The sequence below is a fragment of the Manis pentadactyla genome, chromosome 15 (assembly GCF_030020395.1).
Source record: "Manis pentadactyla isolate mManPen7 chromosome 15, mManPen7.hap1, whole genome shotgun sequence".
NCBI classification, from domain to species: Eukaryota; Metazoa; Chordata; class Mammalia; order Pholidota; family Manidae; genus Manis; species Manis pentadactyla.
Window position 1 is genome coordinate 18822255 of NC_080033.1, and position 60948 is coordinate 18883202.

The 60948-nt window shown below is 48.4% G+C and overlaps 1 protein-coding gene across 5 annotated transcripts; it reads left to right on the forward strand.

Moving 5' to 3' along the window:
• Window positions 1–36804: 36804 nt before the first annotated feature.
• On the forward strand, window positions 36805–60504 carry GRAMD1A (GRAM domain containing 1A). 5 transcript variants are annotated; one of them, XM_036928961.2, is made up of 19 exons: window positions 36806–37062; window positions 45310–45520; window positions 45600–45620; window positions 46087–46171; window positions 46296–46399; window positions 46475–46570; window positions 47300–47380; window positions 50475–50587; window positions 50757–50907; window positions 51418–51616; window positions 52576–52719; window positions 54720–54838; window positions 54911–55053; window positions 56349–56452; window positions 56540–56707; window positions 56805–56892; window positions 58055–58162; window positions 58245–58365; window positions 60039–60504. In XM_036928961.2, the coding sequence occupies exons 1-19, from the start codon at window positions 36821–36823 to the stop codon at window positions 60129–60131; spliced, it is 2391 nt and encodes a 796-aa protein (XP_036784856.2). In that variant the 5' UTR covers window positions 36806–36820; the 3' UTR covers window positions 60132–60504. The 5 variants fall into 5 exon arrangements, with proteins under 5 accessions (XP_057348695.1, XP_036784856.2, XP_057348696.1 ...); XM_057492713.1 differs by having other exon boundaries at window positions 51418–51586; XM_036928965.2 differs by lacking the exon at window positions 36806–37062 and adding an exon at window positions 39793–39944.
• The last annotated feature ends 444 nt before the right edge of the window (window positions 60505–60948 follow it).

A 60948-nucleotide genomic window follows, 5' to 3' on the forward strand; every position in this document is an offset into this window, starting at 1 on the left:
CCAAAACTTAAGAGCCTTAAAGGTGAAATGGGTATCTTGTCATACTCATGAGACTTTGGACCCCACCCAAGAACTAGGGCTGGAGGCTCAATCAGCCAATGGCCAGTGATCTAGTCAATCATAACTTATGCAGTGAAGCCCTCACAAAAACCCCTGAGAAGAGCATATTGCTCTCTTGGATCCTTCTTCTCTGTCAGAGCTTCTATGCTTGGGGAACCAGAACGCTCCCATGTGCCACCGAGCCAGGTGCCAAGCTCCATGAGGATAGAAGCTCCTTTATTTGGGACTTGGCCCTATGTCTCTCTTCATCTGGCTGTTAACTTGTGTCCTTTATTAAACTGGTAAATGTAAGTATTTTCCTGAGCTTTGTGGGCATCTCTAGCAAATTAATCGAACCTAAGGGGGAGGTCGTGGGAACCTCCAATCTGTAACTGGTAGGTCAGAAGCACAGGGAACTGCCTGGGGCTTGTGACTGGACCCTGGAGTTGGGGGTGGAGGGCAGTCTTGTAGGACGGAGCCCTTCACCTGGGGAATCTGGTGCTGTCTCTGGGCAGATAGCATCAGAATTGAGTTGAGTTCTTGGGACACCCTGCTGGTATTCGAGAATTGCTTGGTGTGTGTGTGAGAACACCCATCTCCCCCACACACTCATTCATTGGAATTGTGTCCAGGAACCTGAAATGAGTTGTAGTATTACTGCTGTATAATAAAATATCCTGTCTAGCTTTTCTGTTTTGCAGTGGAAAGGTCGATCTGAAATGACCCAGGCAACTGCTGTTGGAAGTGGAAATCTGCTTTGTTATTTTGCATCTGTACTCTCATTCTATTTTTAAAATATTTATGGAAATTCTTTGGGACCTGGGGTGAAGTTACTTTCCTCCAGAGGAGTTAGCTCTGCTGGTGCTGAGAGCTCCACTCACACAAGGGCCATTTTAAACTAAGTGCACAGCTTATGCTTGTGTTTGTCTGATTCCATCTCTGCTGAGAGTGTAGCCCTCTTAGAGCAGCAGGTAGATAGCCAGACATGAGCGGGGAAGGGGCACTTTGGCCAGTGTTCCCATTCGGCTAGATGCTTGCTTCTAAGCTGTTCTTGTGGGATGTGTATATAGATACCAGACTTACCAAAACCAGTTAGTTCCAACTTGGAGGAGAAATTGATTCAAAACCATTAACATAGTAAAAATCATACCTCTCCAAGCAAGACAGTTAGAATGGGAACCAAATATAGTGAAAAAATCCCTCTGCCCAGTGTGAGGATGGAACAAGCCTGAACAACAGAAAAGACTCCACCTGTTCCCTTTGAAACCTAATCTCACTTAATGATTATGCATCTCCCTTCATATAAAAAAGGCTCCCTATAGTCCTGGGCAAAATCCACTCTGGGCCTGCACTGGCCCCGCAATGGTGCACATTCTCTCCTTCCTTCCAACTCTCAGTCTCCAAATCAACTCTCAGTGCTCGATGGCTTTTCTGTGTCCATTCTTGAATTCTTTCTTGCGACGAGACCAAGGACCCATCTCAGGTAACACTCTGGACTCTTATCCTAGTATGGTTGTCTCCACACAGTAATTGCCAGTGATGACTGAAAACAGAATCCCAATATTAATTTTTAAATTATCTTACATCTTAAGTTTTCAGTCATCCCATACATTTAATCATACTTTAGCTTTCCTCCAAACAAAACAGGGCCCATAGGAAACTTCCTTCCTTCAATCTAGGATTTCCAGGAAGGCTGACAGTTCTGGGTGATCAGCACCCACAATTTGCCTGGGTTTTGTTGTTGCTCACAGTGTTAATTTGCATCTTGACTCCTGCTTGAGCTCCTTTTTGTTGTTGTTATTCTTTTTTTCTGTTGATGTATACTTTCCTATGGTTATTTTAATATCATTTATGACTGGTGTATTTCCTGAGTCATTTGATACGTGAAAACATATTTATAATACCACTAAATATTAACTCCTCGCTTCATAATGATTTCCCACCAAATTTTGAAAATACTGTCACTTCATGTCTCATTGTGGATGAAAAGGTAAATGCCAATCTTAGGGGCATTCTTTTGTAGTTAACACTTTTTTTTTCAATGAAATCTCTTAAGGATTTCCTTTACCCTTGTTGGACCTGCAATTTTACCATCATAAGTCAAACATTAGGTGTGTTTCTTTATAATTCTTGAATTCAGCAGACCCTTTCAATCTCATGTAAGTCATTGTTCAATTTAGAAAATGTCTTTTAAAAAAATTTCCTCTCCTACATCTGTTCTTTCTTCCTGTATCTGTAATTAGATGAAGTCTCTGATATGCTTACAAAAGACATCCCTCTCCCCAACCAGAAAATAAATAGATATTCTCCCAGATCTTCTTCTAATTAGTTGAAAAGTCTTATTTACTGTTATTATTAGTGTGGCCTAGAATTTAAAAATGTTTTTAAATAAATCAAGTCTGTGTAAATGGAAAATAATCTTTTGCCACATTAAACTCCTATCATTGTAGTCTTTCCTCATTAATGTCAATGTCATTTTTTTTCATAAAAGTCTATCATTCATACTGGTTTATTTCTTTGAATTACATAGCCACATAAATTTAATTCCATTCTTCTTAAATTACTGTAACTTCATAATATTTTTATGCTATGAAGAGTAAGTGCCTCTTCATTATTGATTATTTTCGAAGTTTTACTATTTCCTTCCCAATTTTACTTTCCATTGAAATTTAGAAATCCCTTTCCAAGCATCAAAAAAGTAATTCTCTAACATTTTTCATGAAATTTGAGTGTTAAAGTGGTTGGAGCTGATGCCTTTTGCTTTGCAGTGCAGAGATAGTACATCTTTGGTTACTTTTCAAAGTTCTTTGGGGGTTTATATTTCTCCTTAGGTGTCCTCTCTTTTTCAGCCTATCTTTAAATTATAGTGCCAAGATTAATGTTTATGTCATCTAGATTTTTAATGTGTTAGTGTACTTTTGTACATTTTCTAATACATTTGTTTTAATGCTATCTCAGGAGATGGAATACAGAGAAAATCAGTACCCGTGTTTCTGGAATCAGGCAGAGGCTTGACTCCTGGCTCAGCTGCTTAGTAGCTTATCTTGGCCTCCAAATGTCTCCCCTGCAAACAACCTACTGTGAACTTTAAAGAGAAAATGTATATAAAGCAACTGAGTTACTAGTAATCAAGTTGTCTGCTTTATGCTAGTTTTCATGATATGTTCCTTAAAAACATGGGTCTCTCTTTTACACAGATTCTCAACCTTAACTGCCTCAAATGATAGTGGCATCAGTTCTGGCTCCACACAGATGACAGGGTACCCCAGACCTGCACCCCCAATTATATACCAGCATCACATGGCTTCTCATTGTCCTGTCCAAAAGCTCAACCAAGGCACCCCATGCTCACCAGAACCACTTTTTTGGGTCCAGCCTGGAGATTAAGTGGAGTCACCAAGCTATTACCAACACTTCATATCTTCCTCTTTCCTCTCACAAAACTCAACTACAGTGCTCAAATATGCCTGTGTCAACTAGCTGTTTTCTTGTAATCCTTAGATTTAAAAATCTCTGAGATATATCAATGGCATTTTTCAATGAACCAGAGCAAATAATCCTAAAATTCATATGGAACTACAAAAGACCATGAATAAGCAGAGCAATCTTGAGAAAGAAGAAGAAAGCTGGGGATATTTTGTGCTCCCTGACTTCAAGCTATACTACAAAGTTACAGTAATCAAAACAGTATGGTGCTGGCACAAGAACAGATCCATAGATCAATGGAACAGAATAGAGAGCCCAGAAATGAACCCATGCATATGTTGCTAATTAATATGTGATAAAGAAGCCATGACTATACAATGGGGAAAATGTGATAGTCTCTTCAATAACTGCTGTTGGGAAAACTGAACAGATACATGCAAGAGAATGAAACTGGACTACTGTCTTACTCCATACACAAAGGTAAACTCAAAATGGATTAAAGACTTAAAATACAGGACATAAAACCATAAAACTCTTAGAAGAAAATACAGGCAAAAATCTCTTGAACATAAGCATGAGTAATTTTTTTCTGGACACATCTCCCCAGGCAAGGGAAACAATATCAAAAATGAACAAGTGGGACTACATCAGATTAAAATGCTCTGTATAGCAAAGGAAACCATCAACAGAACAAAAAGGTAACCTACAGTATATGAAAATATATTCACAAATGTTTATCTGATAAGGGGCTAGCATCCAAAATATATAAAGAATTCATATGACTCAAAACTAAAAAAGCAAATAACCTGATTAAAATGAGCAGAGGACCTGAACAGACATTTTTCCAAAGAAGAAACACAGATGGCCAGTAGGCACATGGAAAGATGTTCCACATCACTAATCATCAGGGAAATGTAAATCAAAACCTCAAGGAGATATCATCTAACACCAGTCAGAATGGCCCCTATCCAAAAGACAAGAAATAAGAAGTGCTGGTGAGGATGTAGAGAAAAGGCAACCCTTCTACACTGTTGGTGGGAATGTAAATTGGTGCAGCCACTATGGAAAGCAATATGGAATTTCCTCAAAACACTGAAAATAGAAATACCAAATGACCCAGTAACACCACTCATAGGAATTTACCTGAAGAAAAAAATCTCTGATTGAAAAAGATATATGCACCCCTATATTTATTGCCACATTATTTACAATGGCCGTGATATGGAAGCAACCTAAGTGTTCATCAATAGATGAATGGATAAAGAAGAGTGGTACTATACACAATGGACTATTATTCAGTCATAAAAAAAAGAAAGAAATCCTGCCATTTGGAACACCATGGATGGACCTAGAGGATATAATGCTCAGTGAAATAAGCCAGGCGGAGAAAGACAAATACCATATGATTTCACTTATATGTGGAATCTAAAAACAAAACAAAACAAAATGAACAAAACAGTAGTAGACTCATAGACACTGACAAGTGACTGGTAGTTACCATGGGGGAGGGGGGATGGAATGGCTGGGTGGGCTGGGTGAGGGGGATATATAGAGGCACAAAATCTTGATAGTAATATAAGTTGATCATGGGGATAGAAGTGCAGCATGGAGAATACAGACAATAGTTCTGTAACATCTTTCTATGCTGACAGATAGTACCTGCACTAATTGGGGTGAGGATTTAATAATGTATGTAACTGTTGAATCACAGTTGTTGTATACTTGAAACCAATATAATATATAGTGTATCAGCTATACCTCAATTTTAAAAAGTGTTAAACATTTTTTAAAATCTCTGAGATGCCTTTCTTTTAACATGAGATCACACAATGTTGGGGATTCCATTTTTATCATTATTCAGCTAGCCACAGAATTGAACTTTGGGTTTAGTTTTCAGAAATCTCAACCTGGCAGCTAAGGAAGGTAAAGATATCTTTCAGGAAAGTCAAAGAAACTTTCTTCCCCGAGCTTGATCTAAGAGTTTAAAGCCCTGAGCTACACATAGAACAAACCAGCCAATCCCATTATACTCTTTTTAAAATTATCACTAAAATGTTCGATGGCAGCAACTACATGATCACCCAGAACCTTACCTCTCGGGCACTTCATTGCAGGTGTCTTGATTATCAAGCATAATGAAGGTAATGCTCTTGGCTAAGAATGCCTGAGGCACTTGTTGGGTGCATATTACTTGTAACGAGCCCCACAGACATTTCCCCAGCAGAGCCAATGTTGTGGCTGGACCGGCCGTTGCGGTTCTTATGATTTCAGGACACACTTCAGCAAAAACTCTAAGGGAACTTTGAAAACCAAGATTTGTTACTCACAAGTCCTGGAGGGCACATGGCCTGCCCGAAGGGCCACACAGCGAGGTCACAGGTGTAGGGAGCGGACCTGGGCTCTGCCTTTCTCAGGGTCTGAGGGTTGGGGGTTCTGGGTTTCACGGGCTCATACACCATTGGCTAATTTGAAGCGTAAGAGTGGGAATCAGGGTACTGGAGACTGGAGGCAAGGTCACTTAAGTGATGGCCATTTTCTAGGTGGCCCAGGGTTTTCTGAAAGGGGAAGCTCATGGGTGTGGGAGGGCCTCATTCCTCACCTGGTTGTTTTGCTAGTAGCCATCACACAGCTGGCAATACATTTATTTGAGATGGATGTCTTGTGAGATGGGTGCCTCTGCAATCAATGCTTGATGTCTTGCGCTCACACTACAACGGGCAATAATTGTGGTCACTGTTTTGCCACTGCATGCCATGGACAACCAACGTCTCCTTTACCATTCCAAATGGGGTCATAAATGCAGTGAAATCTAGTCAGATAAGAGAAACAATTCCAGATTCCCACCCTGAAGCTTCCTTTCCCCTGGAGTCACTCTGAGTACCAATAACTGTCAGTCAGAACTCAGTCTGGGAAGGAGAACCTCTGTGAGTATATCACAGGTAGGGTGAGGGATTTGGTACAAGAAGTAGGCCTCATACAGCTGTGGGAGGAGCTGGGAAAGGAAGGCCTGAACAGGGAGCTGGAGCTCACAGTCACCCGTCTGTCTCTCCGAGGAGCCACGAACACGCTGCCCCCAAGCAGCCACGAAGTGGAGCTGATGGGGTTGTGCACGTGGGAGATTTTGCCCGCAGGTCCGTAGTCAAGTTCCTGGTGATGGCCTTGGGGCCACTGCTGGCCAGCAGCGCCTAAGGCAGGAAGAAGAGCAGGACGTGGAGTGCAGGTGAACAAGGACAAGCTGAAAGCCCCAGGCTTCTCTGTGTCTGTCACCACATCTGACCATGACTTTCAGGGAGTGACAGGGGCTGCTTCACTTCCACCAATCAGGTCTGTACAAAGTGCTCTTCCGCTCAACACTCATCTGGAATCACACAGGGAAGGACTTCTGAGGAAGATAGTTCTAGTCTATCTGAGGTCACACAATACAAACCACTGCATATCCATACAGGGTACTTTAAGTATGGAGATACTTAAATAAATGGATTTGGAAGTGAACTGGAGAATTATGGTAGAAATTATTATTAAAATCATGACTCCCATATTCAATTTTCACAAAGTATGTTAATGGACATCACAGTACTTACTCTTCACTCTTACCTTAGGATTTGGTTTATTTAATAGTTGAAGGAACTGAGGGATAGATTAAGAGGGTTGCCTGATGGCACTTAGTTAATAGGGCAGAATTGGTACAAGGTCTAGTTTACCTGTTTCCAAGCACCGTGTTCCTTACCGGACAGGGCAAAGTGTAACTCCTGCCTCATTTCCTGTGCAGTGTGGATGTGTAGACAGGGTTTCTGAGGACCACGCCTTCATTCTCTCTTTCACAATCTCATCACCCCTGCCCCTTGTATTGTAGATGTGTCTTGATGTTTACTCTCTCAGGATTTACTTTCATTTACTCTCCGTTCAAAATGTCTATTCACTTATAAGATACACTTTTTCTGAAGAACCGCCCCACCCCTCTTCACATTTCTTGCTGATTCCCCAGTATCATTCCCAATCCTCCTCCCTATTGTAGAACCTCTTACATGGAAACACATAAGTTTTGTTACCAAAAAGTCTGAAGATGTGGGTTCTAAGTCTGGGTTCACCTTTCACTCAGGCCTCTACGTTTGCCTACAAGCTTCAGGCTCCTCGTGTTCCAGATGTGCAGAACATCAGCCACCCCCGGTTGTTCAGAGCACTGACAAGGACACCGTATGTGAGAACACTTTGTAAATTCTGAAGCACTAGATAAATGCCATGGATTGTTATTATTTCCTATGTGATTTTCAGATTAAAAGGTTGATGCCAAAAGATCCACCAAATAAAACAATTATTGCTTGAATTTATTGACAGGCACAGCACACTTCTTGAATGTAATTAACCTGGTACCCAGAGGAAATTGTACGTACTGAGGAAGCTCATACTGGCAGCAGGCTGGGTTTGGGGTCCAGCTGCCCTGGTTAGGGTTCCCTGTGTGGAATTGCTTCTGTCCAGGCCTGGGCCCAACTCTGGGGTACATGGATTGTCCAGATTGAGTTAAGGCCAAATTTTGATGCAATATTGGAAAACACTTAAGAATAGGGGTTTCTAAGTCTCATGGGTCTGCTTTGAATCCTCACAAAAAACTGTGACATTGGTCAGGTCACCCACTTTCTCTGAGCTTTAAGGTAGGGGTGACAGGAGAGTAGATGATAATTTACAGTATTTGTGAAAATAACTTAAATGTAAAAGGCTTTATTCATGATAGGTGCTCAATGAATGCTATCTGCAATAAGAACTGTTTCATTGTATTAGCCCATTTGCTACAAGAAACACATCTTCTTCATTGATGTAACCCCAGATCTTAGCTCAATGCCAAGACACAATACAGCCACCACGAAAATTGTCTGAATGAATAAGGGAATGAATGATACAGTAATGAAGAGGCCATAAGGCTGAATGTGATAGTGAGAGGAGCCAAGAGCTGAACTGTAATGGGGCAGCGGGGCCGCCATCGCCAAGGAGCGTCCTCACCTGTCTGAACCGTGAGCTGTTGCGGAGAACAGTGCATGTATGTAGGAGGCCATCTGGCACCCAAACGCTTGTGGGAATGGCCTGAATCCAAGCCATTCCTGGACTCCTCCCTCTGTTGCCTTTTCCTACTCCCAGGCCTTTCATTCCAGGAGATTACGTCTCAGTCTCCATTGCCTGCTCTCAAGGCCTCTTCACCCACCCATCCCGATGTCCTAGATAAAATCCCAGTGGCCCTGCTCTCGGGCACTTATACTGTAGAACCTGCTCTCCCAGGTCCACTGCAAGTGGTGTGCCTGGCTTCTGGGCCCTGTGAGGCGGGCCTCAGAGGGCAGCCTGACCCAACGCTTCCCTTTCTCCTAGGCAGTGAGGTGGGGGGCCTCGTCTCTGCCTATGCCTTGTGCCCTGGCGCACAACATGCGCAAAGTGTGGGGTTAAATTAACAAAGAGCAAGTAGATTCATGATTTAAAAGATTAAAATATGAATGACTGAAAGGATAATTGCCCTTTTGATTAATGGAAATTTGGGGGGGTTACTACTGAATTTCGTGGGAGGTAGAGAAGGTTGAATGAATACATGATCTGATGAATGGATGTGTTCTGCTCAGTCTTTCAGCAGTATTTAACCCAAACTGTTTTCTCCTGCACCCCCTACCCCCTTACCTACTTAGACATCCCTTTCTTCTTGTTTTCCTCTTATCTGCCCAGCTACTTCAGCCCTCGAACCCATGTGTATTGGTGTTGTCCACCAGCAGTAGTTTCCCTGTGCCCCATCCCCAAATTCTAAATGTTGGGGTCTTTAATGTGTAGTTAAAGACCTCTCCTCTGATGAGTTCCCTCATCCCCCCGACCTTGGACACCCATGTTTCCTCCCGATTCCAGAGGTTCTGTTCATTGCCAGCTCCCAGTTCCCTGCACTCACCCTGTATCTCCAAGGGCAATCTCATAGCCCTCTCAGAGTGAGTACTTCCCCTCCAGATATATTCCTCCTTCAGTGTTTCCCATCAGCCAGGTAGGAGAGGTGAGAAGAAAGAGTGTTTAAGACACAGAGAAAGAGATATCATAAACAGAGAAGGGAAACTGAGGCTCTGAACCTCGGAAAATAGATTGATGGAGCAGCCTGGCCCAGGCTCACTAAGGACAGCCCCAGAAAGCTGGGGAGTCTGATTCCAGGTACTGGGAAGGGAAGCCTGACTCCAGTTTTAAGTCCTTTCCTAGCTTGGACTGAGCCCTGCTGAGCACAGATAATCAAATACAAGGGGCCACTCACATGGGGATACTCTGCAGGCTGGGAGTTCACGTGCAATTGCCTGAGCTCATTGTCCCCGCCCAAGGTGCTCCTCCGTCATGCCTCAGCCCTCCCTCACTCTGCAGACTGCACAGCACCCACTGTCTGTGGTGGTCCAGGACACCCTCATCTCCTGCCAGAACTCCAGAGCCAGGTGCCTCCCCACTTTCTTGGGGAAACCTCCCTGCCAGCTGTTCCTCATCCTCCTGCCCCCTTTCCCTTCACTATGCTCTGCAACTGTTCGTGTCTGTGGGAGGTTAACCCAGTGTGTGTCTCCCACCCCTGCCCCACCTTAAGCTCCATCAGGGCAAGGACCTGGGGTGTCTCATTCCCCTTTGCACCCTAACATTGAAGCAGGTGCTCGGTACTGAGAACATGTATGAATAAAGTGGCTTTCAGGAGGACGGGCAGAGGGATGCGTGGATGGCTGAACTGACCAGACAAGAGGTGGGTAGGTTCAAGCAGGGATGGAATGAGGGCTGGAAAGGCTGGAATGAAACTTACACATGAGCAGTGAAGAGAGCAGCTTTGACAGACATGTCCAAGAGGGAACTGCAGCCAGTGGGTGTAGGGACAATTCTTCCAGACCCTCCCTTCATCATGAGAAAGTGTCCCTCGTGCCTTCTGGGCCTCTCACAACCACAGTGGCCTCACAGGCTCCTTATCTGACAAGCACAGGACCCAGTGCCGTCTTCCTCAGCCTCGGTGGCACCAACCACTGGGGGGCAGCCACTGAGGCCTGCTCCACCGGACTCTGGAGAAGGTGGCGGGTGTTAGAAGGGGTGCCTGGTGCACTTGGAGGGTTTGCTCCAAAAATTCCTTCCCAAGAGCCTCAGGCCTGGTGACTGATACCACCAAGATTGTCAGCCTGAAAACAAATTGACTTTATCAGCGTAAGACTATCAAGATTCCCTCCTTCAGTAGGAGTTGGAAGAGGGGCAGGTGGAGGTGGCATCTAAAAGGAGGTGGATTTTCAGGTCTTTTCAGCCTGATTTTGTGCACCTACTATGTGTTGAGCCTATGAGGAAAATAAATGTGGGGAGATTTATCATTTAAAAGGAAAAATAGGAACTTTACAGGAAGAAAGCCAGCAGACCCCACCTTAAGCAAGTGATCAAGGTCATTCTGACCTGTAACATCATAAAGACATCATGGTCCCCCTGCTGTGAGCCGCTGAGAAGGGCACAGTATGGCTCTGTTGCTATCCTCGCATAAAGGCATAACCTCAGTTTAATTGTAAGAAAACATCAGACAAACCCAAATCAAGTGACATTCTATAAAATACCTGTGAGGATTCTGGTCACCAAGTACGATGTGTGTGGAGAGTTCCCCCTAACACCAAGCAATTCTCTGCAACACCAACTAGATGTCCTATAATTCTACTCAATTCTGACACCGTCTACCTGGAGATGGCACCACATCCTACAGGTTAAGGGCTCGATCCCACAGGACTCCTCACCCCCCTCCCCAGCCCCACTTCAGATGCCAGTCACAAACCCAGGTTGTCACTTGTGCTTCTGACCCACTGGCTATAATTTAGAGGTTCCAGCAGCACCCCCTTCTTGGATTCAATTGATTTGCTAATGCAGCTCTCAGAACTCACACAAACATTTTGTTTACTAGATCACCAGTTTATTATAAAAAGGCATAGCTCAGGAACAGCCAGACAGAAAAGATGCATAGGGAAGCTGCCATTTTTCATACCTTTCTACGTGCTCACCAACACAAACGCTCTATGAATGCCATCCTTTCGGGTGTTTATAGAGGCTTCCTTACATAGGCATGATTGATTAATTCATTGGCCACTGGTGATTGATTCAACCTCCAGCCCCTCTCCCTTCCCCAGGGGTCACGGCTGTGGAACTCAAAGTTCCGACCCTCTAATCATGTGGCTGGTTCTCCTGGCAACCAGCCCCCATCCTTGGATGCGGTACGAAAGTTACCTCACTGACGTAACAAGATACCTTCAGCGCTCATCACTTAGGAAATTTCAAGGGTTTTAGGAGCTCTGTGCCAGCAACAGGACGAAAAACAAATATATGCTTATTATAAGTCACAGTATCACAAGTTGGCACTTCAAAGCTGTCAAGGTCATGAAAAACATGAGAAGACTGAGGAGCTCGCACAGACTGGAGGGGACCCAGGGACAAGCACGACTGAAGGCAACGTGGGATGCCTGACTGGATCCTAGAATACAAAGACTGCATTAGCTGATGGAATGCCAACAAAGCCTAGAGTTTAGTTAATAGTATTGTAGCAGTGCTACCTCTTTAGTTTTCATCATTGTGTTGTATTATGCAAGATGTCTACATTGGGGAAGCTGAGTGAAAGGTGTATGGGAACTCTCAGTACCATTTTTTTGCACCCCTTCTGTAAATCAAATTATTTCAAAATAAAAAGTTACTAAAGACACATGTGGGAACAGAACATTTCAGGAAAATGTGTCTGTGAGTGGGAAGGAGTGACGGTATAACCAGAAGTAAAAATGATGGAGGTGTATGGAGGGGTTATGAGACCGTCTGGCTAGGAGGTGTTAAAGGTGAGCAGTAAGCAACAAGTCTGGGCAAGCCATCCAGGAAGCAGATGGATTGTGGAGCTCGGAGAACCAGCCTGAAGATGGAGATTTGGGAGTCGTGTTTTCATGGGATAATTAACTCCTGGGGAGTGGTAGCGAGGAGCAGGGACTGTGGGTAGAGAGAGGGGCACGGGGGGCCAGACCAAGCCCTAAGGAATAATAGTATTTAAACACGGCGTACATTTTGTGTTTTAGAAAATAAGATCTATAATCATATTTGCTTATATATACAGGGAGAATTGAAATGCTACAATACCATGCTTTTTTTCTCCCTGGAGATCTGGTTGCTAAACATTTATCAACACACCATTGTTATGTACTGCAATTCACTTAATCAGCCCCTTATTTAGTGAACATTTGTTTCCAATCTTTCTGTACCTCAAGGGTAAACAATGTTGATGTGAATATCTTTTTATCTACGTCATACCTCACATTTGTGAATATATCTATAAGAAAATTTCTAGCACCATAATTCACAGGTAAAAGCTAGGAACGTTTGTAATTTTAATAAATATTTCCAAAGAGCTTTCTATTGAAGTGATGTCAATTTATGTTCCTTCCAGCAACATATGATACCTGTTTGCCCACATCCTCACCAGCATGTTATCAAACATTTTTATCATAGCCAATATGATATGTGAAGAATTATGCTTCCTAGTAGTTTAAATTTGCTTTTCTCTTTAGAAGAGTGAAGTTGAGTGATTAGGAGGCCTGAGATTTTCCTTTTCTATGAACTCTCTTCATATTCTTTGCCCATTTTTTTCTTATTGATTTTTAGGAGCTTTTTATATATGTGAAAATTTAACTATTTGTTATATTATTTTTAGCAGTATGTCACATGTGTTTTGTTTTATTTACAGTATTTAAAAAATGTGAACATAGTTTATTTTTATGACATTACACACAGAAAGACCACCCCAAACCTGAGATTAATTTTTAAAATACTCCTCCACAAGAAATAACTAATGTTGGTGAGGATGTGGAGAAAAGGAAACCCTCGTACACTGCTGGTGGGGCTGCAAATTGGTGTAGTCACTATGGAAATCAGTATGGAGGTTTCTCCAAAAATTAAAACTAAAACTAAAAATACGATATGATCTAGCAATTCCACTTCTGGGAATTTACTGGAAGAAAACAAAATCACTAATCTGAAAAGACATATGCACTTCTATGTTTATCACAGCATTATTTACAATAGCCAAAATATGGAAACCACCTAAATGTCTATCAATAGATACATGGATAAAAAAGATATAGTATATATATATATATATATATATATATATATATATATATATATATACAAAGGAATTTGACTCAACCATACATAAGAAGGAAATCTTGCCATTTGGGACAGTGTGGATGGATCTAGAGGGTATTATGCTAAGTGAAATAAGTCAGAGAAAGGCAAATGCTATATGATCTCACTTATATGTGGAACTTGAAAACCAAAACAAATGAACAAACAAACAAAACTGAAATAGACTCAAACACAGAGAATGACTGGTGGTTACAATAGGGGAGGGGAGAAGGGGATAAGTAAAATAGATGAAGGGGAAAAAACTAGAATGTTTGACATCTTGATCTGGGTGATGGTTACCTAAGTGTATGCACATGCCAAACTTCATCAAGCTGTACACTATGATCTGTGCATCTTATTATATGTACCTCAATTTAAAAAAATTTTTAAAGGAAACCAAAGCTCCTCCATACTTAAAGTAGTTCATGGTTTCCATGCTTTATGTTTAGTGCTTTGCACCATTTGGAATGGATCCTGATTTGAGACGATGGCTCTATGTCTTATGCTCCTCTACAGCACAGCTTCCTGAGACAGTGTCTAAAACCTCGTAGATACTCAACAAACATTTGTTGAGTGAATGAAAAAATTAGCACTCAGGTATGCCAAACATCATTTCCTAAAACCATTCTTTTCTGTTGCCTGTGCTTTATTGCATCTCAGAGACCTGTGTACTGCCTGCTCCAACATGGCAGCTCGTGTGCAAGCCAGGAAGGCAATTGAGAAAGTTTGTTGACAAGACGGAAGTCACAGTCTTTTGTAACCTAACCAGGGAAATGACATCCCATCACCTTTGCCAAGAAGCGGTGCTGTAGAGGAGCACAAGACATAGAGCCAGAGGAAGGGTAGTGTATTAGTTATGTATTGCTACATAACAACTATTGGTTAGAAGTAAGTCACAAAGACCCACGTTCAAGGAAGGAAATTACATAAGGGCCTGCTGCCCATTTCCTGTATTTCTCAGAACATTTCCCATAGAACAATATGCATTGACATTTCTCAGAGGGTGAGGAAATTACCGGCAGCCTGTCTCCAGGCAAGGCCTCTGGCAAAGAAGACCACCAGGGCTCTAGTCGCAGCTATCTGCAATACTGCCGTCTCCATGGTGGTCACCTAACTAGCCTTGCTGAATCCTTTTTATAATGTGGGGTGGTAACTAGAGTATGCCTAGCTCCAGAATGTAGAAAACATCCTCTTCTGTGCCTGGACCTAAAACACCACTGCAGGTGTGAACCCGAAAGTCCTGGGAAAATGCTCTTCCCTCCAGCATTTGAGAATGAAAACAGGTCCCCTTTTCTTGGTGTGCAGTGATTGGTTCGGGTTTAGAGAATTGTCACTTAAAATGCAACACGTGAAGACAAAAGGAATGGCGGGGGGTGGGGGCGGCAACCTTTGAGGGGAAGACAACTTCTATTGTCACATAAGTGGGTGGATGTGGGAGCAGAGGGGTGGGGGCAAGGAGATCAGGCAGAAGTACCCACATGGCCCTAACTTTCACCATTCTGCTTCAAAATGTTCTTCTTCCAACAAAATGCAGCTCAGAAATCCACTTCTGCTGCTCTGGCCCTCTGGCCTACTCCAATCAAGAATTCCTCGGTCAATGGTACTGGGCAAGACTTGAGATTCCAACACTGAAAAGCATAAATGTCTTCCGACCTGCAGATCCTGGTCCAGAACTGCCAGAAAAGGAGAGGCAGAAGCTCAGAGGAGAAAAAGCACATGACTTGAAGGAAACAGTTCTTCCTGCCACAGGAAGAGCCAGCACATCCTGAGGAAGCCACATGGTCTGCACGGCCTGAGCTCTGCCTGGCCCAGAGGAAGAGTATGTGAATTTGCAACATTCAAGGGTGGAGCATGTGTCTGAGGCTTTACCTGATTCAGACACAATCTGACACAGGCTCCAGGGGAGACTGATAGGGGTGACAAAATGAGTCAGTATCCCCAAATAGGCTCAGCAAACACAGGCACAGACACCCAGGGAAGAAGCCAGCGGGCCAGTGTGGTGCTGACATACCTCCTTCATTTAGACCCAAGCTGGCACACTCTGGTGAGAACCCTGGTGTATGGGGACAGTGAGGGCACATGCTTAGCCTGTGACTGGGGATTCTGGTAAAGAAATGACAGGTGGGTAGCCAGAGGAAGGGCAGTGTATTAGTTATGTATTGCTGCATAACAATTATCCCAAAATTTAGTGACTTAGAACAACACCCACTTATCCCCCAGTGTCTGTGGTCAGGAGTCCTGGCACAGCTAAGCTGGGTTCCCTGCTGAGGGGGTTTTCTGAGGCTGCAATCAAGGTGCCAGCCTGGACTGGTGTCCCATCTCATTGCGTCTCCAGGAAGGAGCCCCTCCCAGGTTCATTCCTCTTCTCACAGGCCATTGGACCGAGAACCTCCGTTCTTAGCTAGCTGTTGGTCAGAGGCTGCCCTCAGGTGCTCCTCTCCAACATGGCAGCTGGAACCCTCAAAGTGCGCAAGTCACGGAGGCCACTGAGAGTCCACTAGCAAGACAGAAGTCACGATCTTTGGTAATCCAGTCATGGAAGTGCATCCCACCACCCCTGCCATATTCTGTTGGTTAGAATCAAAGTCAGGACCACACTCAAGGAGAGAAATTACACAGGGCACCTATGACAGGAGGTGGAGGTCACAGGAGGTCCTCTTAGAAGTCTGCCTCCGACAGTGGGGAAGAACCTGCCGAAAAATATCTGAAATGACACTTCTTTCTGGATCTAGACTGCTCTTGAGAGCTATTTAAGAGCCCCTTTAAATGAATTAAATGGCAAAGAACAGAAGTTGTAAAAATGCCAATCTTTCTAAAAATTTTAAGGCTAATTTCCTAATAGCATTGAACTTAATTTCTAATGAGATTGCCTTTTGAAAAAATAGTAATAATGAAAAATAGGTAACTCACCTGTAATTAAGCAAAACCAGAGGTTCCTCACCTCCACCGCTACCCCCCCACCACAGTTTCAGCGTACTGTCCTTGGAGAGAGTGTGAGAGTGTTCCAGTTACCTACGGCTGCACACCCAATCACCCCAAACCTTAATGGCTTAAAACAACACTTATTTGTTCACAATCTGCACCTTGGACAGGGCTCGGTAGAAGCAGCTCCACTGGGAATCAGCTGGGGTGGCTGGAAGACGGGGAGCTGGGATCTTCCGAAGGGTCTCTCACTCACATGTCTACAGTTGATGCTGGCTCTCAGCTGGGGCTGGGGCCAGGACACCCATAGGTGGCCCTTCTGTGTGGCTGCTTGGGCTTCCTCACAGCGTGCTGCCTGCCCTCCAAGGATGAGCATCCTGACAGAGAAAGCCAGGCAGGTATGTCACCTTTTATGACGTAGCCTTGAAAGTCACCTACATCACTCCCAGATCCCTCAGATCTGCTTGATTCTAGGGGAGTGAGCATGGATCCCGTATCTTCATGGAGGAGTGTCAAGGTCACATTGTTAGGGCACATGGGCAGGAGTTATCTTGGGGAAATACAGACTGCTACAGAAAGAAAACTGGCCCTCTGCCCCATCCCTGAGCTTGCACATTCGTCAGTGCCACCAGACATCATAAGGTGAAAAGAGGTGTGCACTCTTGAAGAAATAAGGAAGCAGGGACAATGTTGATGAATGGGAAGAGCCCTTTCTGCATCTCCTCCCATCGGGGCAGGAGGCAGGGAATGAGTCCATCTGCCTGGGCCAGAGGAGGGACGTTGTGCGGGGTCACTGGGCTTCTCATCTGACCTGTTATTGTAAAGCCCATAAAACTGTATTCTGTTCTATTGCCTCAAAACAAATTGCCACAAATTTGACAGCTTAAGCCATGTATTCACATTTATTATCCAGGTAGGGTTGGCTGGGCTCTGCTTAGGTAATTACAAGGTTGAAATGAAGGTGTCAGGGGCTGAGCTCTGGGGAAGAATGGGTAAATACGCTAGAAATTAAATCTATTGTGGGAGGGGGCTTCCACCATCAGTTCTTCTCTGTGGGTGCTGTGGTGCTGTGGGAGGTTTTGACCAGCAGAGGGTGCAGGAACCACCCGTCGCACGGGACCATTGCCACTGTTCAGCTCCTTTCTGCGACAGTGGCCGGGTACCGGCAGCTTCAGCATTGCCTGGGAACTTGTCAGAAAAACAGCATCTCAGACCCCAAACCCAGACCTCTTGGATCAAAATCTGTGTTTTTCATGTTTTGTCAAGATCTCTGGGTAATTCGTGTGCACGATAAAGTTTGAGGGGCACTCCTGCTCAGCTGCAGGTAGAATCACCCCCGGGAGCCCCGAAGCAGGCCTGTTTCCCGGCGGCAGCTCCCTACTGCTGGGGAAGGAGAAAAGTGTTGGATCCTTTCAGAACTCGGTCTTAGGGGTGCAACACAAATCGAGTGAGGACAGAGGGAGGCCAGTTCCCTGACCCCTGCAGGATGGATTTATTCAAAAAGGAAATAATAGAAAAATACTCAGCGTGCACAAGTTTTGTGAAGAAATGCAGGAAAACCACAGAACGTGCCAAAGGCCGAGGAAGAGCGCCCTTGGGAGGGGGCAGTACACGCGGCAGGAGGAGATCCCCAACCTTGGGATCAGCTGTGAGCCAGGGAGCAAGGGAAGCCTTCGGGGGGCGCTGACCCATCGCGGCGGGGACTTAAAGAGGACACTCCTGTTGGGCATCTGGACCCTGAAGAAATGACCAGAGGAGCAGATGGGTCGGAAAGGCTGCGGGAAGGGAAGAGGAAGAAACAAGTTGGCGACGACGCGCTGGAAGCAAACGCCCCGTAGCCGCCGCCCTTCTTCGTGTGCTTCCGGCCTTCGATTCTTTCCTTGGGGAATTAAAAAAATCTGGCCCCTGCTCTCTTTCTGTTAGCATTTTATGATGTATCTTTGACCTTCGTTTTGCTCTTCATCACCTGGTGGAATTTTGTTTTAGGCAGTTTCCTTGTTACCAGCATCTCTCTGGACTTTGCATTTTGACCCATTCTCTAGGTCTGCTTTTCAGTCGGGAGTTTCGCGCATATACATGAAAATATGTTCATTCCATATTGTAAAGTAAAACGTAACAGGGTCCAAAGCAGCCTATTTAGTGTCAGTTCACATATGTAGGATAAAATCCCAAGTTGTGTGTGTGCGTGTGTCAACATACGTACATCTATCAAAAACGGCTTCTGTTTTTCTTTTTGCTTATGTATTTTTTTAATGAAGATGCTGTCATACACAAGAAGAATTAAAGTTTTTTTTTATAAGAGTCGAATAATTTTCAGCCAGCTTATAAGGACAATGGGGGCAGCCTAAACTCTTGATGGAAGAACTACTAAGAAAAATAAACCTATGATTACCCCTGATTTCTGAGTCAGAGGAATAAAACTACCAATTATTAGGAGCTGAGCTGTGCTGTGGTGCAGTTCCACACCACCTGGGGGGAGACACGGAAAAGGGCATAAAGCCCCACCCTTGGAGATTTTCTGGAATGCAAGTCCCCAGACCTCAGGGGCCTCCCGGTTATAGTGAAGGTAGGGCAAATGCGAGAAGGTGAATTCATATTTAAAGTGCTGTAAAGACCCAGGTTGAGCACCAACTCCTCAGACAGAAATTCTAGGCCCCCAGCCCCTTGCCTGGTGATGGTGCTCCCTCCAGATGATACCATGGCACCTTCCTCCCTCCACCGTGGGCTCCTCCAGAGCAGGAAGTTTGTGATTCTCCCTTGCAGAGTGTTTGCTCAGCGAGGCACCCTACCCCACTGCTAAGTGATCTGGGCAGACTCTGGTGCTGGCAGAACCCCTTGAGTTGAACAAAAAGAAAGAAGATGCCTGGAGGGCAGAGGAACTTGACTGTGTTAGGAGAGACTTGTAAAAATATTTATTTTTCCCCATTTCTATCGCGCTTTCCAGTCCCAATGCACTTTTCCTGGGATTATTCCATTTTGTAACACCCATCTGTGTTAGAGTAGAATAGGTTGGCTGGACAGATGTGGACAGCTGAAGAACTGAGAGGGAAACGGGTATGCTGAAATTCGCAAGATGAGCCAGGCAGAGCTAAAACAAGAAATTGCTTTCCTGAATTTCCTCATTTTCCAAGTGCTGTAATCCAGGATGCGGCAATATCCAACTTCTGATCCATTTGGGGGCATTTCTGGGGATTTTGTCATTGTTCTTCCTTCTGCATTCTCCTCCTCCAAGTTGAGGGCCTGTTTTGTCATTCTGGAATTCTCAGTCAATTTCCTAACAAATGTCCACTGACTTCCCTGCTTTCTAATTTTCGACAGAAGATTCACTAGGTATGGAGTAAATTCACAGTATGTGCTAGCAATAATGATTATTTTTTTATATGTCTCTTGAATGCAGGGAAGTTATTTCCTGTTATATGTCCAGCAGCTTAACAAAATATCTGTGGAATGAATCACGAATGAAGTAAAGGGCTTTGGGAAATTAAATCTGAGGGAGGAAACTGATGAAGAAAGACTGAGCATCAGCAAGGAGGTGTGGTGGTGGGACACGGACCTAACCTCGGAACCAAAAACTTGGAAAGACGGTATAGGTAGAAGTACTGTCAGCAGCACCGGCAGAGAGTTGGGTTTATCTTCTCAAATAATGTCCAGCTCTCCTGTATCTCACTCCCTTTTCCTGCTCCTCTTTTAGGTGCAGAAAAAGGAAGTTAAAGTTGAATATACTTCCTGCTTAAAGAAATGCTGTACCTGTTTTCTGAAGAATTCAGTGAACCTCTGGAATGTTGAGTCTCAGTAAGGGCCTTCCTGCCCCCCTGCTCTCTTCTGTCAAGTGTCCTTACTCCTCTTGCGTAGAAACCCTTCTTCCTGTCTAGGTTCCCAAACAGCTCTCCTCCAAGGCATTTCAGGTCTAGGAGGGATGTGGCATGATGTTCTCTGCCTATAGCCCCAGTGTTTCTGCCCATCGGGAGTTCTGAGGCCCCGGCCCAGGTCCAGACCTTCCTGGGCTGGCCCAGGACTGGTCACCCTTGCCCTTCTCCCCTTGCTTTCCCCCACCATCTCCCACATTCTTCCCTGGCATCCGGCCTTCCCGGGGCCTGTAGTGCTCATGCAGGTTGGTGCTGTGGCTGAGGGACCTGGTGCTCGCTTGGCCCCACCAAGTTAGAGTCTTAGAGTCTGGCAACCATGCTGTAGCAGGCCTCCTGTGCACTCTTGGTCAACACTCAGGGCCTCACAAGGGCCAGGCAAAGGCAGGTGAAGAGGCCACCACCAGGGGCCCCTTGGGCCTGGCAACAGGCAGGCTTTGGGGAGAGAATGGTGGTCATAGGGGGTGCTTCAGGACCAGCATCCAGGGAACAGGAAAGCTTGAACAGAAAGAGTGTTTCTCCACTCTTACAACACAAGGGAAGAAACATTCAGGAGTGTGTGGATGAAAAGAAAGAGGACTATGACTGGGTTAAGTTGAGGCTAGCTTGGGGGGTGGGTCCCAGGAAAGTGAAGAGTCCCTAAGGGCCCGAATATCCCTTTTGTTGCCCCGGGGCATTTAAAATCTCCTGTTTCATCAAGGCCCAAGGCTCTGCCGTCAGCTGTCTTGGATCACAGCACGGTGAACACAGTACAGTTTACATATTTCTTTCTGGAAGAATCTTCAAGTTCTCCTGTGACTCTCACTGAGTCTCAGTAGCAGTTCATGGCCACGTAGACATGGTGCAGCAATAGAGAAGCAAGGAGATAGTGCAGTGTCACCCACTCTGAAAGGCATCACCATAGTTATAATCTTCTTAAGTGCTATATTTTCATGTGCCTTCCAAACTCTATGTCCACAGTATATATACAATGTAGTATTAAATAGGTTCACTTTTAGGGTTCCCAGACCCAATTTCCACTTGGGGCTGTTCCTTCCCTCAACCCCCCGTCAGGCAATTCTTGGACAGCAGCAGGATGTCCAAGAATTCAACTCAATTCTGACACTGTCTACCCAGAGATAACATCAGGTCCCACAGGTAAGGGCTGTCCTGCAAGACTGCCCCCCACGCCCTGCTTCAGATGCCAGCCAGTCGCAACCCCAGGCTGTCACCAGCACCTCAGATGAACTTGCTATAGACGTCCAACCACCTCCTCCTTAGGTTCGATTATTTGCTTGAAGAGCTCACAGAACTCAAATAAATATCACATACATTAACCAGTTTATTAAAGGATACTGTAAAGGATACAAATCAACGGCCAGAAGAAGAGATACATAGGGTGAGGTCCCGAGCAAAGGAGCCTCTCTCCTCGAGGAGCTTGGGGCCTGGCTCCGTGGCACATGAAAGCATTCTGGTTTCCCAAGCATGGGAACAAAAAAAAGGCCAAAAAAGCATCTCTCTTGGGTTTTTATGGAGGTCTCATTACACAGTTGTGATTGACCAAGTCATCGGTCATTGGCTGATTCAGCCTCCAGCCCCTCTCCCATTCACAAGGCCAGAGGTGGGACTGAGAGGTCTGACTCTGTGCTCGTGCAGTTGTGCAGTTGGCCCTCCTGGCAACCAGCTCCTGCCCTTGGGTGGGGTCCAAAAGTCTTCTTCATTAATAACGAGACATCTATTTGACTTTATGGCTCTGAAGCTGTTTTCAGATGTGAATGAAGACCAGATATATCTGGTCATTGAGATGACCAAACATATATTTCTTATAAATCATCTCACAGGTATCAAAAAACATTTCAACACTTGAACACCTCCTGCCCTCCAGCCAGTTCCTATAAGCAATCATTTTCATCTTTTAGCTCTTCTGACATTGCTGTGGTTGTTGAGTAATTTGCATATCCTGATATATTTTTTGCACTTGAAAGGGAAAAATTCTGAGATGTCCTAAATTAACTGACTTAAGGGCCAGAGAAGAGGGAGAGAAACTAGGAAAGGTCATCAGTCAATAGCAGCAAGCCATAGCTAACCAGAGACTCCACGTTCCTGGCTGAAGTCATTTCAGCAAGCATCTAGAAGGTCCCCAGAACCATGGCATCTCCCTTGCACATGACCAGTGTCTGACCATCATCAACAACCAATCCATGAGCCTTCTCTATGGACCAACCACCTACCTTGGACTTCCCCTGCTTCGAATTAGCCCACCTTCCTTTATCTGTAGCCAGTGTAGATTTCAAGAACTTTCTTTCCCTGAGACCAGCTCATAAGTGTGCCCTGCTTTTTGAGTCTGGTGGACAAGTTGTTTCTGTTAACTGGTCTTGCTGCTCGTGATGTAGAAGCTTCCTGTCCCAGGACTCAGTCCTTTGTCTGGCTGCCTCTGTAAGGGCTCAGTAAACCCTTTTATTTCAGAGATCTCTTGGTCTCTAGAGTTTTTGATTTGTCACATTTTAATCACTGTTCTGGAAGGCTATATACAATAAAATGCATCTTCTTTTTTGTTACTTGCTTTTTTAATACATTAATTCCACACGTTTATCAAGTGTCTATCATGCCCTAAGTGCATTACAAATAAGTCTTTTAAACATTGGCCTAGCATTTTCACACTGGCATATTGGCGGGGAAAGTAAAACAATTCATCAAAGTGTCCTGTTAATAATATACTATAAATATCACACAAAATGCCTTTTCCCTTTGTCTCCTTGTAAACTGTGCTGCACTGAATGTTCCTGTATAAAAATGTTTAAGTATTTCTGTCACTCGGAATCTTCGAATTTAAAGTATTGGACCTAACTTTTGATCAAAGTTACCTATATAGAAAAGGGAAAACAATTCAACAAGCAGCTGCTCTCTTATCCTTGGTTCTACTCTCAGATCTGCCACTCTCTTTTAGCCAATATACTTCATGTTTCAAATAGTAAGTATATAGTCTTGATTTTTGAGTTTTATATATTACCCATTTACTTTCCACTAGATGATGACTAATTAGCTCCTAGCACTCTTCTCCCACACAGTTTCCTTCCCCTCCACCCATCCTCCCAGTTATTTCACGATTTTTATTAAATCAATGCTCAGTGATTCTGTTATGATGAGGAAAATGTTAGTCAGAGCTGAGCTATGCAGTGTGCTATAATTTACATTTGTTCTCATGCAACCTTTCTGTTTTCCTTTACAAGTGGAGCTAGAATTTGCCTTTTTTTCCCCTTGTAAATAATGTAACTTCTGATATCTCTGTTCTTCTGCTCCAATCTGGACAGACTGCTCTTTAAGCCAGTTGCCCTATTCTTATGCTGGACTTCCCTTCATTGCTGTGCTATGTTTTTTTCCTCCATTTTCTCTGTCTTGGTTTATGTCCTCATTTTTTGTTTTTGTTTTGTTTTGGTGGAGATCTCTTCCAGAAGCTTCCTGAGGAAGAGTGCTTGGGAGGCTGTTTTTCGAGACTTTGTATGTCTGAAAATGCCTATGCTGTTTCTAGGTGATTGGTAGTTTGATAGAAGTCTTGGTTAAATAGCTTTTAAAGCTATAATTTTCCTTCCAGTTTTTATATATGACATTTTAATTATTGCTAGTTCTGTATACTTTCTAATTTCTGGTATGGTTTCTTCTTTGGCTCATGAATTATATAGAAGTGTATTTCTTAATTTCCAAACATGAGTTTCTCTAGTAATCTTTCAGTAATTGATTTATGACTTAATTTTATGGTGATCAGAGAATGCATTTGTTTGCAGTTAAAACCTTTAACAACGCATTGACACTTTTTTTATGGCCTAGGGTGTGATGAAATTCTATAAATATTCTGTGTGTGCTTCAAAGATGGCATATTCTTTCCTTATCAGGTACAGTTTGTTCATTAGTGCATCCAAAATTAGAACTGTTCTATTTTCCAGGTGAATTGAATTTTTATATTGTTAGGTCAAGGCTGTCTTTACCTTTAAAAATGTTTGCTTTTAGCAGACTCACAGACTCCGAGGAGAAGGGACTAACGGTTACCAAAGGGAAGGGGGTAGGGAGGGCTTGTGGGGAGGGAGGGAGAGGGGATTAAGGGGCATTATGATTAGCTCCCACAGTATAGGTAGGTCACAGGGAAGGCAGTACAGCATGGAGAAGACAAGTAGTGACTCTATAGCATCTTACTGCGTGGGTGGACAGTGACTGCAATGGGGTGTGGGGGGACTTGATAATATGGGTGAATGTTGTAACCACTGTGTTGCTCATGTGAAACCTTCATAAGATTGTATAGCAATGATACCTTAATTTTAAAAAAATGATTTACAGAAAAAATGTTGCTTTTTAAAAATCTTTGCTATCTGATGTATTATGGCTACACTACCTTTCTTTTTTTAGTTAGTGCTTTCCTGATACATCTTTTCCCATCCTTTCACTTTCAACCTTTCCTTATCCTTTTTTGTCAGTTATTTGTCTTGTGAAGATCATGCCACTAGATTTATTTCTTGTCTACTTCGGCAATGTTTGTCTTTATATAGAAGGCTTTGTACTTGTATTATAATAATCAAAGTACTTGCTATATTTCAGCCATAATATTTTGTGCACTTTCTCTTTGTCTCACTTTCCCATTGCTTCTTATTTCACCTCTTTTGCCTTATTTTGGATTGAGGGGTTTTCTCTGTTTTCTTCCCTCTCTTAACAAATGACATACACCTTCTTTCTATTATTTTCGAGGCATGTTTATTTAGTGTTTCAAAGTCTCTTACCAGTACCTTTATCCTCTTTGAAAAACATGAGGACTTGAGGACACTTTAATTCCACTTGTCCATCCTGATTTTTAGGCTATAATTTTTGTGTATTTTTAGTTCTGGTCCATTTTTTTAACCTGAAAAAAAAATTATTGTTGTAGACTGTCACTGTCCATTCAGATTTGCCCACATATTTATCACTTTTATTGCTCATTATTGCATCTTGGATCTCATAGTTTCTCTCTGATATTGCTTCTTTATGTGGACCTAAAGTCTTCCGAATTTCCTTTATAAGGATCTCTTCATAGCAAAGTATTTTAGTTTTTCTTTATCTGAAAGTGTGTTTAATTCATCTCTGTCCTTGCAAGATTGTTGGAAATACTGTTCTGGCTTGACAGTTGTTTTCTCTCAGGGCATGGAAGGTATTCCACTGCTATCTTGTTCTCATTTTTACAATTGAGAAATCAGCAGTAAATCTAATTTTGGTTTCACGTAGTTAATCTATCTTTTATTTCCAGCTTCTTTTAAGACCATCTCATTATCTTTGGTTTTCTCTGGCCTTTAGGTATGCTTTTTTATGACTTATCTTTGAAGAAAATGGAAAAAAAATTATATTGAATGTTTATTTATGTATTGTATGTATATTTATATATTACAATAAAATGAACAAATCTTAGTGTACAGTATTCTTCTTTTTATTTCTTTTCCATTTAATTTATTTCATTCTTTTTACTTTTATTTATTTATTTTATTTCTTATTCTGTGAGTTTTTTCTGGGGCTGTGTTGGGCTCCCCATCCCAGTGGCATTTTTTGTTGAGTATTTGTCCTCAGAAATTGTTTTGCTGTTGCTTTTCTCCTCTTTTCTTTTGAGAGCTTGATTCAGCTCCTGTCATACCTTTTTTTTCTTCAACTGTTTCATGAGAAATGTCAAACACACGGGGAAGTTGATGGAACTGTGTAGTGAGCACCGATGTGCTTACCATCTAGATTCTGCCATTAGCATTTTACTGTACTTGCTCCCGCTTATGTTTTAGTTTCAAAAGTAAGTTGCAGACATCAGGCTGTTACAGGTTGAGTTTGTTCTCCTCCGTCCTTGTCCCTGCAGCAACAAAGAATTGAAATGCAGAGACACAGTAGCAAAGCAGAGTGAACGTTTTATTTGAAGTTGGGAGTGGGCCAGAGTCAAGGTAGACAAAGGCCCTGAACTTGTAGGTGGGAGGCCTATATATTGCATTCCGGTTGAGAGGTACCTCTTTGACTGACAAGGTGGGGTTATTTGATTGACAGGTCTTTCTCTATAGCAGTCCCTCTCAGTAGCATGTCCTTTCCCATGCTGAGGCGTAATTTAGGCAGTTCTTATTTTATTTGATTGAGCCCCTGGTGGGATCTGACTGGGGACAAAATTCTGTCCCTGCAAAGCCTTTGTTGTCTTCACATGGGACTCCTTCCTGGGCAGGGTTTGGGCAGCTTTTTCTTTGAACCTGATCTTCCCCTTTCTGGCTGCTCATGTTTATCTTTCTACATAACATTCCTAACAAGGTCGCTACCCCTAAACACATGAGCTATGTGCTCCCCTTCTCACTACTGATGCCGGGGTTCTTGTTTGCAGAGTTGAAGAATGAACTTAGCAAGCAGTCAAGGTAGGAGAGCCAGGGAGACTTTAATTGAGAGATACAGTAAGAGAACAGACAGAGCTCCTGGTTCACGCCAGGAGGGGACAAGAGAGCCCTCGTGGTGGTGCGCTGTCTCGGAGTTTTATAGGCAATTGAGGATATTTGGGAACATGAAAAAAAGCTTAGAGGTGTAGACTTGTTAAGTGGTCTCTGAATATTAAAATTTAACTTAACACAAGGAAGTTCTTGCTCTGATTTTTCCCTGGGATACCGGTGTCTTGGTCTGACAGCAGATCAAACAGGCTGCCTGCCCAGCCCCCAGGGTGCTGGGCAACGTTTCTGGGGGCTCCTCTCTCCAAGGTCACCCGCACTTTCTAAGTGCATAACCTTTTAGTCTTAAACTTTCTCTCTCCAAACCTTTCAGGGAGCCTCTCCTTCCTGAGGTTGCCTCCTGCACTTCATCTCTCTTTAAGTTACTTTAAATAAAACTTACTCTGCTTCACTCCTGTGTCTCTGCCCTTCAATTCTTTGTTGCAGCGGGGACAAGGCCTGAGGAAATTACACACCTTGACTTTCATTGTATCGGCCACCCTTCCTCCCCAACCGCATCTGGTCTCTCAGAGACCACCCAGGTAAGCCAGAAGTAGAGAGTGCACTTACAGTTTTATATTCTCCTTGCTGGTTTGATGTAATTGCTGAAAGAAAGTGTTTGGCAGTCATTTTATTTGTGAAAATTTTTAACACAAGAATGTCAATGTCAGGAGAGGAGGGGAATGTGGGGGCCGGTGATAGATATGTTGGTTAGCTTGGTTGTGGTGATGGTTTCATGGGTATATACAGATGTCAGTATCAAAGATGAAACTGAATGCTTTAAGTATGTGCAGTTTAGTGTGCATTAATTATGCTTCAACAAAGCTGTTATTTTATTGCTGATGATATATTGCAACTTATTAAAATTTTATTTTGTAGCTATTTATTGAGGTATATAGATATATATACACAGTAAAGTGTATAGATCTTAAACGTACAGCATAATTAATTTTTCATATGCATACCATCACCACTTGTAGTAGTATATACAATATTTCCAACACCTCCACGGGTCCCTTGTGCCCTCCCAGTCATTACTCCCTAGAGGTAAGTAAGCACTGTTCAGACCTCTAGCACCATGGATTTGTTTTGCCGCTTCTTGAACTTCACATTAATGTAAATGCATCCATCTGATGCTTGTAGCAATAGTATGCTCATTTTCATTGCCATACAGTATTCCATTTTGTGGATATATCACAATTATTTAATCATTCTATTGTTGATGGACATTTGGGACATTTCAAGCTTTGGGTTACTATTAATAAAGCTGCTATTATTATTCTTGTACATTTCTTTTAGTGGATATTTACAGTGTTTTCTCTTTAGTAATGTAGTGGGTTGAATGGTGGCCCCCAAAAAGGATATATCCACAGCCTAACCCTCAGAATCTGTGAATGTGACCTTGTTTGGAAAAAGGCTCTGCAGATGTAATTACATTAAGGATCTCAAGGTGAGATCACGTGGGAGTGTACGGGTGGGCCCTAAATCTAATGACAAGAGTCTTTACAAGAGATACACAGGGAGGAGGAGAAGGCCGCGTGGACACAGAGGCAGACAATGGAGTGATGCAGCTACAAGCCGAGGAATGTCTGGAGCCACCACAAGCCGGAAGAGGTGGGGAAGGACTCGCCCCTAGAGCCTCTGGAGGGAGTGAGCCCTGCCAACACCGTGGCTTTGGGCTTCCAGTCTCCAGAAAGCTGACACAGTGATTTTCTGTTGTAAGCCACCAAGTTCATGGTAATTTGTTACAGCAGTCCCCATAAACTCATACAGGTGTCATTTACAATGTAAATTGATTAATACTCATTTATGCTTGTCTGTAATGTGCATAACATGCAAGCTGAAGTTTTTTGAAGTGTCCTGAGTGCAGAATATCCCAAGCCAGACTAACTTTTTCACCCAGTTCTGAGAACAGGCGGTGTTTTGTTTCAATATATGAGTTGGAAGTGGCCTCGGTGGGCCTGTTAGTGTGGATCTTCAAAACCTCAGCTGTCACAGTGCAGACCACTTTGAGAGCCATGTCCCATCCACAGATGTCTCTTGCATAAGCGCCTGCACCTCCTTGCTTGAGTGGCCAGCTCCCTTGCCCTGCCATTCCTTTCCTCAGGCTTACAAGGGCAAGGCAAGTTGTTTCCTATTAAATTAGCCCAGCTGAACTTTAAAAAATATTTCTAAATAAAATATGCATCATCCCAATACATAAAACAGAGAAAAAAATATTAACCGTAGCAAACCTGCCCTGTTTGGAGGGCTCGCTTCCTCCCAGGCCTGACTGTGGAGCAAAATGGAAACTTTCCAGTTCCTCCCTTCTATGGTCTCTTTGCAAGCAAGTATGCATCACCTTCTCATTTTAAGAATTTGCCCAATAAGTGGTGTGGCAAAGCACTCAGGGCTAAACAAAACCAACATGGAGACATGACAAGCATTGTAGAATTCTATTTCTCCTAGCCCTGTTTCCCAGTACCTGGTTTCCAGCACCTTGGATAGTATGGTTCTTGAAATCATGATAGCTGTAACAGGAATCAGGTGCTTGCTGGCGCTAGAACCCAAGGTAAGCACCTTATCATTGCATGAGATTCTCTCAAAACCCCTTGAGGTGGGTAATAACACTTTCCACATTTCACAGATGAGGGCTGCAAGCTCACTGACTATAGGGACCACTTCTGACTGTCTGTAACATAATCCCCATTTTCTGGAACAGCAGCCATCAATGTATGTGTTGGTGGGAAGGGGACAGGCCAGAAAATCACTGCGGGTTATCAGAAAGTTTCCTACCAGCACATGACATGAAGCCTCCAATCTGGATGTTCCCTCAAAGAGTTCTCAGTTCAGGTAAAATATGGAGAAAAGTTCCACCAGGCATTACAGATTCCTCCAAAACAGTTATTTTCTAGATTTTTTTAGGTTTTGAGAAGTGAAACAAGCCATCCTTTCTTTGACTATGTCTTGGGCCCCTCCTTGTGGTTTTCAGGGTGGGAATAAAATATTTGAAATCAGAAGACAAAACAGAAAAATAGGTGCTAGGAATGAAGCTGGGGAGAAGGGAGAAACCCTTGGGAGGCCCCATCTTTAATGCTCTGGTTGACAAAATGCAAAAAAAGCCATCTTTACCCTCCTGTGCTGTCCTTATCTAGGTGTTGAATCCTTGGGCAACTCAAGGTACACCAATGTTCCTCCACAGATAGCTCCAAGTTTAAGGGCAGGAAATGGTCTTGGACTGAGTGTCTGCTCTGAGAGCAGCAGGAACACTTTCAGCCAAGATGTTGGAGAGACAAAGCAGAAGTTCATGAGAAACAGAGGCCCCAGCCACACCCTGTGTGGGAGGTCAAGGCAGAGGGGGCTGGGAGGGAACTGTCCAGATGGCCCCATGGACAGCCAGTTAGCACCTGGGAGCACATCTGCTTTGTAGAAATGGAAATCAGTCTAGCCCCAAGAGAGAACTTTCAGGACTCCGACAAAGACACGAAAGGGAGGACATTAAGAATTTGGGACTTCCCAGAGTGGAGAGTGTGGGAAGAGATTTGATAAAATCAGACACACTTGGGGAAGAACCCTTACATATACCGAGAGTGTGGTGAGATTTGGTAAGAAGTCAAAACTTAGCAGACCCACATGGAAACCCACATGGTTTCTTCAGAGAAGAAACCAAAAGAGAGAGTTCACCGGAAACAGATAGATACAGTCCAAAAATCGTGAAGTGTCTGGGGAGTGCAAATATCACATTATTGCTTATTGTTTGTCAGAACGCCACAAGCTCACACTCTGTTAAGCACCCACATAGGAGTGGAAAATGGGACAGTCAGCGCGACTCCACTGGGCATCAACTCTTCCTGTGGAACATGCTACAGATGGCACAAAATTGGGACCCTCCACCCACCATCCCTCCCCAGCTGGAAGGAGACTCTGTGGGCAGGCTCATGACCCTGCTGCTCTCCCGAATGAGGGGAAGGCAGAATTAAAGGAATAAGAAACAGCTATTTTCAGCCTACAGCACCCTGAGGATGAGGAAACATGGGGACATCACACGGAGTGTTCTTCGGTAGCCCTGCTCAGTTTGCAATTTCATTTCCACACACCAGCCCTTCCCATGTTTCCAAGGACATTAGATTCTGAGTTGCTATCTCTCTGCAGCCCTAATGCCAGTCATAAACTTTACTCAGAAATCTGCCTTGCAAAGGCAGAGATCAGAAAAGATAAAAACAACCCTGACTGTAAGCCCAGTTCCCCCATAGAACCCAACCCCTAAGAAAGACTCAAGTCAACCTTGCTGTTTCCTGAAGACAATACTCCCATGCAGGGAGAGAAGGGTGGTTCTGGGGAGAATGCCAGGTGAGGTGAGGGACGTCCTGACAGCCAGATGTCTTGAGGTGGGTAGTCACCATCAACACTCTGAGAACTCCCAGGCCAGCCCTGGTCTCTGGCCAGCTGCCTACTGGATGCCTCCAGCTGGTGGTTCCACAGGCCTCTCCAAGTTTTCTTAAACAGAAGTCTTGATGTTCTGTGAAACATTTTCTTATTTCAGTTTTCAACTGCTCCCTCGGTGTTAAACTACAGGCTGAGCCGCATGCTGGGCCCCACTTCTAAATATGAGCTGACAGGCAAGAATCATGCACATTTGAGGAAAGCCTCCAACACAAGAAGCCAAGAGATTCTTAAAGAACAGCAAGGTGGGAGGACTTTCCATCCCAGGTATCAAGACTCATTGTAAAACTGTATAATTAAGATAGTTAGGTCTATACAATGAAGATAGTGTGGTTTTTGCTGAGTGGTAGACAGACAGACCAATGAAGCTCTGAAAACCCCATGGCTGGATGGATAGGTGGATGGACTGAAGGATCGATGGATCAGTTGATTGATAATGTCTGACAGAGAGGAGCATACGGAGACGTATAAAAGAATATTCACAGCAGCATTCTTTTTAATTGTCCAAACTGGGAAGACCTCAAATGTGGATCAACATAATTGATAAGTAAGTAGGTATTTATCTAGAATTTATTTCATCAGTGGAAACTACAGTATATATTTTATACTATAAAAAGGAACACACTTCAGCTATACACAATAAGGTGGATGATGTTAAATGAAAAAAGCCACATACAAATGAATTCAAAGTTCATTCTATTTATGTTCTATTTGTATGAAGTTCAGAAACAGGCAAACTAAACTAGGGTGTTGGGGAATATTGCTCAAGTAGTAAAACTATAAAGAAAAGCAAAGGAAGGGATACCATAGAAGTCAGGGTACACCGGTCTTGGGAAGGGAGGACAAGTGTGGGTGGGAGGGCACCTGTGGCTTCTGGGTGCTGGCAACACTCTTTGTCTTGCCTTGGGTGGTGAGCCCGTTGGTGTTGCCTGTATAATTATAATTATATATTAAGCTATCCATTTATATGTTGTGCTCTTTTCTGTGTATTATCTGTCACAAAAAGATTTTTACAAAACATAAAATACCAAAGGGAAACTCTAACAAAAGATATGAAGGTGTGGGGAGGGGAGATTGGACGAAGGTGGTCAAATGTTACAAACTTTCAGTTATAAGATAAATAATTCCTGCTCTTCCACGGGAGGCCTACACACCAGCTGAAGCTGTCACCGTGTCTCCAGCGACCCCTGAGGAGTTCCAGCACATTTTGTGAGTATCAGTGGGCAGCGGAAAATAGCCTTTGCCATCACTGCTTAAGGGTGTGGGGCGAAGAAATGCCCCTGAGGTGCTGAGGAGAGCAGCCACCGGCCTCCTCAAGAGGGCGGAGAGCTCGCCGAGGGTGCGGTGGGACACAGTCACCACGATGCCGAGTCCGCGCCGATACAAGGTCCCAGGCTGGTCCTTCAACAGCAGGATGACGTGAAGGACAGGAATGCAGCCCGGTCCTGGCCAATGGTCCGGACAGCTCGGTGGAGACCTGGAGCCACTGGGGAAGGTTCAGGCCCACAGAGGGAAGTGCCACTCCCGGGCACTTCGTGTCCGAGGTCAGCACCCCAAGACCACAGGCTGCCTTGGCTGAACCCAGGAAGAAAGGAATCTCTAGGCCTTGACTGTTAATACTTTCTACATCTTTCACTTCAAAAAAAAAAAAAGGTAAGTGAGTCCTAGGGGTGTAATGTACAACATGACGACTATAGCTTACACTGCTGTGTGACATAGAGGGAAGTCGTTCAGAGAGTGAATGCTAAGAGTTCCCATCATCAGGAAATTTTTTTTCCTTTTTTTTCTTTTCTTTTTATTGTGTCTGTATGAGAAGATGGATGTTCGCCGAACCTGTTGGAATCGTTTCATAATATGTGTAAATCAAACCATCATGCTCTATGCCTTAAACTTATACGGTGATGTGGGTCAATTGTTTTTAAATTAAACTGGAAAAAAAAGATATGAAAGAATTTTACAAGAAAAATTATTTTTCTAAATATTTAAGAATATCTAAAAAATACCTAAACACTTGGTGGGGATGGTTATACAATGTGAATTATACTTAACACTACTGAACTGTGCGCTTAAAAATGGTTAAGATGGTACAATACCTAAATGCACAGGAAGTGACATTAAAACATTCCTAAAAGCACGGAGAGGCCCCACATGGGCATTTTGGAAAACGGTATGGTAAAGATATCAATAACTGGTTAAAACACAACAGTCAAATTCCTGTGGTTGATTTTTCCCCCTTGGCACTTGGCAAGCTGACTCTGGTGGAAAAGGAATAAGACAGGAAGGCTTAGTTCACAAGATATCAAGACTTACTTTAAAATAAAGGTAATCAAGGCAATGTTTTCTAGACAGAAGATCCACAGAACCAACCTGAATGCTCAGAGACAAACCCACATGAGTGAGGAGGCAGTGGAGGCCCAGCAATGAGCGGGACCCTGACCACTAATTCAGGGCAGCCCTGTTCATCAGAGCAAGAAAAATGGATAAATAAATTGTGGTGTATTCCCACAGTGGAATATTTTTGCTCCAGTAAGAGCGAAAATCAATGAAGTATAGCTAGTCCCAGGGATGAATCATAGAAATAACATGGAGTAAGAAAAGCAGGTCACAGAAGATGACACACAGTATGAGTCTATTTTACAAAGCTCGAAAACAAGTACACCTAAAAAATATATTGTTTAGGGATACATACCAATGTGATAAAAAATCTATTAAAAATGTGAGAGAATGCTTCTGTACAGCCAAGGACACCACCAATAGAATGGCATCCTACAGTATGGGAGAATATATTCATAAATGACAGATCCAATAAAGGGCTGATATCCAAAATATATAAAGAGCTCACACACCTCAACAAACAAAAAGCAAATAATCCAATTGAAAAATGGGCACAGGATCTAAACAGACACTTCTCCAAGGAAGAAATTCAGATGGCCAACAGGCACATGAAAAGATGCTCCACATCACTAGTCATCAGAGAAATGCAAATTAAAACCACAATGAGATATCACCTCACACCAGTTAGGATGGCCACCATCCAAAAGACAAACAACAACAAATTGTTGGCAAGGTTGTGGAGAAAGGGGAACCCTCCTACACTGCTGGTGGGAATGTAAATTAGTTCAAACATTCTGGAAAGCAGTATGGAGGTTCCTCAAAATGCTCAAAATAGAAATATCATTTGACCCAGGAATTCCACTCCCAGGAATTTACCCTAAGAATGCAGCAGCCCAGTTTGAAAAAGACAGATGCACCCCTATGTTTATTGCAGCACTATTTACAATAGCCAAGAAATGGAAGCAACCCAAATGTCCATCAGTAGATGAATGGATAAAGAAGATGTGGTACATACAGAATGGAATATTATTCAGCCATAAGAAGAAAACAAACCCTACCATTTGCAACAACATGGATGGAGCTAGAGGGTATTATGCTCAGTGAAATAAGCCAGGCAGTGAAAGACAAGTATGAAATGATTTCACTCATATGTGGAGTATAAGAACAAAGAAGAAAACTGAAAGAACAAAACGACAGCAGAATCACAGAACTCAAGGATGGACTAACAGTTGCCAAAGAGAAAGGGACTGGGGAGGATGGGTGGGAAGGGAGGGAAAAGGAGAAAAAAATGGGCTTTGCGATTAGCACACATAATGGGGGGGCACGGGGAAGGCTGTACAACACAGAGAAAACAAGTAGTTATTCTACAGCATCTTACTACGCTGATGGACAGTGACTGTAATGGGGTATGTGGGGGGGACTTGGTGATGGGGGGAGTCTAGTAAACATAATGTTCCTCATGTAACTGTAGATTAATGATACCAAAAAAAACATGTGAGAGAATGATAACTGTCAAATGAGGGTTGACAGAGGCTTCTGTAAGGGGGAAGGCAGTCACAGGACATTCACTGGTGGTCTATCTGTTGGTTCTCAAACTGGGGCGGGGAGGGGGGTTATATGGTTCATTTAATTGTTATACTTTTTAACTCATGTCTATGATACGTTCTTCAGTATGTGTCAATTATTATGTAATAAAAAAGGGAAGGAGAAAAGTGCTCAGACCTAAGCTACGGGAAATACCAGCTTCCACAGACCAGGTAGAGGAGCCGGAGTCAGGCACAAACAGTGAGACGGTGCTGTCAGGGAGGCGGGGGAGGGGTCAGAAACTGGGGCATCTCGGAGGCAGAGAGAATCTCCTGGAGGAAGGGGGGGTCTCCCAGGTTCTGGCTTCTAAGAGCAGGATGGGAAGACAAGGACTGGAAAGTGTCTCAGATTTGGCCACCTGGGGGTGATCTCTGGGCTTGGAGGAGCACTTCTGAGGAGTAGTGGGGACAGGAGCTACATTGTGGCTGGCAACAGGGGAGATGGACCAGTGAAGATGGTCCCTAGATGGACCCAGGGTAAGGAAGGCCCCTTCTTCAGCAGGCCATTCAGGAGGGACAGGCGAGGTGGCTTGCTTCAGCCCCCTCTGTGGTAGGAGCACCTCCACCCCCACTCCGTCCTTTCTCCCAGGAACAACTGGCCAGAGGGGAACATGACTCCAGGACGCAACCGGACATGCTAATCCGGTGGCAAGGTCGTGACTCTCTGGCCCAGCGAGGACTCCTGTGGGGAGGGAATGGCCCGGTCGCCTTTCCTTACCCTGGAAGTCCCAACCCTGTGAGGACAGAAGGAGAAGGAAGGCAGAAGGTAAGACTGTTAACGTGCCTGGGAAGAACCCCGGCATCCAGGCCTGGCCTGTACGGGTCAGGGGCTCTTCCCCAAAGCAGGGGAAACCGTCTCTGGGCCCCACAGGTCCTCCTTCCCTATTCCCCAAAGTAGCTGGGTGCCAAAAGCCCTTGCTGTAGTCTGGGGTGAGGACAGACAGTGATCTGATCCCCCCGACCCAGGTGGCCTCCAGTATCACAGCCACAGCTACAGAGCTGGCCTGGCTCCCACCCAGCCCAGGAGACTGCGGCCCAGGCACCCTCCCTTTGTTTGTCTTGGGGGGGCCATTGCTGAACAAACAGGGAAGGGAAATCCTGGATTCTGTCTCTCTTCTCTGCCTGCTCAGCGGTTACTCAGGCCTGAGGCCCCTGGGGCCCACTCAGGCCTGGCTCTTTCTTGGTCCTTTATGTGAAGGGAGCTGGTGGGGCAGGTATATAGAAAACCCAGGTCTTGGCCTTGGTGCATGCTCAGAAAAACTAAACCCCAACCCAGGGGCACAGAGAGACATTCACTGGGCATGCCCTGTGTGCTGGGCCCCAGGCTAGGGACTGCATAAGCCAGAGCTCTCTGACACTGCCCAGCCAGGAAGATGTTTGCATCAGGATCTCCAGTTTCCAGAAGAGGACGCTGGGGCTCAGGGTCATGAAGGGAGGATGTTGGCAGAGCTGGGAATCCCACCCAGACCTCCCTGACCCCCTCACTGCACTTTGAACCTCAGCTTGTCTTTCTTAGTGGAGCAGCGGGGGGAGGTAGTGAGGAGCAGGACAAGGACAGGGCGTGGTACCCCTTTACCTCTCTTTTTTGTCCCCCACAGACCATACCACTGTCCAAGGTCCCAAATGGGCATGCAGAGCCCTCCCCATGGCTGAGCTGCCCCTGCTGCCTTGGGCACCCCCGTGGGCCAGGGTGGTGCCCAAGACTCACCTGTGCCCCCAGTTGAGTGGCAGAGCCGAGGACCTGGCCCCAGAGTGCTCAAGGCTCCTGGTGGTGCCCGCTATTCACATAACGCCATCCAGTGATGGGGAGTCCTCCCCCTGCACCCCGACCCCCAGGCGCCTGCAGCTGCTGAGGATCCCGGACCTGGAAAGTCCACCCCAGGACAGGTCAGATTGGGTGTTGGGATGGAAAAGAGGGTATTTCTCTCTAGGGACTCATGCTCAAGGGGGGGAGGTGAAGGTCAGAGTGTGGCTGTAGGTCAGTTAGCCCCACAGGAGCTGGGCTGCAAGTTGGGAAATAGCTCCACAAACAAAAACAGGCCACTGGGAGTATGTGTTGGGACAACAGACTCTGAGCTCAGCCGAGCAGTACCTAATAAGAGTGGAAGTGGACACCCCATTCAACACACCCCATGTTCTTCAAACTGTGGGTCATGACCTATTTAGGGGCCATGAACCCAATGTGGAGCTTTGTGATCAGCACTTTTCTCAAATAGAAATAGGGTAGCACTGAAAATACAGTGGGTAAGGCATAGTGGATAAGTGTGTTTCCTGCAACTCTTGTGTATGACATTACATATATTTCTTAATTGTGTACTGGAGGCCAGCATAAAAGGCATGTCTTGCTGTAGCTCGTGGGCAAAAAAAAAGTTTAAACAAACCTGTTTCTGCAAAGAAACTACCTCTGGTACAAGGAGACAGGAACTGGGAGGTTCAAGCCTACCAGGGGAAAAGGGCCTGGCTGGTCCTGAATAGAAATATCCACTGTGGTTTCTTCCAATAATGACACTGAATAAGAGTTAAAGTTTATGAAGTAGTGCTCTGTGTTTCAAAGGTGAGAAACCTCAGCAATTTCAGCAAAAATTAGGATGGAGAAAGAGTTGCAAAATGATACTGTAGGAGCCTAATTGTGTATCTTTTTAAAAGACATTGAACAACAGGATATATTGTTGGTGAGTACATCCTGATGTATGAGAAAGATGGAAAAGCTGTCCAGGGAAAACACATACCAACTTCAGGGCAGTGGGTACCATGGGGGCAGGAGCAGAGAAAGGAGGGAAGGGGAGTTGGGCCTTTTGTGTGACTGTGATCATTTATTTCTTTAAAAGAAAAAAAAAAAGATCTGAAGCAAAAATGGCAAAATTTTCACATCTTTTACATATGGGACAGAGAGGACCATTTTATTTCTGCCTGTTTAAAATATTCCTGAACCAAAATTTTTTAAGTATTTCAAAAGAAGAAACTGGCAAGAAGAGTATATAAAGAAAGCAGTAAGACAGAGGGGCCAGTGGAAGGAGGGCCTCTCTGAAATGGGAGGGAAGAGCTTCTATGCAAGGAACAACAAATGCAAAGCCCTTGGGGAAGGAATGTGCCTGATGAGTTAGAAGAACAGCAGGGAGACTGGGTAGCTGGAGAGGGAGCAAGGGGGAGACAGGAGGTCAAGTCAGAGTGGTGACAGGGGCCACAAGAGAGCTCTGAGCCAGGAGGGCCCTGACCTGACTCAGGGGTCATGGCTCCCTCTGGCTGTCCCTGTGGAGCGGCTGGGTGCAGGGTCACCGGGGAGGACCCACTGTGATATCCAGGAGGGAAAGGACAGAGGCCGGGCCAGGGTGCAAACAGTGGGGAAGAGAATGTAGATAGATTTTGTGGGTGGAGCCCACAGGTTGGATATGGATGTGAAGGGATGTGGGGCCTGCCATCACCAGAAAGAAGTCAAGTGGGATTTTTGTGGGGAAGGGGTATAAGGGTGGAGGGGGGGGGGGATGGTGCCTGTTCAACAGGTGGGAACGGAGACGGGTGGAGAGCAAGACCCTGTGCTGACATGCTTCCAGCCAGGAGCTGTGAGGTGGAACCACATCCTGTGTTCTAGGGCAAAGAGGTCAGGTCACGGACAGACTCGGGCCACCCCTGCCGAGGTGGGTGCAGGTTATGGCGTCAGGGCAGGGCTGTGACCTCCTCTGTAACCTGCCAGCTGGGTGGCTTTGGCAAGACACTTGCCATCTTTGAGGCGGGCTTCCCCATCTGTAAAAGGGCTGCTGCAGCGCCCCCGGCGCTGGACGCGTGGGAAAGCCCTTCCCCCAGACCTGGTGGCATCCCGGACTCGGGTAGTTGCCCGAGGTCGCAGCACAGAGAGCCGAGGAGGCTGGATTCTAACTTGGTCTGGCTAGCAGGGACTGGGACGGAGAGGGTCTCCAGAGGCCGAGGCCCTGGCACCTCCTGGGGCTAACGTCTGGGTTCAGAGACAGGGCTGGGGAGAGGGCAGCGGCCCGCAGGCCCTCCCCCTTCCGGCCGGCACGCGCAGCCCCAGCACCCCGGTTTCCCAGAATCTGCGACCCAGCCCAGCTCCGCCCCCGCCTCTCGGGTTCCGCCCTAGGAGGGAGGGGGGCCCGGGCGGGGGGCCCTGGCCCGGGGCAGACGGGGCTGAGGACCTCTTTCCGGTCCCAGGGGCGACGGCCGCGGCCCGTGCCAAGGCAGCTGCTGTGGCGGCGCCCTGCTCCATCGTCTCCGGGATTTGCTCTTTCCCTCTCCCGCCGCTCAGTTCTCTCTCTCCTTTTCTCGCGCCCTCTCTCTGGACCTCGGGCGTCGCGGCTCCCCTCCGGGTTTCTGTCTCGCTCTCCCTCCCCCGGCGCCCCAACGTCTCTCGGCCTCGCTTCTCGACCCCGGCGTCGCCCTCCCGCGGGGCCTCAGGCTGCCCCGCCGCCCGCCGCCTCCGGGCGCCTCGATCTCTTTTCCTTCCCCGGCCGACCCCGTCTCGGTCTCTCCGCCGCCAGGCCCCGCCGCGCCGCCCCGGCCCGGGCGCTCGCGCCCCTCCCGGCGGGCGAGGGGCGGCACCGTGACGCGCGGGGCGGGCCGGCGGGGCGGGGGGCGCTGACGCCGCGGCGGCCTCCGCGGCTCCGGCCTTTTGTGCGGCGGCGGGGTCGAGTGGGGGCGGCGGCCGCGGACGGCGAGGCGAGTGCCCCGCTGTGACGCCCAGCTCCTCCCAGCCCCGATCAGCCCGGCCGGCCCAGCCCTGCGGCCGGCTGCGCCCGCAGCGCCGCATCCATGTTCGAGTAAGGACCGGGCCCGGCCGGGGATGGGGCGCGGGGGCCGCGGTGCCCCCGGGGCTGAGCGCTGACGGCGGGAGGCCCCGGGACCGCTCGGCACTGCCGGGGCGCGATGCGGGGCTCTGGCGGGGGTTCCCCGGGTCATCTGGCGGGGAGCGCGGCCTGCGGCGATGGCCTTGCCGGGGAGGCGAGGGGTGGGCGCCAGGCTGCCCCGGGCCTTTGGGGCTGGGGTGGGGGCAGGGGCGGCCGCGGAGACCGGGGCAGGCCGGGGAGCAGACTCTCCCAGCCTAGGCCCCCTCCCACCGTCCTTGTCTGCTGGAGGTGGGGGCTTGGTGGCCGGCCGAGAACGTGCCCGAGATCCTCTGGGGCCAGGGACGCAGAATTGAGCTCTTATTCCTCGTCTGGGCCCAGTGTGTTCGATTATGAATTGTAGGTGTCTCGAAAGTGTGTGTATGCATGTCTGTGCTCCTAGTGTGCCCGCAGATGTGGATCCTCCTTAGCTGTGAGTGTGTAATTTACCTGGAATCCCATCTGTGGTTCCATGTATTACTTCAGGGTCCCTGCGTGTGTCGGATTGTGACTTTACTGTGTGGGGCTCTGCGTGTGTGCTTGTGACCTGTGGTTGTATGTGAGTAATGTAACTCATCCCATTAGACCTATGCGTGTCTGGTTGTGACTTTAGAGTATGCGTACTTGTGTCAAGTATCCTAGTGTGCAGTAAGCTGTGATCCTTCTTGGCTCTGCATGTGTGTGTGCGTGTGTAATTTATCTGAGACTCCAAATGTCACTGTAAGTTGACTGTGTGTCCAATTGTGACTTTGGAGTGTGTGTGCATGTGTGTTTGGGGCTCTGTTTGCTGCTATGACCCTCTGTCTCTGCAGGTGCCTATAATTTATCTCTGAACCTATTAGCTCTGTGTGCAAATATAAGTTACCTGTGTGTGTCCGTGCATGACACTGTTGTGTTTCTGGGGCTCCATCTTTGTGTGAAAGTTCTTGTCCCTTTGTGACACTTGTTTGTGTCTGGGCTACTATGTGTGCAGCTGGGACCCTCTGGGGCTTTGTGTGTGTGAAGAGCAAGACAGAGAGACTCCTTGTGGCTCTTAGTGGGCCCAGGACCCTCCCTCCTGAAACTTGGGTGTACCTTTGACTCTCTGGGGCCATGAAAATAACTGATATTGTCCCTCTGTTATAGTTTATAAAGCACGTTCATGCATTGTTTCAGTACCTGGCCACCGTGTTGTCAAGGTGTGTCAGGTGTGTCCACAGCACCCTGGGAATGCATTATTCCTGAGTCCTTCAGGGCTGTGTTGGTGTCTGGGTTCCCTGACGCCTCCATCCCTTACCACAGAGCAGGCCTTTGCTTTGTTTTCCCAGCCAGATGGTAAACACCAGGAGAGCGGAACTGACCCTATCTGTGACTTAATTTACCTCGGTTGTGCATTTGTGAGCTGGGGTCCTCTGTGACTGCTCTCTCATTGTGTGGCTCTCTCTGTAACTGTGGGAATGTTCACTTGCTTTCAACTCTTCTCTGAGACTTTCTTGTAGCTGAAGGTGTGAATGTAATTTTTCTGGGACTTTTTGTGGTATTCTGCGTGTTTCTGTGGCCCTTGGCAGCTGCCTGTGTGCATGCATGCGTATGTGTACGTGTGTAACTTTGGGGACTGTGTGTGTAGCATACTTGTAACGTTGTGGGTGTGGGTGTAATTATGCTGTAACTGTGGCTCTGTGTGTGACTGTAACACACCTGTGATATTACTGCTGGGTGTGTGTGTCTGAGTGCGAATGTGAAATGGGTGGGGAGACTTCTTTTAGTTGTGGGGAACTACAGTTGACACTGGCTGTGTGCGACCCACATCATTTCCCTTGTATGCACACCTGTGTGTGTGTCTGCCCGGCTCTGACCCAAGGGAGCTCTGGGCCTATTGAGGCCCGGAAGCTGAAAGAGACTCCTGCACTGGCAAAACCCCTTTCTATTCCGAGTCCCGCCTCCTGTGAGTCCCCGCCCTCCCTAACGGTCCTCCTGCTGAAGGCTCCTCCCTTCCCTCTGCCACAGCCTGCCTGGTTGGGCAGCCTCAGGGCTGTGCCTGCCCTTGTGCACTGCCTCTTTGTCCTACCAAGAACCATGATCTGGGAATATGGGCCCTGCCCTGTCTGTGTGTGTTGGGCCTGTCCTCAGGTGCCCTCCCCTAGATCTCTGGCTGCAGGAGAGTAGGCCATGTGGAGGAGGGGTCGGCAGTTCAGGATAGAGAGGCCAGAAGATTAGGCAGGGGAGGAAGGTGGTCACCCCCTCCTTCAGAACCTTCTATGGCTCTCCAGTGCCTTCAGTGTGAAGCCCAAACTCTTGATCAGGATCCCAGGGTCTGTGGGTGGACCTGTGCCCTCCTGTCCTTCCCCAGCCTCACTGGCCACCTGGTTCCTCAGACCTGCTGCACTCAGTCCCGTCTCTGAACTTGCTGTTCCTGCCCCTAAAGCAGTCTGCTCCCACCCTTTGCCAAATCTGTTCTTTGTCCTGGGGGCTCAGCTTAAGTGTGCCCTGCACAGCACCCCACCCACCCACTTAGCCCTCCTTTACCTCTGTGGTCCTCCAACTTGAACGTGCATCATAGTCTCCTGGGCCTGTTTCTAATTCAGGAGGTCTGCAGAAGGCCCCAGAATCTGCATTTCTCACAACTTCCAGGTCTGCTGGACCAGTGTTGTGGATCATCGTCCTCATTTACCTGCTTTCTTATTGATTGTCTCTGTTCTCCAACCAGAATGTCAGGTCCCTGTGGGCTGGGATTGTGTCTGTTTTTGCTCACTTCTGTGTCTCCAGTCCCTGGCTCAGTGCATAGAGAGTGAGTGACTGGCATTTGGGCTCAGACGACAGGCTGAGTTGTTTGTGTGGTACCTGTTGAGCTCAGCGTAGCATTTTGAACACAGCTGCATAGGCGGTTCCTTTGAGTTTGACAGTCCCTAATCATCAAACCCTGTGCTGGGCTTTGCATATATTACCTCACTTTATCCTCCAGACAATCCTGTGGGATAGCTACTGTTACTACTCCCATTATACTCAAGAAAGTAGGCGCAGAAAGATTCAGACCCTTGCTCAAGGCCACACAGGCAGGAATTGGCCAAACTGAGACCTCAGCCTGCTGAGAGTTGGGGCAAGTTGCACACGTGGTTGAATCCAAGGTCTGTGAGCCTCAATCACTTACTCCACAAAAGTAGATGCTTGTGAAGCACCTACTGTGCACCAGGCCTTGTCTTGGGCAATGGAGACACAGCTGGGAACTACCCACTCCCCTTGTGGAGTGTACCTCCTGGTGTGGAAGGATAAGAAGCTGGAGCAAATGGAGAAGGTGGGAGGGAGGGCATTGGGAAGCAGAGAGGTGACAGAGGGTCTTGGAGCAAGTGTCCATGAGCAGAGACCTGAAGGAGGTGCAGAAGCCTTGCACAAATCTCAGAGGAAGGGCATTTGGGCAGAGGGAACAGCTGAGGCAGGAACTGAGGGGAGGGAGCAAGTAGCTGATGGAGGGTCCAGCCCTGGGCTTGTAGCTGGAGTCAGGTGCAGACGGAGGGGCATGAGGGCAGGGATGGGAGAAGGGAGACCTGGGAGAAGGTGGCTTTGATAGTCCAGGGAGTGCAGCGGTGGCCTGGGTCACCACCTATTTCACTTACTTGTTTACTTATTTATTCCACAAATTCTTTTCACAAGTATGACATGAATGCCTATCCTGGACCCTCTTCTGAGCAATACTGAGGACAGAGCCATCCATGCCCAAGCAGCACCCGGGCTTGCCATTGAGGAGCTCATAGACCTGGAGGGGAGATGGAGCTATCATCAGATGGCCCAGAGTGATCAGAGCTGGGATAGGGGAAGCAGAAGGAGAGTGGTCGGGTGGGATGGGAGCTGCCAGGCACTATGCGGACCAAAGGAAGGGAGGCAGCATCTAGGAGGGAGGGGATAGGCAAGCAAGAGTCCCAAAGGATGCATTAGAATTTGTTAGGCACAGAAGAGAAAGGATGGTCTGGACAGGGGGACAGGCACGCGCTAAAGCTTGGAGGTAAGAGAGAAGTTTGAGGAGCCCCAAGGACTTAAGGCAGCTGTGCATCCTTGCACAAGTGGCTCACTGCTTTGCACCTCATCTCTGTCCTCTGTAAAGTGGCATGGTCATCGTAGCCCACGCACTGGGTTGCCTGAAGCATAATAAAGCTAATCTTAGGGGGAGCTTGCCATAGCACTGATAGAGTCAGTAGTGCGCATCCCTTCAACGTTCCTGACACCACAGCGCTATCACAGCTGGCATTTACTCAGTGCGTGGACCAGAAGGCTCTTTCCTTATAGGGCAGGAACTAGGTCTGATGGTTGCTACTTCCAGCTCCAGCCAGCATGTGGATTATTCATGTAGTCACCAATGGTTATTGAGAGTTTACTATGTGCTGGGTATAGTTTTGGGTACTAGGGACACAGTGGCAGTGAAGGCCTCCTGAAGTTCATGGTCTGGGGCAGACAATAAGCAAACTGACTAAGGGAACAGGATGATTTGAGACAGTATGAAGTGGGGCTGGGCAGCTGGGGGGCTGCTTCAGCCAGGGTCACCAGGGAGGGAGAAGCATTTGAGCTGAATAAGGCTAGGCTGGGGCTGTGGAGGGGCAGTGCAGGCAGAGGAGACAGAGGGCAGAGAGGCTGGGGTGGCTGGAGTGATGGGGAGAGGGGAGGGCAAGAATGACAGAGTGGTGACAAGGACCATGCCTGGGCCCTGGGCACTGAGGTGAGGACTTTGACCAGGAGGGCCTTGACCTCTGTGGGTGGGGAGCGAACTGCAAGGGGCAGGAGGGGAGCAGGGAGATGCACTGCTGCGATGTCTAAGAGGGAGAGGATGGAGCCGGGCCAGGGCACTGGAGCCAGGGAAGTGAGTATAATAGAAACAATGGAAATAGGTTTGGGAGGTGGAGTAGTAGGACTTGGAACAGATTAGAAATGGGGGGTGAGCAAAAAAGAAGTAAAGATGCTTAAGTTTTTGGCTCAAGCTACTGAGTGAAAAGTGGCTGCTCAATATTTATTGTATGAATGAATGAAAAAGCTGATTTAAAAAACCAGCTGTCATAGAGAGCTCACTGTGTGCCCGGCACTACTGGACGCACTTTACATGTACTGACGTGTTTCAGTCTCCATACAGCCAGGTGAGGACCTGTGTGTATCACTCCGACATCACAGATGAAGTACCCAGGATTCAGAGTTAGGGAGCTACTCTGGGCCACACTGTGAGGCAGAGGGGAATGTGTGGGTGGATGAGGGATCAGGGGGCTGATGGATGGGGCCCCAAAATGGGCCTGTCCCCACACCCCAGCCTGTTTCTCCCCACAATGCCCCTCTTCCCTCCTCCCAGCACCACCCCCCACTCTGGCCGGAGCACCCCAAGCAGCTCCCCATCTCTCCGTAAACGGCTGCAGCTCTTGCCCCCAAGCCGACCCCTGCCCGAGCCAGAACCGGGCACCATGGTGGAGAAGGGGTCAGATAGCTCCTCAGAGAAGGGTGGGATGCCCGGGACACCCAGCACCCAGAGCCTGGGCGGCCGGAACTTCATCCGCAACAGCAAGGTCAGCGCGAGCCCAGGTGGGTGGGAGAGGGGAAGGGTGGGAGATCGGCTCATTCTGACTGCGCTCCTTTTTCTTGCAGAAGATGCAGAGCTGGTACAGTGTAAGTGTTGGGCAGGGGGCTTGCTGGGGGAATGAAAGGGAGGGGGGCAGGTGCTGGGCCAGGGGCCCCAGATGCAGCCATCAAGGAGTAGGGGCTGGGGTCAGCAAACCTAGGGCTGCATCCTGTGTTGCTGCTTACATGCTGTGTGACCTTGGTTGAGTTGCTTAATCTCTCTGGGCCTCTCTCCTTGAGAAACAGTCCTGACCTTGCACAGCTGAAGGGGAACATTCACTAAGTCAGTGATGCTGGTGGGTGCTTAGCACAGGGCCTGGCTTCTGCAGAATCAGTAAATGGCAGCTCTGGTTACACTTGTCTTATGAGCAATGGAAGCCAGAAGTGAGTTAGATCTGAACCCCCAGAGAGCCTGTTCAGGACTGAGAAGACTGAGGGGATCCTAGGAGCTTTGTGGGGCAGAATTAGGGGTGTGAACCCCCATCCGGGTTCTCACCTCTGAAACTTTGCCCAGATGCTGAGCCCTACGTACAAACAGCGGAACGAAGACTTCCGGAAACTGTTCAGCAAACTCCCTGAAGCCGAGCGCCTCATTGTGGGTGAGTCCTGACACTTGGACCCGACCCTGAGGTCCTAGCCCTGCCCTCCCAACTCTTGCCCCATGGTCGCTGCCCAGACGGCGTGTGACTCGGCGTCTGCCCATCTCTCCCCTGGCCACCTCAGATTACTCCTGTGCCTTGCAGCGCGAGATCCTCCTCCAGGGCCGCCTCTATCTCTCTGAGAACTGGATCTGCTTCTACAGCAACATCTTCCGCTGGGAGACAACAGTGAGCAACAGGGATTCAGAGGGGCTCTGGGGCCGCCAGGGCCCCGGCCCCTATTGACCTGTCATTCGCCCTCAGATTTCCATCCAGTTGAAGGAAGTGACGTGTCTGAAGAAGGAAAAGACGGCCAAGCTGATCCCCAACGCCATCCAGATATGCACCGAGAGCGAGAAGGTAAGGGAGATGGCCTGCTGGCAGTGCCATGTGGTCCCTGACCCGGGTCCTCAGAGCCCATTTATCCTGCACCCTGAACTTCTCTCGTATCCGTGTCGTGCTCTGTATTCTCCTAGAGCCTGGGCTCCCATCATCTCTGAGCTGGACCCTCACACCAGACTCCCAACTCTGTCCCTGCTGACTGTCCCCGCACATGGCTGCTCAGGGATAACATTAATAGTAAAATTCTTCCCTTCCATGTGTTGTCAATTCAGATGTCCCCTCTCCTTGGAAGCCTTCCCTGATGCTTCATTCTGTCCTCATGATCGTTGCCTTGTGATCCCCAGATGGCTGCCTCACGCCAAAGACCTGGACGACGGGAAGGGGGGAGGGAGCGTGGGTAGACACCACAGCACACTTCCCTCTGTGTTTTATTGGCCAAAAGTGAATCAGTTGACCACCCCAGCAGGCAAGGCGAACTGGGCTTCCCCCTTCACCGCCCAGCCGCTCTGGGCTGACTGTCTGGAGGTGTGCCTATCTCTCGCCGTGGACTGTGAGCTCTGGGGACACAGCCGGGGGCCATTTCCTCCTCACTTGACTCCAGGGTCAGGGAGGCACAGGATAAACATTTTATGGAATGAATGAGTGGCTACATCAGAATGGAGTTCCAGGAATAGAGAGTGGCTGGGGATGGAGCCCCCTCTTCTGGCTGTGTCTCCCCACCCCCTCACATCCCTCTCTCTCCTGCAGCATTTCTTCACTTCCTTTGGGGCCCGGGACCGCTGCTTCCTGCTCATCTTCCGCCTCTGGCAGAATGCACTGCTTGAAAAGGTGGGTCGGGATGATGCCTGTGCAGGGGGTTAGCAGATGCGGGCCAGGGAGACCATATAGCCAGGGGTCCCAGAACTCAGGGAACTGGAGGACCGTCAGCTCTTCTCCATGGGCACCACACCCAACGTACCTGCAGTCTCCTCCATGGGCCCCACCAGGGGGCCACCATGGGCTCTAGGGTCAGACCCAACCCACACAAGGGGTGTGTCCATGACTGCTGTCACCATCCGCAGATCAAAAATGCTCTGAAGACGAGAAGGTTTTCTTTGTATGTGTGACAGTAGATCTGACCTGCGCTCACCATTGTAGTCTGTAGCAACACTACCAGAACTTCTGCTGCGACGGAAGTGTCCTCTATCCATGTTGTCCAACACAGTAGCCACTAGCCACATGTGCCTATTGAACTCTTGAAAAGTGGCTAGTGTGACTGAGGGTCTGCATTTCTTAATTCAGTTTCATTGTAGTGAGTCTAAACTTAAATGGCTGTGTGTACTTTGCGTATAGGACAGAGCTTTATTTATCTCAGTGTGACCATTCATATGTTTCAGGACAAAAAAGTATTAATGGGTATGACTGGGATAAATCATAGATATACTTGTAATTCAATATAGAGTTACAGTATCCAATATAGAACAGACCAGTGATTCTCAAACTTTATAGTTTCAGGAACCCTTAGACTCCAAAGAGCTTTTGTTTAAGTGGGTTATATATATCAATATTATTGATATTATTATTGATACTGTATTATAAATTGAAACTGGGAGATTTTTAAACATAAGAATACATGAGCACACAGTGCATTACCTGTCAGAAAAATGTCAGCATAACATGTCATGTAGCCTGTGGGAAATTACACCGTATACTCATGAGAGAATAAAAGTAAAAGAAGCAAGTAACATCTTACATTACTAGTAATACTCATCATACTCATGAAAACAATTTTGACCTCATGGACCCTCTGAGAGGGTCTGGGGGGATACCCCAGAAATCCTCAAACCATACTTTGAGAAACCCTGATATATACTGCATCAGGTACTAAATATAATATAGCTACTATTGGTGCTATATCAAAACATTCAGCGTAGGCACTGTATTGTTTTTCTTAAATCCCATAACTGTTTAATTTTGAGCCATGTCTTATCCCAAAGGTTTTGAATAAGGGATTTTAGGTCACCTAAAGGGTCCTAAGGATCCTAAGGGATTTTATGCTAGCCCCAAGCAGGCTCTCCTGGAATACCCATGATGGTTGCATGAGTTTCTGTAGGATGTATTCAGTTACAGTTACAAGTAACTGAAAACCCACCAAACAATGGCTTAAGCAAGATACTGAATTATTTCATAAGGTAATAATAATAGCTAACACTTATGGTGCTACTGGAGTGGTGGCACTGATCTGAGCATTACATGAACTTACTTCACAGCCACCCTATGAGGCAGTATGCTTATTATCTTTATTTTACCAATGAGGCATAGAGAGATGAACCTGCTCATGTTCACATGGGTGTTTATATGGCAGAGCTGGAGTTCTGACTCACTGTACTCAGGTTCTGGAGTCCACCTGACCACTGCATCACATTGATCTTCATGTAACAAGATGTCTGGAGGCAGGTGGTCCAGAGTGGGTTTGAAGGCTCCCTTATATCATCAAGGACCCAAGTTCTTGGGTGTTCTTCCACACCATCACCACTCTGCATACTGATATTTTATTCACGTGGTGGTTGCCTCAGGGATGCAAGATGGACGCTACAGCTACAGCCATCATGCCCTCACATAAGTGTCCCAAACACGAAGGAGGTAAAGGGTGGATAGAGAGTGGACTTTCTTTGTCAGGGAGTGAAAACCTCCCTTAGCCAACTTCTTGCATGCTTGGGTTAGAACTGGGTCACATGACCATCTTTGTTTGCAAAGGAAGCTGTATGTGTGGCAAGGGAAAGGTGAACTGGTTCAAACCAATTGTAAGTCATATAACTGGGGAAGATTTTTGCCCCAAACAAATCAGGGTCTGCTGGTAGGGAGGGAGGCTGGATAGACATCAAATAGGCACAGCACGGTGTCTGCTTCTGCTGGCCCAGTAGCACCTCAGAAGGCCAGACCCACTCCTCTAGCAGTGCTGTGCTCATGTCCCGTCCTCTTGGGGGCAGCTCCACCTGTGGCCATCCTCAGGGGCAGGAGTGCTGGAGCCAGGCCAGAGAGAGGTCCTGCCTAGTGTCAAAGTCTCCAAGGAGGACAAGGGCAGAGGAAGGTTCAAAGCTCAGCCTCGGAGCCAGACTGCCAGGATAGAGCTCTGGCCATCGCTGAGGTGCTGAATGACTTGGGACAAGTTACTGAACACCATTGGTCAATTGGGGACCACCCTACATCATAGCAATTAGAGCCAGGCCCAGAATAAGTGCTCGGTAGTGTCCAGCTTGTATAAGGCAGGGTTTCCCAGTGGTTAGCTCTGGTGTGATGCTTCAGCCCCCCAGGGTCACACCTCCGCTCTGCAATGTGGGCACTTCTGTGCCTCAGTATTATCTTAAAATAACGCTGTTAGCACCCACTTCGCAATTGTTTTGAGGACTGAGTGAGTGAGGACATGGAAACGAGCTGGAAGAATGCCTGGCATGTGGAAACAGCTCAGGGAGTGTGTGCTGCTGCTCTTATTCCTGTTCTTTTATGACTTCATCATCCTCATTCGGTCACTCTGGCCATAGGTAGTTGAAAGCCCAGGGCTCCCCAGGACACTCGGGAAAGCACCCCAGGGCAGGACAGCATCGGGGGTGGGAGCATCAGCTCTGGAGTCTGGCTGGGTTTGAATCCCAGGGTTGTCCCTGGCCACTTGTGTGACCTTGAGTCATGACTCCCCCTGCCTGGGCCTTGTATTCTCCTGTGTAAACCTGGGCATGAAACCTGTAGTGGAGTATTGGGAGGACCTAAGGGGGGAGTCCTGAGCATGGGGCTCCAGCAGGTAGGGTGTGAAGTCTGGGACAGGATGCCATGCTGCCCCCTTGTGGACACTGGGGGGACCGGCTAAGGCTCCCCGCTGGTGGGGACAGGGTGGGAAGGGCTCTGGCCCGAGTGAGGTGGAGGCCAACTCCATGTCCTGCCTGCCCAGACGCTGAGTCCCCGTGAGCTCTGGCACCTGGTGCATCAATGCTATGGCTCAGAGCTGGGCCTCACCAGCGAGGACGAGGACTATGTCTGCCCCTTGCAGCTGAATGGTCTGGGGTGAGTCAGAGGTCAGCGACTGGTTCCTGGGGTCTGGAAGACAGGAGGGGTTGCATGCAGAGCTTCTGGAGTCTGGGTGGACTGACCTGGGTGTACAAAGTCTGGGAGACAAAGAGGGTGTGTGGGGTCTCAAAGATACAGTGAACTCACACACTTCCTTCCCCTGCAGGAGTGCCAAGGAAGTGGACGATGTGATTGCACTGAGTGATATCACCCCCTCAGGGGCAGCCGACCACAGCCAGGAGCCGAGCCCAGTGGGGTCGCGCCGTGGCCGCATCACCCCCAACCTTTCCCGGGCCAGCAGTGATGTGGACCACGGGGTAAGTAGGAGGATGGAGGATACAGAAGAAGGCTGGGGGTGGTGAGTGGGGGTCGGGAGGGTATGGACAGCAGGACAGAGAAGAAGTGGTTGGAGGGGTGAGGGAAGGGATGGATGGAGGAAAGACAGGCAAGGAAAATAGGGACAGTTATAGACAAGAGAGGCAACAGGGGGAACAAACAGATGGAAAGGATGAGAGACAGAAGAGGCAAGACATGGATGAGTGGATTGGTGGACGGATGCATGGATGAAGTAGGAGACAGGCCAGGCATGGATAGGACAGATGGGTGGACAGCACAGGTGTAAGAAATCTTATGGCCCAGGCATCTAAGTGAGGCCTTGTCTGGGCAGCCCCAGGGCCCCCCATAGTAGCTGTAAGCCCCACGCACACCCACGACCTCCCAGCATTGGTTCTCCTGCACTCTGGAATCCTCATGGTGTTGTCGGCACACAGGGGGCCCTAAGGCTGGGATAGAGGTGGGACAGGGCTGGATTAAGCCTTTCTCCACAGGCAGAGGAGGACAAGGAGGAGCAGCCAGCCAGCCAGCCAGATGCCTCCTCCAGCCAGACAGTGACCCCAGTGGCTGAACCCCCAAGCACAGAACCCACCCCGCCTGATGGGCCCACCTCTCTGGGCCCCTTGAACCTGCTGCCCAGTGAGGAGCTATTGACGGACACAAGTAATTCCTCCTCGTCCACGGGGGAGGAAGGTGAGGCAGGTGGCCCAAGTCATTCGCTTCAGTTACATGTGATGAACCTTATTCAGACTGGCTTAAGCCAGGGATTTACTGGCTCATGGAACTAAAAAGTTTGCCGAGGGAGCAGGCATTCAAATGGTGGTGTGAGAAATCTGTCTATCTTTAGCTCTGCTTTGAAGGCAGCAAAGTGTAATTTAGGCAAATTATTTAACCTCTCTGAGCCTCGTTTTCTCCATCTGAAAAATGGGTTTAGCCAAAATAATACCCACTTCATACAGTTCTTGTTAAGAGAATCAAATGAGTTAATACCTGGAAAGCGCCTGTGCCACTTAGTACGTATTAGCATTATTATTTCCATTTATTCTGTGCCAACTTCATTCTCAGGTAGCCTCTACTCTTGTGGGGGCAGAGAGATCCCAGCCCTGCTCCCAGACAAACCTATCTGAGAAAAAGCATGTTTTCCAAGTGGCTGCACCAGAAGCTGTAGGGTGGGGTCTGGTGGGACAGCTTGGAGAACGAGCCTGCCCTGAGCCCATCACTGTGTCTGATTGGCCTGGCCTGGGACACACGCCTGCATGCATGTACACACATGCACACACACACACACACATACTCCTGAGCTGCAGACTGATGAGCCTGGGAGCACATGCCCACCCCTCTGATCCCTGTGGCTGCAGGTGGCTGGGCCTGTGTGTGCTCTACCATGCAGCAGTCGTGGTGGCTCTGACCGGCTGGGCCTGGGGCACACACCCACCCTGTCATGCCCATGGGAGAGGGGTTCAAATTGTGCTCTGTGTCAGCGTCCACTCCAGTCCAGGAGGAGGGTCTGCTCACACCCCCCACATTAGTGTACAAGGACAGGCGGATGTCCACATTAGTGTAGAGGAGCAGTCACCCAGAGACAGAGCCACGGGCTGCTCTGAAGCAGGATGATCGACAGCCTCACCCACGGTCCTTCTGTGTTGCCTCAGCTGACCTGGCTGCCCTGCTCCCTGACCTCTCCGGCCGTCTCCTCATCAACGCCGTCTTCCATGTGGGCGCCGAGCGGCTCCAGCAGATGCTCTTCTCGGACTCGCCTTTCCTGCAGGGCTTCCTGCAGCAGTGCAAGTTCACAGGTCAGGGGGTGGGTGGGAGAGGTGAGCCGTGTTGGAGAGGAGGTTTTCCTCTGCCTTTCAAGGTTCTCCTAGCTGGTTTGAGAATCAAACTGACATAAGATGGGTTAACAGGAGAAAAAAGCAAAGTTTAATTACATGTGCATGGAGGCCCAGTGACAAACTGAGACCCAAAGAAATGACCAATGCAGGCAGCTTTTATACATTTTAGGCAAAGGGCAGTAAATCTGTGAGGAATTGATAGAACAAAGGAAAGTTATGTTTGCATATTTAAATTAGTAAGCAATTCCAAACAGCATTTGGGTTCAGGGAGTAAATTAGTAAAAAAGTGACAAGGTTTGCTCTAAATTCCCTCTCACTGGTGATAAGGATGCCTTCTACCTTTAGGTTGGGGAGGTACCTTTCACATGGAGATTTATTCCCTAGATTCAGAGGGTGACAGAGGAAGTTGGGGTAGCCCTCCCACCCTGGCTGCTTCTCCAGTCCACAATTTGGGGTGGCCTGCCCTGGCCCCTGCCGCAGTTACATGCAGGATGGAGTAGCTGAAAGCAGCATCTATGAGACCAGAATGGTCTGCCTCTTGATCTGAGTCACCTTGGGCTGGGTTCCAAGCCTCGGTGCCTCAGTGTCTCCTGTGTAATGGGGCGTGATAGTAGCACCTGCCTTATCAGAGTCTCATGGGAGCTAAATAAGTTAATACCAGAAAAGTGCCCAGGAGAGAAGCATGTAATGAGCATTTAATAAATACAAGTTATGGGAGCACGAAATGTGCCCACTCTGTCACATGTGTGCAGAGACCAGGGCAGATGAGCTCCAGAATCTGGTGAGAGTGACAGTAAATAGATAACCCACACAAGTAAGTCTCATGTCACAGGTGTGCTGGGACTGAGTGTCAGAGGGGCGTCAGGAGAGGCTGCTGGGGGGATGGGAAGTTGAAAATAGGGCCTGAAGGAGGAACTCTTCCAGAAAAAGTGAGGAGGCAGAGGAGCCCAGGAGGCCAGCATGGGACCTGAAAAGGCCCTGAGGCCAGAGGCAGGTTGGAAGAGGTCTCTTGAGGCCAGGCCCCTGTGGCCAGGTGCGGCACGGTGAACCTATAGCACCAGGTAAGGTGGACGGGTTGACCGTGGGACCAACTGAGGGGCTCAGAGGGCTGTGAAAGAGATTGCAGAGAGGAAGGGCTAGTCAGGTGATAGTTTTTCTTGGCTTCTTTATTCTGTACTGATGAAAATGAATAGTGTAGAATCCCCTGAAGAATGGTTAAGACTGTACCTTCTGTTGGGGACGTAGAAGTCCCCCAAAACTGCTCATATCCTGGAAAGGTTGGCACAAAGACTGAAGAACTCAGACTCTGGGGTACTGCAGAGCCATGGAGTGTTCTAGGCAGATAAGGGACAGGGTTGGGCTTGGTTTTAAGAAGTTATTCCTGGACAGAACCAGAGGTGGAAACCAAGGCCAGGAGCCCAGGGTTGGGGGATGGGGGCAGCTGGAGTGGGGTTCCTCAAGGATGGGCTGAACCAGGAGTGATGCTCAGGAGAAGGAGCGAACAGATAGGCAAGGGGTGCCCAGGGCTGGTGGGAGCGGGGTCACCCCTGAGGTGGGGCCCTGAGGGGATGGGCAGGTGTGGGCAAATGCCAAAGCTAGTGTGCTGCCCCATGGGTGTTGGGATCTGGGGTTCAGGAGGTCACAAGACCCTAGGTCTGAGGCTCGGGAGAAGCCAGGACTGGTACAGAGAGGGAAACTGAGGCTGCAGGAGTGGATGAGATGGCCTCAGGAGGAGTGAGGAGTGCAGGGAGGAGAGAGGTCTCAGCTCTGAGTATCACCAACATACCTGAAGTTTTAGGTATCCAGAAAGCAGGTGGGACAGATACCAAGTTGAGGTCATGGAGGGGTGGGTTTGGGGGCAAGTCCCAGAGAACTGGAACTTTCTAAAAGGCTGAGTCTCCTATAGCCTGTGAGCAAAGGACTGGAAAATTGTCCCCTCATTCCATTCCTCCCTCCCCCAGATGTGACCTTGAGCCCCTGGAGCGGGGACAGCAAATGCCACCAACGCCGAGTGCTGACATACACCATTCCCATCAGCAACCCATTGGGCCCCAAGAGCGCCTCCGTGGTGGAGACTCAGGTGGGCCAGGCAGGGTGGCTGGCAGGCCGGGCGGCCGGCTAGGGTGGCCCTGACCCCCCCTTGTCCCCACAGACACTGTCCCGGTGCGGACCACAGGCAGGCGGGTGTGTGGTGGACTCGGAGGTGCTGACACAGGGCATCCCTTACCAGGACTACTTCTACACAGCCCACCGCTACTGCATCCTGGCCCTTGCCCGGAACAAGGCCCGTCTCCGGTGAGCAGCGACCTGGCCCCTCCACCTGCCACCCTGGTGGTCCCAGGGCCCCAATCCTTGTCAGAAACAGAGTGTGGGTTACCACTCTAGCAGAGGAGCAGAAGTGCTGGGCCCCTGGAGCCTCTGAACTCAGAGTGAGAGAGAAGTCAGGAGGTGGCCCTGGGGGCTCCTGCCATCTGCAGGGGCATTTGAGCCGTGAGTGAGTGAGTGACCCAGGACACAAGTGAGCTGTTCATTTGTTCATCAGCTGTTGATTGAGCACCTTCTGTGTGCCCAGCACTGTTCTGGACACTGCAGGCACAGCAAACCCAACAAAATCCCCTCTCTTAGGGAGCTCATATTCTAGTGGTGAATTGGACAATAAAAAATAGTTATGTAAAACTTAAAAACATTGACTGGCAATAAGGGCTGCAGAAAAAAGCCCTAGCAGGCTAGAGCATATGGGATATGTCAGGAGAGTTTTATTCTGAATAAGGAGGTCAGGGAAGAGTCCTCTGAGAAAGCCTATTTCACCAAGAACCTGAAGAAAGTGAGAGAACGATTTGTATGGGACAGCCAGTGCAAAGGCCCTGAGGCAGGAGTGTGTAAGGAAGACTGGCTAGAGTCGAAGAAGTGAGGTAGGAGGTGAGATCAAAAGAGGTGAACCAAATTGGGCACGGCCTTGTGAGTCATGGTGAGGACTTTGCTTTTTCCAGGAGTGAGATGCATCCTGGGGAGGGCTCTGAGCCAGGAGGGCCCTGACCTGACCCTGGGGTCTGCAGGCTCCCACTGGCTGTGGCTGGGGAGCAGACTGTAGAGGGTGGGACGGTACAGGGAGACAGAGTGACCTGTGATGTCCTTGAGGAGCCCGGCCAGGGTGGGGGTAGAGAGTTTGGATTTGGGATAGATTTTTTTAGGAAGAACTGACAGGGATCACTGAGCGATTAGATGTGGGTGTGAGGGTGGAAAAGGGGTCAGGACCACCTGGAGGTGTTCGGTATTTAGAAGGATGGAGCTATGATTGGCCTGGATGGGGAAGATCAGGAGCTCAGGCTAGGATGCCTCAAGCTGCTCTTAGGCCCCCATGTGGAGTTGGGGCGCTGCTGCCGGATGGAAGGCGCATGAGCTAAGCCGCTGGTTTGGGTAGGCAGTGCTGAGGCCGCCCTTACGGCCGGGAGACTTGCCAAGGTGTGTCCTTGGGTGTAGGTGACAAGAGGCTCTCTCTGAAAGAGTGGGAAGGGAAGCACCCCTTGGGGAATATGGGCAGCAAGGCTGGGGTCAGACGCTGAGCCCCTCTCCCCGTGTTCTTATCCCAGCGTGTCTTCTGAGATCCGCTACCGGAAGCAGCCCTGGAGCCTCGTGAAGTCTCTCATCGAGAAGAACTCGTGGAGTGGCATCGAAGACTACTTCCACCACCTGGGTAGGGGACAGAAGTCTGGCCAGAGTGGGGTGTGGGGTCATGGCCAGTCTGGACGCAGACGTGCAGAGCCCTCTTCCTTGTCTGCAGAGCGAGAGCTTGCCGAGGCCGAGAAGCTGGAGGACGGCGGGAAGGATGCTCGCGGATCTCTGTCTGGCCTGCGGAGGCGGAAGCGGCCCCTTAGCTGGAGGGGTCATGGTGACGGGCCCCAGCATCCAGACGCTGACCCCTGTGCCCGGGCTGGCATGCACACCTCAGGTGTGTCCCTGCAGGCCTGGTCAGGGCAGGACGGGCTTGGGAGCGGGGCCAGGTGGGGGACCTGGGATGGGTCTGACGCTTGGACGCTCTCCTGCAGGCTCCCTCAGCTCCCGCTTCTCGGAACCGTCCATGGACCAGAGCCCTGGGGCCGGCGTCCCCAGTGCCCTGGTTCTGATCAGCATTGTGTGAGTAAGGGGACTGAGCTTTGGGGTCAGACAGGTGTGGATCTGCATCCTGTCTGCATGACCTTGGCAAGGGCTTGGCCTCTGAGCCTTTGCTTAAGTGGTAGTGTGGGCTCACCTCATAGAAAGATTAGAGGAGACGCTGTTTGTGTGCACCCAGCAGAGCTCCCAAACAGTGTACTGCTCAGTTTGTCACAGAGAAGTCTTGTCTGCTGGGAGAGGGCAGCCAGGGGGCAGGGAGGGCTTTCTGGAGAAGCAGGCACCCAAAAGAGGTGGAATTAGGTGAACCAGGAGTTATGCAAAAGAGCAATGTGGCTTGCACATTTCATTCATGTTTTCTGGGCCCTAAGCTGGGTGACACTGCAGACACAGTAGTGATCAACAGCCCTGGGAGGAGACAGATGTGACACCAGACTAGAGTGATGGAGAAATGGCAGATCTCAGAGGACACACAGAGGCAGCAGGGACAGAGATGGAGACAGAGAAGCCATGGGTGACTTCCTTCAGGGCCAACTTCCTGGGAAGCCAGGGAAGGCTTTCTGGGAAGGCAGAAGACTCCTGGGCTGAGAGCCCAGAGGGCTTAGGTGGGGGCCAACATGCCCAAAGGCCTGGAGGTGTGGGGGACAGGACACTGGGAAATGGAAATGAGGTCTGTGCTTCGAGCAGACCCTGTGAGCTGAGACTCAGATTGGCCACACACGCAGCCTGGCTGGGCCTTGTTCTCCCAGCATCAGCAGCCCAGTGAGAGACTGTGTGGCATGCTCAGCTCAGAGCAGCATGGGGTTGAGGAGCATGGGAGGTCAGGATGGACTGGGCCGCTCTCATTTCTCTGTCTCCCCCTCACTGCCTCCTCAGGATCTGTATGAGGTAGGGTCCTGCATCCTGCACCCCTTGACCTTATGTCTCACCTCCAGTGGCAGCCCCTTCTCCCTACTCCATGCCCCTGGCATGGTAGCAAAGGATGTGGGTTTCAGACAGGCCTGGGTTTGAATGCTGACTTTGTTGCTAATGGATGGTGTGACCCCAGGCATGTCTTTCACCCTCTGAGTCTTAGCTTCCTCCTCTGAAAAGGGGGGTAATCGTGGTGCCCCTTCAAGGGTTGTGTGGGTACCCAACTTGTGGGAGTGTCTGTATCCTGACTTCTGACCTCTGACCCTGCCCCCAGCCTCATCATCCTCATCGCCCTCAACGTCCTTCTCTTTTACCGCCTCTGGTCCCTGGAGAGGACGGCCCACACCTTTGAATCGTGGCACAGTCTGGCCCTGGCCAAGGGGTGAGTGGGTAGCCTGAGGGGGTCGGGAGCTGGGGAAAGTTGGAGGGGCCAAGGCCCTACTCAGGCCCTGCATCGCCCACAGCAAGTTCCCCCAGACGGCCACGGAGTGGGCAGAGATCCTGGCCCTGCAGAAGCAGTTCCACAGCGTCGAGGTACACAAGTGGAGGCAGATCCTGCGGGCTTCTGTGGAGCTCCTGGATGAGGTGCGGCTCTGGGGCTGTGGGATCCTGTGTTCAAATGCCAAGGGGTGCCAGATGCGCAGCTGTCTCCTCCGCTGTAAAATAGTCCCCACTTCCCAGAGTTTCTGGAAAAATCAGCAGGATGGAAGAAATAATTTATTGGTTCTCATCTTGGGAAAAAAGTCCAGAGGTGTCCGACTTCAGGCATGGCTGGATCTAGCCACTTAATAGTAGCAAGACTCCATCTCTCATACCATTCTTGATTCTGCCCGCCCCCAGAGTTGGCTTTGTTTCGGACATCCTCTTCCACAGGATGGCCAAGGTGGTGCCTGCAGCTCCATGCCAACATCCAAAGGAAGGCGCTCTCTCACTCATTGCTGGGGTCAGATGCCCATTTCTGAACCACTCACAGCCATCAGGAGTAGGCGAGGCTTTGTCCCTGAACTGCCCCTTCCTCCCTTTGGAGTGACTAAGGGGTCACATGAGTGTGGGAGAGAGGTTCTCCAAAGGCTATTGGGGTCTCCTCTCCAGAAGGGGCTGCTGCTCCAGGCACCCCCTATAGTTCAGGGTCAGCATCTGTTAAAGATGGCCAGGTTCAAATTCTGATGAGTGACCTTATACAAGTGACTTCATCACTGTGGCTTCCCGCTCTGTAACTGGAATAATGACTGATGCTACCTCAAAGGCTGCTGTGAGGATTGAATGAGTTAACGTGGGAATAATAGTGCCGAGCTCGTAGGAAACCCTTTATGTGTGCTTGCTCGTATTAGTGTGTGGCCAGTCCCAGCACTCTGTAGGTGCTCAGTAAATGTGGTGGGTCTGCACAAATGGCAGGCACTGGAGTAAGCACCTAAGGTGAGGAGGGGGCGTGGGGAGCCCAGGTAGTGGCTGCCATTGGCTGGGTGCCCAAGGGCATCAGAACCTAAGTTCATGGGTGGCGGTGAAGTTCGCATCTGGTCACGATGGACTGAGGCCCACCTTTAGGGGCTTCATACCCCAAAATCATGCTAGGAAGGAGTGGCTCATGCTGGGAGGGGCCCTAGAAGACAGGGTGGGAAGGAATTGAGGCTGGGGCCCCATGGTTCAGAGAGAGAGGCAGGGACTCCCCATCCTGAGTTCAGTTCTGATTGTTTTCCTCTCTCAAATACCAAGGGCACAGGGTTGATTTCACAAATTAATGCTAATAGCAGATACAGAGTGAGCCAGGCTGTTGTAAGTGCTAAACTGACAACTGATTTGCTCCTCCTGGCCAGGCTGTGAGGGGGTGCTCTTGCTGTCCCCCATCTAGTAGGTAGGGACGCTGAGGCCTGAGGAGTTTGGGCTTGTCCACGGTGGCACAGCAGGAAATAAGAATAGCTAACCTGCCCTGAGTGACTCCTGTGTGCCGTGTCCTGGGTTTTCACCCAGGCCCCTGAAATAACCCTGTGAAGCAGGTATGTCATGGTTAAAGGCTGTGCCCAGGGTTACCCAGTAAGTAGCAAAGCTGGGACTTGAACCCAGGCCACCCGGGTGCCTTCCATCCGCTGCCTCTGAGGAGTTAAATTGGGTATGGTATGGCTCTGCTCTTGTCCCAGGGCAACCTTGGCAGCAGCCGGCCGTGGCCTCTCTGCACCTTCTGCAGTTCCTCAGTTGCAGGCTGGAGGGGCGACCTCACCCATGCCAGTCCGTGCCCTCACCCTGCCCACCTCTTCCCCCAGATGAAGTTCTCACTGGAGAAGCTGCATCAAGGCATCAGCATCTCAGACTCTTCCTTTGACTCCCAGCCACGGCCCGATGACAGCTTTTCCTGAGGACATCTAGCCATGTGGCTGTTCCCCCAAATGGGCAGATGGACCCAGAACCTCAGCGACCACTGCTGGCACAGTGTGAGCGCCGGGAGCCTCCCGCCCACCCCTCCAAGTGGCCTGGCCAGGGACCACACAGACATGGGGACCACAGAACCAAGATGCACTTTAGATCAGCGTGTGCGAGTCCAGCAGCCATTGCCTGCCCAGCCAGGGAGCTGGCCTGGCCTTTGGCAGGCCCACACCTTCCCCGCTAACTTATTTTGCCCAGCTGGGTTTGTGGGGGGTGCCTCTGGGGTGCACGATTCCCTCAGCTCTGGGTTTAATGTATTATATTTATTTCGGGCTGACAAAGCCCCAATAAAGGGTTGGAACCGGCTGTGGCTGTGTCTGCAGGGCCCTGGGAGCAGGTGGGAGGATCCTGCTGCAGCAGGGAGTGGGGGGAGCTGTTCATTTTCTGGGGCCATGTCACTGACACCATCAGGATTCCCCAGAATCTCACAAGCTTTGCATCATCAGGGCCCAGTGCAGGGGCTGTGCGGGCAGACCAGGGCATGTCAGGCTATCTGAGCTTCAGATTATCATTGTCTACAAGAGGCGTAAGAATAGCACCTGTCTCCCAGGGTGGTTAGAAGCGAGTAGTTCTCCAACTTTAGCTGCGTCGGACTCTCCTGGAGGGCTCATTACAAAACATTCTGCTGGACCCCACCCCCAGAGTTTCTGCCTCAGTGGGTTTGGGGTGGGCTGAGAGTCTTCTTGGAGTAAGTTTCCAGATATGCTGATGATACTTGTCCAGGGACCCCGCTTTGAGAGCTGCTATTAT

What these genes read in the sequence shown, in the direction of transcription:
- GRAMD1A (XM_036928961.2), top strand. Translation starts at nt 36,821, where the DNA reads ATGGCTGAGCTGCCCCTGCTGCCTTGGGCACCCCCGTGGGCCAGGGTG. An exon ending in ACTTCATCCGCAACAGCAAG is followed by an intron (nt 45,521 to 45,599) that starts GTCAGCGCGAGC and finishes TTTTTCTTGCAG; the next exon opens with AAGATGCAGAGCTGGTACAG. An exon ending in CTCGTCCACGGGGGAGGAAG is followed by an intron (nt 51,617 to 52,575) that starts GTGAGGCAGGTG and finishes GTGTTGCCTCAG; the next exon opens with CTGACCTGGCTGCCCTGCTC.